This window comes from Canis lupus, chromosome 18, assembly GCF_011100685.1.
Source record: "Canis lupus familiaris isolate Mischka breed German Shepherd chromosome 18, alternate assembly UU_Cfam_GSD_1.0, whole genome shotgun sequence".
In the NCBI taxonomy this organism is placed as follows: domain Eukaryota; kingdom Metazoa; phylum Chordata; class Mammalia; order Carnivora; family Canidae; genus Canis; species Canis lupus.
The window spans coordinates 38255905-38327993 of NC_049239.1; the positions used below are offsets into that span (position 1 = coordinate 38255905).

General features: G+C 40.2%; 2 protein-coding genes across 2 annotated transcripts; both read left to right on the forward strand.

Moving 5' to 3' along the window:
• The first annotated feature begins 1739 nt into the window (after positions 1-1739).
• Positions 1740-37120, forward strand: LPXN (leupaxin). The gene is made up of 9 exons (XM_038563189.1): positions 1740-1940; positions 7603-7760; positions 13121-13167; positions 21708-21807; positions 24727-24894; positions 25804-25977; positions 26066-26147; positions 35392-35540; positions 35844-37120. The coding sequence occupies exons 1-9, from the start codon at positions 1928-1930 to the stop codon at positions 36111-36113; spliced, it is 1161 nt and encodes a 386-aa protein (XP_038419117.1). The 5' UTR covers positions 1740-1927; the 3' UTR covers positions 36114-37120.
• Positions 37121-56381: 19261 nt separating this feature from the next.
• OR5B21 (olfactory receptor family 5 subfamily B member 21) lies at positions 56382-57332 on the forward strand. The gene has a single exon (NM_001388582.1). It carries the CDS (start codon positions 56382-56384, stop codon positions 57330-57332), a length of 951 nt encoding a protein of 316 aa, NP_001375511.1.
• Positions 57333-72089: the final 14757 nt, after the last annotated feature.

Genomic DNA, 72089 nt, shown 5'->3' on the forward strand with positions numbered 1-72089 from the left:
CTAGATGTCGGTGCCCAGTAGCTGGCGTAGGGTGCTTTGACCTGGCTGCGGTCCCAGGGCTGCGGCGGGGGGGGGGGGGGGGGGGGGTCCTGTTAGCGTGATTCTGCGACCTACTCAGAAACCAAAGGCCTCCTTCGTGCCTCTTGCCTCGAAACCACTCGGCTTCTGTGGTTTTAAATGTTTCTGCTGCACAGGAAGCACAGTCAGAGCAGCAGCTTTGTCAGAAATTACTTTTATGTCCACCAGCGCGTGCAGCTAAATTATCCTAATGCGTCAAATGGGAGTTTTCCATTTGTTTTCCAGGTTGCATTCCACGACAGCAGTGGGCCTCCAGCATGCCTTCATTTCTTCCTTTCATGCACTAAAATCAAAGAGTGGTTCTTACCCCTGGAAAAATGAAGCATCTGGGGCTTACACACACACACAGCCCTCGCCCCCCAAGCGGATGAAAACAAGACCTGGGGATCCAATTCTAAATTTCACATTAATCATTCATTTTAAGCTGCAGATGGAGTCTAATATTTGCAAGCCAAGTGCTGAAGTGCAGTTTTCCTTTCAGTGTTTTGGCTCAGTTACCACTTAAGATTCGGCAAATGTCTTATATTCGCCATCGAGTATTTTGCACTTTCAACGGGACTAGTGGCATTTCAGTTGTAAAAGCTGTATGGATTGGTGTGGATGGGAATTTGTTTCAAATCCATTTGGACTTTTGGAACAGCACTGACATCCAATGGCTGCTCAAAGTAATGCAGAGTGGGAATCTCCTTTTGATTAAAAAAAAAAAATCTTAACATCACAGGGGAATGGAAGAATGAATGATTCCTTTACATCAACGTAAAAAAAGACCTCAGTGTTGGAGAGGAAAGATCACAGGCACTGAAACTAAATCTGGATTATAATAAATAGCAAAGCTATCTGTAATTCTGTTATCTTTAGCAACTTACTATCCCTTGAATATATTTCACCACTGGTAAAAATGGAAGTAATATTATGTTTCAGAGGGCCATAATTATAGTTCTTTACATACTGCTTTCTCATAATAAGCCTATTGTAAATGCTTTATTTCATTTGACGTGGATAAAAAATCACAGCGATAAAAAAAGGTGAAAGTCAATCTCAGGATCCCTTTTCAGAGAAACTGCTATTAGGCAACATTACTAGGCAGAAATTGTGCTTCCTGAGACATCTGCAGCTTGACACCTTGTGTCTGGTCTTCCGGTTTTATTCTTCATGATCACTATAGTTGTGTTTTAGACCCCAGAAATAACCAAGTCCTGAAAAAATCCCAATGTGACTGCTACTCTGCCCTACTTTTAATGGATTTGCACTCTATTCAAGGAAGCTGGTAAGCATAATTTCTGAATCAGTAAATAAACAAAGATAGCAAAATGAATTGGGTGCTGGTTAACTCTGATAGAAATTTTATGAAGGAAACTTGCTTCCACAGTCATGGCTTCACACACACATTCACACCCAGATAGCAGGTTTTCTGATGCACAGTCACAGTGCCATAGACCCACATTGGGGAACAACGCAAGTGCAAATCTGTGGTCCCATGAATTCAAGATGAATCCTGACGCATAGTAGGTGCTCAATTTTTTTCGAAGTTAATTTCGAATCTTTATCACCCTGGCCAATGCACTAACAGAACTCAAATCCTTCTATGCACTTTATATGTCCCATTTTCAAAACCCTAACTTACCAAAAAAAAAAAAAAAAAAAAAAAAAAAAGCAAGAAAGAAAAAAAAAAGGAAAAGAAACTCACCGAATCAAAAGAGAGGAAGTGCTAGGCAAATACAGGAACCAAAAAGGGTTATAGAGGCAGCTTCACGCTGTCTCATTCAGTTCCTTTGTGGTCCTCTTGTTCAGCACATGCCAAAGCAGTTCCTCACAACCTGTGGGACCAGAGCATCTTGGGTGTGTGACGATGGAAGAGTTGGGTGAGTGAGGGCCATCTTGGAGGAGAAACTCCCGAGGGAATGAAGACTTGGCTGCCATCTCTGTGTGGTGGGGTGTACTTCAAGCCAGAGGGAGGGTGGTGCTGGAAGATTTTGTTTCCACTTCTCTCCTGACCTCAGCCCAACCAAGAGTGAAGCAGGAGGAACTATGATTGTTTTGGGGAACTCTGGGTTCACTCTGCAGCGGCACAAATAGGCGGAGAGATTGGTGCTCACCAGGGGAAACTTTGCACACATATTTTTGGATTGACTTATGATTGAGATCGTCATTTTATTATGAGTATTTGCCCCTCGGGGGCTGTTGCTGGTCATAGGGTGGTCGCATAGTTGGCACCTGCAGATTTGTGATTTAGGAAGAAAAAAAAGAAAAAAAGGAGAGGGATAAAGGGGGTATTACGAGGAGAAGAAATGGACCAGAAGAACGAGAATGAGGCATCTGTAAATGTTGGAGAAAGGCCAGGGTGGTTTCATTTGTTCCATGGTTTAGTGTTAAATCAAGGAGAATTAGTGCTTAAAACTCCAGTGATTCTGTTGCTAAGCTTTTTAGTCAGAGGAATTCTGAAGGAACAGATTACTATGGCCTACAAATATGATACTCTTTCCATTTCAAACAATTAAAACCAGCAGTGAAACAATTGGCCACATTGCTCGGAGAGATCTCTGATTCCCAGTCTTTGGAGTAATGGAAGGTTTGTCATTCTTGGGATTCATTCCTTTTCCTTTGCTGACGTTTGTTGCTGGCATCCTTACTAATACTGAGTCACTAACATTTTACTCAATTTCCAAGCTGTATTAATTCCAGAGTGTCCTGGGTTTTTGTATGTTTGGGGTATGTCGAAAGTGGGAACAACTATAAGCACATCTTGTGTATTGTCTTTTTTTGTTGTTAGTTGTTTAGAGGGTAATTTGAGAGCTAGAGGAGCAGAGAAAGGAAGATAGGCAAATTACAGGAGGGAAGAGATGTTAATGAAGATTTATTAAATATAAATAAATAAATACTGAATTGTTTTAAAGGTAAAGTCTATTTTGATGCATGGGGTCGAACATGTTTTGGATTTGGAGTAGAATCCAGATTCTTAGCCTGCGTGAGAGTCGAGGACGTTCACCTTTCTGCCTGAGTTCTAATCCAGCTCACTAGAATCTAGCCCTTCTTTCTTATTTTAGCGATACCTAATGGTTTTCATGCAGCTAATTCAGAAGGAAAGTAATACTTATTTAGTGACTTAAACTAAAACTTGACATTTTTACATATATTAATCATGTTAGTGTCTGAAACAACTCTTTGAAATGGGTATTATCCATTTTTTTTTCAATGAAAAAACTGAGAAAAACAATAACTGTGTTCAGTATCACTCGCAGGAGCCCCTGACACCAGAACTGATTAAGCTACAAGGCATTCTCCCATTTTAGTGCGTTGGCTCAGGTGTTCCAACCCATAGAACAACCCAGATAATTAGAAAATTAAAAATTAGATTTGCAGAGTTTTGCACTGCTTGCATAGGATGAACAGTAGATAAATCTGGTCCAGAGATGTGGAAAGTACCAAGTTGCCTGGAAGGTAACATTCATATAATATATCTGGGCAGCTGAACCTCAACTGTTTCTTTAGATTGTCAACAGCTCAGTAATTACCCAAAAGACTTAGAGTGGGTCTTTCTTCTCTGCTGCAGAGGAATATGGTGGAAGACAGGTCAGCAAAGGCAAGCGGATATTTCCTTTTTGCAGTACTTCCTCTAACATTGGTGGTTTGTTTCTACCCAGAAGTTTTACCTAAACCTTCATTACTCGGAGATGCTAGATAAAGGGGAACCTGAGGCAGACTCTGGCTCTGATTGAAATCACCCCAATCCTTTGAGCTATCCCAAGGCCACACTTTCTTCCTTTCGTGTCGACGTGATTTGATTTCTGCAGATGAAGGGCTATAGGGAAGGACTACAGAGTTTTCCATCTAATATTGCCCCCGCCCCCACCCCTCATAATCCCACATTTGTCATACTGAAATTAGTCATCTGCAAATTACGGAATCTGGCAGAAAGCAAGATAATCTGGGGTGTTGGTGTTATGTGCGCCTCTAGGAAACAGGAAGAGAAAGGCCTGTTAACTCATGACCCAGGGGGGAGAGTTTCACTAAATTTGGTTCACTGATTAGTAACCTTCTACTCTTAGAGATATGGTCTGCTTCTCTTAGAGAGGGTCTCCCCTCTCCCCTAATCTTTACTGTCAGTGTCTTTTTATTTTGAGTCCAAGAAGATCCATGACTTCTTGTTAGAGCAAAGCTTAGACAACTGAAAAGGGCTGTATCTTAATAGAGGGATACAGAATAAAAATTTGGAACCCAGAAATTGGCATTCAATCTGGCTAGTAACGCTAAGGGAAAACAAGTTTTTCTTTCTCTTTCTACATTAGTTTCCTCTTTTTTTTTCTTCTTTTTAAGGACCTTTAATTATGAGGAATTTAAAAATATGTAAAAGTAAATAGTTTAATGAAATCTATAGTCATCAATCAGCTTCAGCAGTCAACTCTTTTTTTTTTTTTTTTTTTTTTTTTTTTTTGGTGGCAAAACCGGTATTTTCATTCTATGTGGAAGGCATGTAAATTGCTGGATTTTTGAGAAGATCATGTGGCATTTTCTGCTACAATAAAATGTATTCATATCATTTGGTTCAGAAAATACACTTTAAAAAAAAATAAATAAATAAAAGAAAAAAAAGAAAATCCACTTTTAGGAATTTATCCTACAAAAATCCTCTTCTAAATATATAAACATGTATGCTTAAAAATTAATTGTGGCAATACTTGTAACACTGAAAAATTACAAAAGTGAAACACCAAAAATATTGGAAACCTGAAAATGACCACATCTCTACCAACGGAAGAAAAGATAGCTATATATAAAAATATATATATTTTTTAAAGATTTTATTTATTCATGAGAGACACACAGAGAGACTGGGAAGCAGAGACATAGGCAGAGGGAGAAATAGGCCCCATGCAGAGAGCCCGATGCGGGACTCTATCCCGGGGCTCCGGGATCACACCCTGAGCTGAAGGCAGACTCAACCACTGAGCCACCCAGGCATCCTCAAGGTATCTATATTTGAGTAGAGGGTACTTTGAAACAATGAAATATCTCACAGATCTAAAGAGAAGTAAAGAAGCTTTCTTTGTAGTGATAATAATATGTCCAAGATACATGAAGTGAGAAAATATCTTGCAACAAAGTTGTAATTGTTTTGTGAAAAAATATGTAAGTATATATATGCACCCTCAAATCAATGAAAATATAAATATAAAATATTCATAATATTTTTTGTATATTTTTAATGGAGTTCAATTTGCCAACATGTAACACCCAGTGCTCATTACCCAGTCACCCCATCCCCCTGCCCACCTCCCCTTGTTCATTTCCCAGAGTTTCCAGAGTCTCTCACATTTTGTCACCGTCTCTGATTTTTCCCACTCATTTTCTCTCCTTTCCCCTATGATCCCTTTCACTACAGGTCTAGATATATTTTCCACTTCTAGATTCCCTTCAACATACTCAATTTAATTTTGGAGATATACAAGATATGTTTTTTTGTTTTGTGTTTTTTGTTTTCTCTGCCTCATTTTGTTTTACAAGGGCGGAAATTAATACCTTCTAAAACATGACCAGCATGCGCCTAGAACCAAGTGGTATACCGTGCTGGTTCATTCTGTGAGATTATATTCTCTCTTCATTCCCACATTCCTTCATGCCCCCCTCTTTTATCTCATTTATGTTTTTGTGGTCATTTATGTTTTTGTGGCCCTCTACAAGTATTTTTGTTTTATATAAATTTGGGACTGAGCATCTTCTAACATACAGAACAATACACTCAGAACCAAGAGGATCACCCTCTAAGACCCCTCAGGTAGACTACATTCTCCCTCCACTATAACTTCATCACCACCACCATCTCCCAATCCCGCCCTTTTTTTTCTTCTCTTTTCTTTTTCTTTTTTCTTTCTTTTCCTCTTTATTTTTGCTTTTTTCTCTTTTTTCCTTTTTCTTCTTCTTCTTTGGGATTCTTGGCCTTTTATTTTTTATTACTTTGTTTTAAAATTTGTTTTTCACTTTAGTGGTCCTTTTGTTTTATTTTGTTCTGATCTTTGTTTTCATTTTTGGTCTCTGACCTTATTGGAATCATCTAGGGTGAAATTTACTTAGGTTGTCATTGATAATTCTCGACTGAGCCCGCTCATACAGCCACTCTCTTGACCAATCTTACCTCATTATACACCCACTTATATCTTTCACTCCTGTATTATCTTAATGCAGTATCAGATATTATATCATGTTCATTGGTAAGCATTTCCCCATAGCCCTTCATCTGCAGAAATCAAATAATGTCAAATAATATAATCCACTGTTTTGCAAACTCTTAAAAACCATCACCTGTGGCAAAAATTCCAGTAGAGATCCACTAGTGGGCATCAACCCACAATTAGAAAAAAAATGTAATAGAATCTCCTCGTTATGTAGATGAAAAAACAACTTCAGAGAAGAGCAGATCGTGCCAAGATGGTCCTGAAAATCCACATGAAGATGGAGACTGGCATTTTTGACGTGAAGCTAGTGTAGGGGCTGGGATCAGATAGCCAAGGGTCAGACAAAGTCTGCATCAGTAGCAGTGTGCCTTAAACTATGTATTTGTCTTTTCTTTTCTTTTCTTTTCTTTTCTTTTCTTTTCTTTTCTTTTCTTTTCTTTTCTTTTCTTTCTTTTTCTTTTCTTTCAGAGAGAGAGGGTAGGTAGAGGGAGAAAGAGACTCTTAGGCAGGCTTCACAGGGCTCAATCTCACAACCCTGAAATCATGACCTGAGCTAAAATCAAGAATGAGACGCTTAACTGACTGGGCCACCCAAGAACCCCTGTCTCTTTCTTGATCTACAAAATAAGGATAATAATACCACCTGCCTTAAAGTATTAGGATGACTAAATGAAATATATAACCTCCTGAGCATAGTGCCTGTAATGTGTACATTTTTATTATTAATTTCATCACAACAGAAAAGTGATAGTGTGATACTTGTCGAGTGCATAGGTTTTTCCTAAGAAAACCACAGGAGAAACAAGTCTCAAGTATTTGGATTGCAACATCCTCTTGTTTGATTTTGCAATATCTGTTTTTTCCCTGATCCCTTTTTCTCCCCTATATATCCTAAAAAACAGAATACATATACTTTGTTTTAAAATTTTTGATACATGCTTGGGACACAAGAAAACATAATCAGGGTTAAGAATAAACATTACTGTCCTGGTGCATTTAGAAAAGTTGTAATTACTTATTTCGTATTGGAGATCTTTGTGGGCAACCCACCCTAAACAAATGATAAAAATTAATACCCTGCAATATAAGAAGTCAAATGCTTGAGTGATGCTGTGAAATTGGATGCAACCATAGGAAATAGGTCACAGTATGTGGAGGCACTATACATCTTTTGGGAGAATAGACCACATTCTTGAAGAAAAGTAAGGAGTAAGGGAAGATATTTGAAGGTAGCCTTCACCCAAAAAAGAAGGAGGTAAATGGAGGCACAGGGGGGACATTTAGGGGGAAATCATCCTAGAGGAAGAATATTTCCATGTTCCATATTATGATTCTCTTGTGTCTTATAATACAGATGCCTTATTGGAGGAATTGGAGCGATCCACCCTCCAGGACAGTGATGAATCCTCCAACCCAGATCCTCTTCCCCTGGATCAGCACTCCAGAAAGGAGAGTAACCTTGCTGAGACTTCAGAGACTGTTTCAGTTCAGAATGATCCAAGTCCCTTGCCGGTAACTTTTCATTTATTGGAGTACCTTGAACATACATGTTTGAGTGCCTTTCTGAGAATTAATTGTATCTTACGTAAAATGATGTGAAAGGAGAATCATGTATCCTGGAAAGAGAAAGAAAAATCCCTTTGTGATAACTTGAAGGTGGGGTTTTTGGAAAGGAGAATTGAGAAAATCATCATAGAAGAATAAGCCTTTGAGAACTGAACTTTTTCTAATGAAGGCATGGTAATATAGTATTCCCTAATTTACTTGGAATATTTTGATATGACTCTCTGGGTATCAGAGTTGCATGTTGCAGTTTAACTGGAATGGCACTCACCAAGACCGAGGGGCACCTGGACAAGGCCAAGTGACAGCTCAGACAAGTCTTTTCAGGGTGACTTCTTAAGGTCACAACTTTCTAGATCTCTGTTGAATGTGTTAGAAAACTCAATTATTAGTGTACCTACAGATGATGAAGCTCTAGAAAACCAACACAAACAAACTAAACTCATAAGAGATTGTATATAAAAAAAAAACAGAAATCCAGTTTATTATTTTCTGGTTAGAGCCAAAACCATTCAAGTAGAACAGAGAATAGTATTTGCTGATACGTATATTCCCTTCCTGTTGGTAGGTCTACATGAATCTACTTTATAATTGGGCAGTTGCTTGATGAGAATGGAATTAATGTAAGAGGAATTAAGTACATACTCTTTGTATACAGTGTTTTGATCTCTGATATTGTGATTCCTGCTTGTATACTTGGTGTGAAATCACAGGTTGCATGGACCTGAAAGTTTGAGCCTATGGTTCATTTCATATTTGACTGTTCTTTCCTCCAACTATATATAAATGGTTTTTAAGGATGCACGTTTATTTCTCTCATAGGACGCTATTGTCTTTTCTCTTCAATGCAAGATCATAGCCAAAGGCTCCAAGTTGGTTTGCTACCCTTCTCCCCTGCCTTTTATTTTCAGAGTAGCAGCCAGAGTGATCCTGTAAAACTTGGATCATGTTATTCCTCTGCTGAGAACCCTCTCTGTGAATTTCCATCTTCAATTGAAGTAAAAGCCGCGTTCTTTACACTGACCTTAGTGGGGTGACTCTACATCTTGGTTCACTTGGAAGAGTCCTGGGTTTTTGCTTGTTTTCTCAATATCCTATTATTGGATTTGCCATTTACCCTAAATTTTCCATATTTTGTGAAGTTTTCTTGTTAGTACTTACACCCTCATGAATTGATAGACCTCCATTTGGTTCTTTTGCTTTTTTCCAACATCTCATCTAGTAGCATGTGAAATATATTCACTGAACAGATTCTAACTTTATTATGGCTAAATCCAAAAGGTGGCTAATGATAACTCATTTCTTTTATCCCTGATCCTGTTCAGACAGATTCTAACTGGCAAGCACCCTTTCAGGGATAATATGCAGGTTGCTGGTTGTTAAAACTAAGAGCTTAAGCACAGTCAAGGACAGTCAACTCCTCTGATCTTGGGTGGTAGCAGGAAAAAAATTGTTTTTTTAAAATATTTTATTTATTCATCACACATACACACACACACAGGCAGAGACACAGGCAGAGGGAAAAGCAGGCTCCATGAAGGGAGCCCGATGAGGGACTCAATCCTGGGACTCCAGGATCATGCCCTGGGCCAAAGGCAGGCGCCAAACCACTGAGCCACCCAGGGATCCCAGCAGGAAAATTTTTGAGGCTTTTCGCATAGCTGGCCACTAGGTATACCACCACTCGTGCTCAAGAGGTGCATGGAGCCTCCTCAGAGTCAGAAAAAAATATGGGAAACTCTGGCTTGATGTCCCACAAATTATGTTTAGGAAAAAGAGGCTAAGCATTGTGGCCATTGAGTGTAGTATAATCTAAATGCTCTTGGTAAAGCAGTTTTGTCCTTAACTATATATGTAAAGCCATTGCTATTTATTTTATTATTTGGCAATGCTTTTGTTTTTGTAGTAGATGCTTTTAGCAACATTGGCTCAAAACAAAACCACATCCAAAATCCAAAATTACATGTTTAATTTTCTCAAGAAATTGATGACGAATGTATTATTTGCACAAAATACCTGCCAACATTTCCTGGCAACCATGGAGGCAAGTGGAGATGTTACTGCCCCTCAGAAGACAGGAAGACACAACTATGGTTAAGAAGCATCAGCCTCCCCTTCATAAGTTAATAGTTTAAGAAGTGTGTGCCCAATGATTTAGCATGTACAGGAGGTGTGTTCACATGTCATGGTGAAGCACACCTTTCCATCTGGAACAAGTGACACCCCTACATTGGTTTTTGTTCATTTTCAGCTTCAAGGTATCTTGTACTTTTAACTAAAGTAAACTTGACGATTGAATTGACTCCTTTGGCAAACCAGCAGATAATGTCAGTTTTACACCTGTGCCACCTGAGTTAGAAAACTTGTTAATTCCAAAAGCTTTCATTTTTTTCATCCAACTGAAAGGATCGAAATAAAGCATTTGGAAATTCATTCTGTCAAAAATGAAACATTGGGTATTATTAATGTCATTGTAAATTTAGTTGAAAAAGTTCAACATTGAAGACGAAGTGAGGGTTTTTGGGGAGGTTTTGGGGGTTTGGGGGTGATAATAGGAATACAGATTTTGTTTGGGCACAGAATTATGTATGGCCAAAAAAATGTTCTTTACAGACTTAAAAATCTAGGAAGCAGAAACGTGCTTCGAATTGGTTGTGATGTCCACAAAATTCATGACTGCATCTAAACAAGCTCCAGGATTTCACCAATCAAAATAGAAACTGCAAATGTCAAAATTTACAAATATATTCTTACATAATCAGAGTACATATATATAACTCATCTACAAAGCTCTTGTGACCGAAGCTGGTGTTGAATACAGAAACATTTCAGCATGGTTGCATCTGCTTTTTCTCTGTTTTGCCTGTCAGCCATCAGATTTTAGAAATGCCCAAGCCTTTGAAAAAATCACTTTGTAAAGCAACTTAAATATAGGTTGCATTATGTGCAAAATCAGTCAGAAATATTTAATCAAATTATTCAATGAATGTAGCATGAAAATTGGGCTTTTGAAGCTTTTAGCAAGTTTCAATTATGTAAAACAAAGCTTGCAAAAAGGAAGGAGCTCAAATGTCTCTTGACAAAAGCTGGGGAGGAATTGAACAAGTTAAAAGATGAGAGCTCAAATGGCTTAATTACCTAATTTGAAAATTGTGCTTTGGAAAAATCTTGCCTTTGATGGAGTTTCTAATTTTAATTGGATAAATTTATATTCTCCACCAGAATAGGATGAAATTGTGAAGGCCTATGATTTTGCAGTATCTACATTTGGCAAAATGTTAAAAAAGAATCACGAATAGAGACAATTTAAGAGCGAATCTTGTAAAAATATTGTTGAAGAAAGGTGCTCTAGATGGAGCAGAAATACAGCACCTGTGAAAATATTGGGGCAGAAATATTTATAGGTTTTAATATGAGAAACAATTGAGAATATCCTCCACTTAGTAGAATTTGCCCTAAATTTAGAGGATCAGCAGTAGCAGGAGTAGGAGTATTTTCTCAATTAAAAAAATTATGGGTTACAGAGAAGCATCAGTTAAAAGTGTCAACAACTTCAAAATATATTAACCATAAAATGCAGCGCTGTGGAAGTTTGCAATTTTATTTAAAAATATGGAAATAATAAAATCATATTAAAAAAGACATTTTTCTGAAAAATTTCCATATTACAGCATGAGACAATGGCTAAGTAACCAATTAAAGTATATGAATCTATATCAAGAGCAGTTATTTACTGTGCTGTTTAAAAATGTTCAAATAATTAATATAAAAAGGTTTTTTTTTTTTTTTAAATTAATGTTTAGGGGCACCTGGTGGCTTAGTAGATTAAGCATCCGATTCTTGATTTTGGCTCAGGTCATGATCTCAGGGTCATGAGGTCAGGCCCCACATTAGAAACTCTATGCTCAGTGGGGAGTCAGCTTGAGATTTTCTCTCCTCCTTCCTCTGCACCTCCCCTGCGTGCACTGTTTCTAAAATAAGTAAATAAATCTTTAAAAATTAATGTTTATAGCTGCATGTCATTTAAATATATTCTAGAAAATTTTATTTTGAAAATAAGTTTTCAACAGAATTATCTTATAGGTCCATTAGTATAAGAAAGTCAAATTTTTGGTCAATAAATACATATTTAGGGCAGCCCCGGTGGCGCAGCGGTTTAGCACCGCCTGCAGCCCAGGGCGTGATCCTGGAGACCCGGGATCGAGTCCCACGTCAGGCTTTCTGTGTGGTGCCTGCTTCTCCCTCTGCCTGTGTCTCTGCCTCACTCTCTCTCTCTCTCTCTCTCTCTCTCTCTCTGTCTCTATGAATAAATAAAAATAAAATAAAATCTTTAAAAAAATAAATAAATACATATTTAAAAAAATTATATAGTATTCATTATTTTTGGTACCCTTCCTCGTTCACTTTCAAGAACATCCCATTTTGAACAATGAATTTTATGTTCACTCTACCCACTTGCTCTGGTCCCTGTTACTCCCATCCCAGTCTTACCAATCCACTGTGCAGGCTACCCTGGTCTCCTTTCTGTTCCACAGGGTGCTGGCTACCTGGACCATGGTCCCCCTGATAATCTGGCTACTTCCCTCACCTTCTAGGAGTCCTCACTCAAGTGCCCCCTTCTCAGTGAGTCCTTCCCGGACCCATATATTTTTAATTGCCATCTCTACCCCATTTCCTATCTCCCACCCCCACCCCCATCCCCGATGAGTTCTTCTTAATTTGTTTACACCTATTTCTTACCACCACAATATAAAGACCAGGGTAGACGATTTTTGTATGTTCATTTAGTTTTGTTTTTTGACTGCTGCATTTCCCTGGCCCTGGCACAGACAGGCAGTCAATAAATATTGGTTCAATAACTGAATCAGTTGCTGGTCAACAACTACCCTTTGGAGACACTCATTATTATTATTATTATTATTATTATTATTATTATTATTAATTTTGTATGTTAAATTTAGTCATGTTATAGTCTTTCCCTAGACACCATCCTATCTAGCTAACGGGCTTTGTTCTGATTCATTTTGTTTGTTTTATGGTTCCTATGTGAGTACGTTCAACTTCTTTGTGTCAGTGCTCTTAGGGCAGGGAGAGGGACACTATTATTTGTTCACATTGCCGACTGCTCTACTTAGAATGTGGCCTTTTGCTGTGGCATGGCTGGTATTCCTCTATCTTGTGCAAGAAGATCTCAGAGATATGCTAGTTATCAGTCCCATTTAGAAACTAAAAACATCCTCTAATTCTGGGTGTAGATTAGTGCCGACATTCTACTAACAGGATTCATTCTTTTCTCTCACATATTTTAGGTGCAGCTTGTATATACTACACATATCCAGGAGTGCAATATCTACAGGTATGTCTTTCATTAAATACTTTTTAAAAATTGAAGTTATTAAATGATTGTTATCAGTCCATGTTTGGACAACAAGTTGCTTTTGCATATATTCATTATTAGAACTCTTCCTCCTCCTGTTTCCTTTTTTTTTTTTTTCCTCCTCCTGTTTCCATAAGTGTCTGAACAGAGGTGGAATTCTGCTGAACTCACTTGGCAGTTTCTTGGGGTATGTGTAGCTTCTAGATGGGTTATCCAGGCTGGTGGGCTCTGTTCTTTCCTTCAGCACCCGAAAAAAAAGTGTAAATAGTTTGAGTCACCACACGTGTTTTGTCCAGGCTACTCTAAATAGCATGCTCCAGTTCGTGGAAGAGGAAACACCTAGTGAAATTTCAGCAAGATGCCAACAAAACCAGAGCTAGGATCAGGGTCAAACCAAGACAAGAGAGAATCTGCAGAAGACTAACAAATATATACTTCTAATGAATCTGTACTTCTTCTTTCTATATCTGCTCAAGATTAATTTAGCTGGTGGGGAATTTCCTTTTAAAAACATTGCATATTGAAACAGATCCACTTACAAAAGCATTTCTGCTGGCCAAGGCTGCTTTTCTTGTTCTCTCTTCAGGTAATTTTTAAAAAACCAGACAGCTTTCTGGGGAACAAATTGAAGGGCTTAACATATTAAAAGGGAAACAGGATAGTGAAGGCTCATGCTTGGTAAAGAGTACCACACCATACCTTATTTGGTTCTAGAATTGCAGCCAATAGTGCTCACACATGACACCAAATAAGTGAAGGACGTGTGTTATCACGAAGTCTTTTTATAACTTCCCACCTGATGACACTTTCTGCTTTGATGGGAGCAAGGCCAATTTATTAATATCATTGCCAGTTTATTCCAGTTCCAGCAGAGTGCCTGGGGGGATGTCCCCTAGACCATGCTGTCTATCCTTCTTGTGCAAAAAAACAAAAAACAAACAAAAACCACAAGCAAACCCACAAAACAGTGCCTGGTGCACATAGGCTTTCAGTAAATATTGGTTTTTAAAAGCTAGGAAACCAAGACTTCAAGAGAAATATTAGTGAATACAGGAACCTAGAACATAAAAAACCGGCATGACCAACAGCGATTTTCCTGTATATCTGGCATTGTGATCAACTGATGGCATGCCAGTGTGGCATGCCAGTCTTTGATCTTTTTCCCATCAGACCCATTTCTTTCTCTTTTCTTGCTCTGCTCTGTGTTCCAGGGGAGCTGACCCCTGTCAGTTGGGTTTTCCAGGCTCAGGATGAGTTGGCTTTTGCTGGCTTTGACCAATGGGAGGTACTATGCAGGCAGAGCCTGGAGGGCGAAAGCAGGGCAAGTCAGGACATTTCCTGCCCTAGTCTCTCTCCATAGAGTCTCATCCGGTCAGCAGTCACACACCTCCTTTATGGCTTCAGCTGGAGCAGGGCCGGTCTGCTGTGGTTCCAGCTTGTGCCTATCCACTTTGGCCCCTGCCTTTTCAGAACTTTGCCTTTTCTTTCTTTTCCTTTCTTGTCTTTTTTCTTTTTTCTCTTTTCTTTTCTTCTCCTCCCCTTCCTTTTCTTTCTTTTCTTTTTTCTTTTCCTCTCCTCCCTTCCCCTCCCCTCCCCTTTTCTTTTCTTTTTGTCCCTTTGGCCTAATGCCTACCTACTGTGGCTAATCTCTGAATTACCTCAATACCTTCTGTTTGTTTCTTTAGTTCTGCCATCACCTGTGTAATCAAATTTCTGGATTAAATTCCTTCTGCTTACTCCCAGCATATTTGCATTTTCCTGAGTGGGCCTTGACTGATACACCTCCCCAAGTACTGAATGCTACTTGCCATGCCAATCTGTGTGGGACATTGATAGGAAATCCAGGTGGCCTGGTAAATATGTAATAGACTGATACAAATCCCTGTGGCTGGTGTAACTCAGAGCTGATAAGGCTCGTAGATATAGATAGAGCCTGAGACTCAGAAACGAGATTCCTATATTCTGCTCCCCCATTTCCTCTGGCTTGCTTCAATGAACTGAACATTGCTCTCAACCTTGAAACTGTGTTCAGTACTAGTGAGTATAGTGATAACATTTCTAATGTAGTTATATATCGATAGCAATATGAACAATAATTTAGAAATGTATGTATGAACAAAAATAATTTTGGTAAGAACAAGGAGAAAAAATTCATAAAAACATTGCCGAAGAATGAACAGGGGAAAACTGCAGCACCATGAAGTCCCTCCTGTGAGAGTCTGTATTCTCTTAAACACATCTCTTGTATTTGTATGTTATTAAGGTCTCTGACACATGAATTAAACTGTTGCTTGTGACATAGCAAAGCACTTTGACCATCTTCAAGAGGTGAGGGGACAAATCAAAGAGGCTCTGGTTTTGAGGTTCCTCTCTTTATAGGAACACTTCCTGTAGTGATGTAATCACCAACTCTTCAAGGCCTTTCCATTCTTATTTAGAATATTATATTATTGGCTCAGTTACTATTAGGGTATCACAAAAATAATGTTTCTCTTTCCATACTGCTCTAGGAGTCGTGCTAAAAATCAGTAAGAATCTTTTTGAATAAGCACAAGGATGCCCCAACAGTGAGATGGACAGGTTTCTAGAATTATACAGAACCATATAAGAAGCTACATTTATTTTACACTGGGAAACAGAGCAGAGAATGTGCTGACAGTCCTGTTGCCTTTTGTACTTTTAAAGACACACACCTGTGGCAGCAATGACTAAGGGATTGTGATCCAAATGTGTTATGAGTGGGCAGTCCCGGTGGCCCAGTGTGTTTAGCGCTGCCTGCAGCCCAGGGTGTGATCCTGGGATCAAGTCCCATGTCAGGCTCTCCTCCCTCTGTCTGTGTCTCTGTCTCTATGGATAAACAAATAAAATCTTAGGAAAAAAAAAAACAAAACCCAAAAGTGTTGTGAAGAGCTTCCCTGCACTTTCTTGGAAGCCTCTAAGGACCAAATCAAACACTTGCATACCTGACCATTTTTGTTCCTAGATTAAACAATGATAAAAAAAAAAATATATATATATATAGTATATATATATATATGCCTGGCAGGAGGCCATGTTGTACCTAAAAGACAAAAATTTTTTTTTTCTTCAGAGGGGAAGGTGTCCACTTCCTCCTATATTGTTCTTATAGTTAAATACTCAAACATAAGTAAGTTGGTAGTGGGACATATTATACCCAAATGACAGTCTTTTTATCCTTAAGAGAGGAAGGGATCTTCCTTTTACTTTTTTGCTGGTTGGTAAATACACAAAAGTAAGTAAAGTAGTACATCTGTGTTTTCCTTTTTGAATATATATTTAGTGGAAGACTTAAAATATTTGATTTTATTTATGGCTTTGTGTGTGTGTGCATAAGAGAGGGTGTGTCAGAGTCAGTTTGATGGGTTGTTAGCTAAGCTTAGTGTTGATTACAAATATTACTTCAGAGTCAGCTACCATATTATTCAGTGATCCTTCTTAAAATTTACTCTATGGAGTTAATCAATCAAATATGGGTGAAAATATTTGTTTACTGTATTATAACAATGAAATTCAGAACAATCTATGTGACTAATGATGAATGGTTTAATTATGGTACATTCTACATTTGAAAGCTGTATAGTCTTTAAACGTCATTTTGGAGTATAGTTTAGTGTGGTACTGGAGAACATAGGCTTTGCAGTCTGTAGGCCCAAACTCTCTTATTTACTGGTTATATTACATAGAGCAAAGCTTTTTACTTTATAAGTCTCAGTTTTTTCTTTTGAGGGATGACAATACCTAGCCCTTAAGGTTGTTATAAGGACTTAAAGAGAACATGTGTAAAACTCTTTATGGAGAGTCTGGCATAGGGTGGGCAACAAGCGCTAGCTATGAAGACAAAGCTGAATAAGAAAATAGATAAATATATGGGAAAATGTTCACTTTAAAACATGAAAAAAAAGTCATTCTAATTTTCCAGAATTAGGAATTAGGCACAATCAGAAGGGCCTAATGTTATAAGCAAGCCAACAGGTCCAGAGTGATTAATTGCTTCTTAAAAGGAAGCATGTGTGTGATTTTAATTTTTTCTTTGTATTTCTATGCAGTTAAAATTTTTCTTTACTTATATTAATTTTATATTTACCCTTTTAATAGTAAAAATAGCTTTAATAATTCAGAAATATACAGAGTAAAAAGTTAGACCACCTCCCTTAGTTAGACCACCTCCTATCTCCTAATCGCTAGCCCCGTAGGTTAACTGCTGTCAGATGTGTCTCCTTATAGACTTTTGTGTGTGCAAATTCACACTTATGTATCTGTGCTTGCAAATTTAGGTGAATGGAAGGATAGTTTTCATATTGTTGTGGGCTTTGCTTTTTTAAGTTAACAATGTATCTTAGAAATCTTTGTACATCATAAATCTATGTCTGCATTCTTTTTAGCAACTGCATGGCATGCTGTAGCATATATCTGCAACTTATTTAATTATATGTCCATTTATTTTATTTTTAATTTGTTCATAAAGGCTGTACTTTTTTATGTTTTAGGGAATATACTTGTATATATACCTTTGTATATGTATCTCCAGTTTTTTTGTAGGATAGAAACTGGAAATGAAATTGCTGAATCCAAAGATATATGCATTTGAAATATTGATAGATACTGCCTTGCAAAGGATTTAATAAATTTACATAGCTATCTATGATGTATGTAAATGTGTAAATGTATGTGTGTATGATAATCCTGACTTTTGTTGCCAACATTGCCTGTTATCAGTCTTTCAGATTTTTGAATAATGGGTAAAAATTGGTATCTCACTATTTAATTTGCATATTAAAGATTGAGCTTAAACCTATTTTATATAGTGATAAACACTCAAATTTCTTTTTTTGAAACTTACTTTTTTTTACTTTTTTTCTTTTAATCCTTAGAGCATGTTTCTATTAGCTTGCTTTATTGATTTGTAGACTTTAATATTTGAATGTTATTTATGTTTTAAATATTTATGTATGTTTAAATTTTTTTGAGATTATTGATACATTTTCTTTTTTGCCTTCACGTTAGTTTTATGCCTTTCCTAGGAAAGTCTTCATCACCCCAAATTATAAAAAAATGTCCTCCATTTTCTTCTAGTACTTCTATGCTTAAACATATTTCTTTGATTCATTTAAAACTTATTCATGTGTAGAGTTTGTTAAAGATCTAAATTTATTGTGTTTCAAATGGGTTGTGATGCATTTTGTGTCTAATAGTCTGTTTCTGATGATTTGAAATGCTACATTTAGCATATGCAAAATTCTCATGGTTCAGGAGTCTGTTTCTAGGCTTTCTCTCTGTTCCATTCCTTTGATCTATTTGTCTGTTTCTTTACCAACATCACACAAATTTTATTGTCACTTTATACGAGAGCACATCCATTGAGACAGGTCTTCCCTCTTCATCTCTTTTTTTCCCCACCCAAATTACCTTGAGTGTTCTAGCCCATGAATTTTAGCATCAGCTTATTAATAAACTTGAATAATTCTATTAGTATTTCTATATGAATTATATTGAATTTATGGTTTAATGAGAGAAACTGATACCATATTATGCATCATCATTTATGTGTGTCTTGTATGTCTGCCGGTGGGTTTTTCTTCATAGAAGTCTTAACATTTCTTGTTAGAATTATTCTTTAATATTTTATCATTTTTTGGTTGGTAGTTTGAATATGTTCCTTTTTCCCAGTGGATTTTTGAATTGGCTATTACTGGTATATAGGAAAGATATTATTTCATTTTATTCTTTTTAAATTTTTAAAAATTAATGAATTAATTCTAAAATTTTAAGTAGGCTCTGTGCTCAGTGTGGGGCTTGAACTCACAATCCCAAGATCAAGAGTCACATGCTCAGGGGCCCCTGGGTGGCTCAGTTGGTTAAGTGTCTGGCTCTGGATTTGGCTCAGGTCATGATCTCAGACCTCATATGGCTCCAGGCTGAGTGTGGAGCCTGCTTAAGATTCTCTCTCCCTCTGTGCCTCCTGCTCTCTTCCCACCCCTGCTCCCCCCATACGCCTGCCCGAGCTCATGCTCCTGCACATGCTCTTTCTTAAAAATAAATAAATAGATAGATAAATAAATAAATAAATAAATAAATAATAAATAAAAATGAGAAGAGTGTCTTGCTCTACCCACTGAAACAGCCAGGCAACCCTGTGTTTTATTCTTGTATCTAATAGCCATCCTGATATTTTCTATACCTTCTAATAATTATCCAATCATTTATCTTACATTTTCCAGGTAAGTGATCATACCATCTATTTAAAAGAGAAAATAGAAATGAGAATGCTTTGTCTTTTTCTAATATATAAATCTCTTATTTTTATTTTTAAATGCATTCGATAATGCAGTCTGCAGTAATATTGCAGACCAGCAATGATAGTAGGTAGGATCCTTGTCCTCCTCTGCTCTCTTTTTTTTAAGATTGTATTTATTTTATTTTAGATGGAGGGGAGGGGCAAAGGGATAAGGAGAGAAGCTTAAGCAGACTTCCTGCTGAGCACAGAGCTTTTCTTTTAATTAGAAATGTGTTTAGTACTTGACCATTAAATATGAGGTTCATTATAGGTTTCTTATATTTTATCAGGTTATGAAACTTCTTTTCCTCGATCTTCAATAACAGGAATGGTGGTGAAGTTTGTTTCCTACTGCTTTTTAGGACCTATCAATATGTTTTTAAAGCTTTTCTCTATTCTTCAGTATAATGATTTATAGTAATCCTTTTCCTAATGCTGAACCGTGCTTTAAAGACTGGCATAACACTATGTAGCCAGGATGTTTTTAAAACATATTTTTGCTGTTTTTATTATACTTCCTTCTTCCCCCTTCACACCCACACACGTACACACATGCACTGTTCTCTCTTTGTCTGATTATAGTATTGTGTTTCTGTGATATTTATAGAACTTATTTGGTGATTTTCCATATTTTCTATATCCTTGAAATTTACACAATGCATCCCAAAAAATCAGTTTCTATTTGTTTTCTGTTCAATAATTTATGCTTTTAGTCCTTCTGTTTAATTACTTTAGTGTATTTTTTTTTGAGATTTTTAAGTTGGCTGTTTTGTTTATTTGTGTCTAGTATCTTATTTTTCAATACGCACTTGAGTCCATTTATTATTTTCTCCCTTTAATAACCTACTGCTTTTCACTCTGAAGGGTATGTGTGTGTATATGTGCTTTCATTGCTATTTCTAAATGGTTGAAAATTCAGTTTATATTTTTTCTCCATCACAAGAATTATTTGGAAGTGCTTTATTTTTTCTTCAGCAGGTAAATTTCTTATGATCAATTTGCACTTTCATTAAAGCAATAGAAGAATATGATCTGTAGGATTTACTTCTTAGAATTTATTGAGCTTTATCCTGTGCTCTCTTGCAGTTTATTTACTAATAATTGGGCAAGTGTTTGAATAGACTCTGTATTCTGTTTCTTGGGCCCAACTTTTATTCATCAGTGTATTCACAATTATGTGAATGTAAAACCGACACCATGTACATTGTCTAAACTCTGTCAGTGGTCTTTTCCTATAAAGAACAGACAGTAAATATTTTAGGCTTTGCAGACCACAGGGTCTCTGCTGAAACCATCCAACTCTGTAAGAAAGCAGCAGTATGTCAGTGAATGGCCATGGCCACATTTGGCCTGTGGACCTTAGTTTGCTGATGCTTGCTCTTTATTCTTACTTGGTTTTTATCTTTCTTTCGCCTGATAGTGAAAGAAGGTGTAATACTTTATAATTTAAACAGAACGCTTTGAAAATAAAAAAAATGTATATTTGGCCATTGTCTTAAAGGTCTTTTTTTTATTAAGATTTTGTTTATTTGACAGAGAGAGAGAGAGAGAGCTAGCACAAGCAGGGGGAGGGGCAAGCAGAGAGAGGGAGGAGCAGGGACCCTGATGTGGGGCTTGATCCCATGGATCATGGGATCATGACCTAAGCTGAAGGCAGACACTCAACCAACTGAACCACCCAGGTGCCCCTCAAAGGCTTTTTTAGAACCTGCTTTGCACCTGGCTGTTGGGGGAGACGGTCTTGCCAGCTACCCATCCAGCACCTTTCTTTCTTTTTTTTTTTTTTTAATTTTTTATTTATTTATTTATGATAGTCACAGAGAGAGAGAGAGAGAGAGAGAGAGGCAGAGACATAGGCAGAGGGAGAAGCAGGCTCCATGCACCGGCAGCCCGACGTGGGATTCGATCCCGGGTCTCCAGGATCGCGCCCTGGGCCAAAGGCAGGCGCCAAACCGCTGCGCCACCCAGGGGTCCCCAGCACCTTTCTTCATGCACTTGAGAACAATGGTCAGTTTTTGAGATGACCAGAACCAAGTCATAGAGACAAAAGACCGAAAGACCTTGTTCAGATTTTTAGTCCACTACCGATTTTTAAATACTCTCTTTCTCTAGTTTTTACTCACATCTAAGGGGTTAATAGTCAAAACTGCTTTTTCTGGTATTTTATGTGTGACTGAATATTTATCTGAGTTTTGATGTGTTAGGATTCTTTTTCTCCCTGTAGTGAAGTCCAAGAGCCAAAGAAAACACCACATCCTCCTAAAACATCAGCAGCTGCTCAGCTGGATGAGCTCATGGCCCACCTGTGTGAGATGCAGACCCAGGTGAGCACAGTTCCTGGGTGTGTCTCCTTGGAGCTCAGCTATGCCATCTGCTTTTAGAACTCTTGGTTGTCATTCGTTTTTCCCAGACTAAATTTAATTCAGTGGGTGAGCTCAACTTTGTGTTATGTGTTATCTGGACACAAGAGATAATACGATGCAGGCTCTGATCTCAAGGAGTATAGAATGTGCTTGGTAAAATGAAGCAGAAGCCTGTGTAACATCCAGAGACTAAAACACAGATGGTTTATCAAAATATGTGCAGCAAACATTAGGAATGTGGAGATGGGATGTGGGATGGACTCTGAAGAATGGAAAGGGTTTGGACATAAAGAGATAAGAGCAGAGGCCATTCCAGTTGGCATGAGCTGTGAGGGCACAGGCATCTAACGTGCGATGAAATGTGGCAGGACCGTTAGAGACCTGCCTGAGTCAGGCAGAAGAAGGCAAAGTGAGGCAGAGCCAGGACGATCAGAGCATGGCGTTGAAAGTAGGGAGGATGGGGAGTCCTGAGCCCCATACTGAGATAAGACCCGCCTCCTTGTTCTAGCCTCGAGAGCATGGGTGGTGAGCTCACGTGGCCTGGCAGGGGATGGAAATCAGAGAAGTGGGCTTAATAATTTATTAAGGGGACTAGTCTAGAATTCTTAAGGTGGAGACTTCAACCACTGTAAATTGATTGGAGGATTTGATATGCACACATGAGTGGCTCTGAAATCATTACAAGGCAGTCTATAAAAAGGTGTGTGACTGGGGAGGTCAGGGACCTTATCTTTGTGGCTCACCTTTGGACTCCTAATGCCTGCACAGTTCCTGACTCATCAGGGGAACAAATGAATGAACCTCAGAAACAAATTTTTCTTTATTTTTTTTTATTATTATTATTTTTTATTTTTTTCAAATTTTTCTTTAATGCGTGCAATAAAACTGGGTGCATTTCTCCTTGTAATGTCTATCTGAAAATACTGGGGAAAAAATCTATATTAGGAGTTTTAATTGTGTTTCCTGACTTAGCATATGTCATGGTTTATTTACATTTTCAAAAATATCTGTTTATTTTTTGAATGGGCCATACGTTCACATTGTGCAAAAATCAAAAGTACAAAAGTTTGCAGTGAGCTATTTCCCTGTCAACCCTGTGCCCAGCCATCCAGTTCTACCCATTTCTTACATATTCATTCAGAAATATGCTGGAGTATATAAGTAAATAGATGTAGATATAGATAGATATAGTGGTGTATAGGTAGATGTGTGTATACACATAAAACTGTTTTTACCTCCTTAATATTGACAACCCTTTTGGGCTTTCCAGACATTAACCTTTTGAACACTAATCTCTTCAACATTAAGTAATGTTATATAATAGAGGAGGAAGGAAATCTGTCAGTTGATAAGTTTCTTGAAGGGAAATGAGCATTTTTGGATGAGTGAGATAATGTGAGGTTGTTCCCGGCAGTAAAAATAGGATACGTAGAGGCCTGAAGGCAGACAGTAACAAATCACATTCTGGAGACTGCAGGGAGCCTGGCTGGCCTCAAACAATGGAGGCTTTTAGAGAGGAATGAAAGATGAGATTGGAAAGGTAAAGTGAGGGCAGCGGAGGGGAGACTTTGAATGTCTGTCTAGTGCGTGCAAATATGATGCCGTGGAGGACATCGTGAGCACCTGTTTCCTGATCAGGAAGTATTAGGTCGATAGTAGTAGCCCAGTCAGAAAGGAGTTGAGAGAGACAGAATCAGGACATGACGTGATGAAGGACAAGCAGGGCATCTTTTTTTGTAATTTGAGGCTTTTCCTTTTAATGGATTATGATAACTGTTTTGGGGGTTTACTTAAATAAATCCAATCCATCAGCAAGTATTATCTGACAGCTTCTCACCGCCTTCTCCCCTAACACTGGACCAAGTTATTATTTCTGGTTTGAACTGTTAACAATGACCTCCCTCCTAACTAGTGCCTTTGATGCCACTCTTGCTTGCCTACATTCAATTCCTCACTCAGCTACCACAGGCGTCTAATGGATCAGATTCTTTCGCTCCCATCCTTAAACTCCTCCAGAATCTCCATAACCCTTGGAATAAAATCTGACTTTACCATGAGGGCCCCCTGGGATCATTGCCTCTCTCTCCATAGTGTTCTCCTACCACGTTTACTCTCACTCCCTCTGCTCCTGCAATACCCCCCCCCACTCCCAACCTTTCTGACTTTTCTCCTACCATAACAAACTGTTCCCTTCCTCTGGGCCTTCATTCCCACTGGGAATGCTTTTCCCAGTATTCCTGGACCCATCATGAAATATCTGTGCAAATGCCCCTTCCTTAGAGGGCCTTCTCTGATCACCCTCATCCAAATCAGTTCTCTCTCACTGCCCCACCCTCTGTCACTTCTATCTTGATATGTAACTTATGTCTTATCTCTACCTGACATTACATCATATATTTATTTAATCCTTCATTGTCTGTCATCCAGAGAAAGTAAACTCCAAGACAGCAGACTCTTGGTCATCACGTACATTGCTCTGTACCAAGACCCTGGAGCTGTGACTGGCACAAATTAGGTGCTCAATAAACATTGCAAAATAAATGGGTAAAAAGAAGATAGGGTTCATTGTTGACTTGTGGTCATTGTGGAAGTGAGAAAGGTATTATCCTCATACACTCAATTTCTCATGGTCAGAAAAGATTTACAAATGGAGGAAGATTACTCATATCTTATCTGGCCTGAGGAATTTAGGATAAAAGGGAGATGAAAGCATTTTTATTGGTGTTCCAACGTTGGACTCTTCCAGTGCCTTGGAGAGAGGTCAGGTACAGAAGAAAGCATTGGTCAGTCAAGGTGAGCTTGTGAGGTTGTGTAGAAGATGACAGTGAGGGGAAATATACACAAGACTGATTTTTTTCATGGTTCTTTCCCTGGTGCCAGGTTGCAATGAAAGAAGATGCCAGCAAGAAACACATAGCAAACAAGCAGGATCCCAAGGCCTCCCTGGACTCAATGCTGGGGGGTTTGGAGCAGGATCTGCAGGACCTTGGAGTTGCTGCAGTGCCCAAGGGCCACTGTGCTTCCTGTCAGAAACCAATTGCTGGAAAGGTGGGACGGGCCGAGATGTTGGTCCTGTAGCCAACTGTCTGTGTGTATGTCTGTCTCTGTCCCGCCAAGGATTACTCTATGGCCTTCTCTCCTAAGATGTTTTAGTAATAGTTAATGATCACTCATCCCTTACCATGCTCTAGGCCCTAGTACCAAGCTGAGGGCTTGCAAGTATTCCCTCATTTAATGGTCTCATGATCTTTTCAAGGGAGACTCTGTTATTGTTCCTTGGTAAAGACCAGGGAACCAAGGGCTCTGGGTTGTTAACTGCCACGTCCCAGGTCTAGAAAGAGGTAGAGGGAAGATTTGAGCCTGGGAGAGCCTGACACCCGAATGTGACTCTTAACCACTTTTCTGGACTGCCGGACCTGGGAGTGGGTGCTTTGCCATTGCCCCCTCTATCCCAATATTCCCGGTCCGCTGACTTGGCTCCAAATCATGGCCACAACTCCTGCTCTGCATCATCCTTCACCAAAACCACAAGAAAAGGCCCCTAGCTCTGGCCCTGCATGGGGCATGAGATGAGGTGTTGAGACCAGAGGAATACAAACTGTCATTTATGCCTTTTCATCTTTCAGGGATCCCTTCCAGGCCAGACTCTAGTTATCCCTGTCTGTCACGACTGGGTTCCATTTTGGTTCTCCACTCTCCAGAGCAGTATCTTGCTGATGAACATTTACAGACTTCATCAGTACGATTCGTCAGGAAACGGGGCACCCTTTCACTATCCGCAGAGCGCATACGACAGACCACCTAGGTGGGACCTGGGGCCAGGCCTCTGAGTTGTGTAACTCCAGGGGGAACCGCTCACATGGAATGTAGTGTGCAAAATGCTGCCCGGAACTGTGCAACCTATAGGCCCTCCAGCAGCCAACCGCAGTGGCAGGCCATACTTTGTTTCCTCCGCAGGTGATCCATGCTCTAGGGCAAGCCTGGCATCCAGAGCACTTTGTGTGCACTCACTGCAAAGAGGAGATTGGCTCCAGTCCCTTCTTTGAGCGGAGTGGCTTGGCCTACTGCTCCAAGGACTACCACCATCTCTTTTCCCCACGCTGTGCTTACTGCGCTGCCCCCATCCTGGATGTAAGTACCCCCCTCCCTGCTTTAGCATGGTGGTCCTGGTGGATAGTTCGGCGGTTTCCTAATATCTTCATGTGTGTTCCTTTTCCAGAGAGTGCTGACAGCAATGAACCAAACCTGGCACCCAGAGCACTTCTTCTGCTCTCACTGCGGAGAGGTGTTTGGTGCAGAAGGTATGTCCCGGGTCATTAGAAGAGGACCAGCAGCACTTTTCCTCAGTCTGCTGTGGTGTTCCTGGCTCCTTTTTTTTTTTTTTTTCCTTCTTTCTTTTCTTTTAATGTATTTATTCATGAGAGACACAGAGGGAGAGAGAGGCAGAGAGAGAAGCAGGCTCCATGCAGGGACCCTGATGTGGGACTGGATCCCAAGACTCTAGGACCATGCCCTGGGCCGAAGGCAGGCACTAAACCATTGAGCCACCTAGGGATCCCCCTGGCTCCTGCCACTAGCAGCCAAGTGCCCATTTCAGTACTAGATGCCATCTCTCCTTACCTTTCCCTAATATTTATAAATTTTGTTTAAATTGGTTTCTTAAGGAAATATAATTGCATAGTTTAAAAGGTCAAATATTATGTTAAGGGTAATATTGAAAAGGGTCAGTCCTTTGCTTTTCCTTTCTCTACCCCCAAATCCAGTTATCCTCTCCAAATGTTTTCAGCTTTTCCTTCTGCTATTGTGTATTTTAAGGAATATACTTATATTACTATAGATTGACCTTTTTTTCCTTCTAATTTTAACCATTATGTATTAACTTTCTTTTTTTTTCATTCATGTATTAACTTTCTATCAGAAAAGATGAGGATTTACTACCCCACCTTACCCCAACATACTTCCTCCCCCCTATTCTCTCAATATATATATATAATCAGCTCATAATTATAGGTCAGACTAGTGTTCAATGTGTAAAGATTGACAACCATGAAAATATTGTTCATTGTTGAGCCTTGTGGCAAACTATGGTTACAATAGAGCACAGATTTTAGAGTTTAGGCTACATGGTTCAAGTCTGGGCTGAGGTATTTATTAGCTATCTGATATCATTCAAATCATTTAACCCCTCCGTACATTGCTTTCCTCATGGGTGAAATGGGTGCAGTAATAATTCCTACCCTGTAATGTTACCTTACAGGGTAATTATGAGGATTTTAGGGTACAGCAGCAGTACAGTATCTAGAACAGTGCCTGGCACATGGAGACCAGTAAAAATTAGTATTCCTCTCATGGTATTCTTTTCATATAAATTTTGTCCTGAAGTTAGTATTTAGATTTCTTTTTTCACTAGCTTAATTTTCATCGTACCTAGCTGTAATTTATTTGACAGAACTGTGAAATCATTCTCAAAAGGTCAACCACATCTGGTAGTAGGTCAGTCCCGCTTGTTTTGTCTTGGAGACATCCGTCCAGGAGACTTCCATCCTCCTGCCCCGGCCCGAAATGGTTTCTCCTCAGGACTGCTGTGAAGCATTTATTCTGGGCCATTCTCATGGGAATTCCTTTTACTGCTTGATTGCCTTTTTCCTTTGGACCCTTGTTTCCTGGATGCCCGAGTTTTTTAATACATGGTACTACCTTTATTTGGATGGAACAGCTCCTAGGAAAGAATGAATAGGAGGTAATACTTTTGAGACCTTGAATATCTGAAAATATTGTTATTCTGTTGTCTACCTTAAGTTGCCTGGCCATAGAATGCTAGGCAAAAGAAACTATTTTCTCCTGTAATTCTGAAGACATTGCTTCACTGTCTTTCAGCTTCTATGCTTGAGAAGGTTTTAGGATTTTGTTCTTATTCCTGATCCTTTCTGTGCAATCTGTTTTTCTCTCTTTGGAAGTTTTTTTTCCCCCCTTCTTTCTTCTTAATTACCTTGATTTTTTTTTTTTTCTGACTTCTTTTTATGTTTGTTCAGAACAAGTATGACTCACGCCTGGAATCAGAAAGCTTCTTCATTTTGTTTGTTTTTTTCCTGTCCTTTTTGAATTAACCCAGTTGGGAAACTATTTACCTCTCTCCTAAATAAAAACTTGGGCAGTCCCATGTCTTTTCCGATGACTCTCAATAAACAATCCTAAATCAGTTTCAGACACAAAACACAAAACTAAGTCCTTGGGTAATTCCGTCTGTGTAATAGCTAAAGTATCCAACTTATTTAAAGTGACCACCACTTAACAAATAGATAAATAAATAAAAGATGAAGTGACTACCATGCTCCGCTGGTTGGGCCTTTTATGTAGCTGGAGACCATCTATATGTCCTTTCCTGCCTTTAGCATCCACCACCCTCACCTTGTTGCTCATCTTGATATTTGACCCCTTGAGACAGGGGGGGAGGAAGGTGAGCCTGGAGGGCACGAAGGTCCTGACCTGCCTAGTACCGTCATAAATTTGTGTCTTGCTCTCTGGACCTGGCAGATGTTTAACTTTTTTTTTTTCTTCTTGGATGCTTTTGTGGATTCAGTACAGGTCCAACTTCAAAGTCTCAATTACCCTTCACTTGTCTTAGCTATAGCTATTTTCTGCTGGGCACGTTTAAGGATACATTCCACACAGATCAGTTTTGCGGAGTTTTTGTTGTTCCCTCCGGTGATCTCTCAGAAGTGATTACAGTGTTTTGGGGTATCTCTCTCGCTCACGGCTTCATTTACAGACCATGGGAAAGTGGCACTTTTTTCTTGTACTCAGTGGGATTGTAGTCACTTAACAGCTGTGTCTCTCTGTTCAGCCAGACTCACACAGGGACTTTCTCCAGGGGTGAGTCAAATACCATCAACTATATCCCACTGATGGCTAGGGACACATATCCAGCACTCTGAGTGGCCCCAGTGAATCCCTCTCTTGACTTGAGATTAGCTGGAACCATACCATACCTCATCCCTCTTGGGAGTGAAGCACCCAGAGCTTTCTCCAAAGAAATATCTCTCTCAATATTCCTTTCTCTCTTCCTGTTTTATTTCCTTAGACTGAGTGAGGAGTTCATTAATCATGTAAACAGTTCGTGGCTATCTACTTTGAGGGGTGTCCTAAAGCTCAGTTTGAAATTTGACATGTTACATCCTGTTCCTTACACCTTGTTACGTTAGTCTTTGCCAGCTGCTGCCAATCTTTGTTTGCCTGTTTTCCTATTTAAGAATGAAACGCTAAAAGTGTTGCAGGTATAAGCAGAACTTGTCGACTGGTGGACTCAACTGTATGGTACTCAAGTAGCATGCTCTAGCCATTTTGCTGGGAGACCCCCGACTATTAATATTTTAGGTCTTTTAGTGCCTGAGACTCTCTGGTTTGATATTTCTAGAATTAATCACTGCATCTTATGGCAGGAGGGGGTCTGATCATCTTAACGGCTCTCCAGACTTTCAGCCAATCTTGTTTCCAACCTTAAAGACCATCTTGTACATTCACTTTCTGAGCCCCTCTGATGCTATGGTTCTCCCCTGCTTGAGTTGTCTTGCACCTCCCTTCTGGAGAAATGCAGGCTTTGGTTTTCTTGTTTGCCAAGCTAGTCACCACTCTTAGACCTACTTACAATTTTGGAAGATTTTATTGATATCTCATCTATGGCATCTCCTCTCCTTTTCTTTTATTCCTTATGGGTGCTTCTATTTTAAATAATTCTTTAACTGTCGTGTTGGCGGTATTTCAAGAGGGAGTGGAAATAATCCCATGTATCCTGCCCTTCACCAGCACAGAGACTCATCTAAATGTCAGGCATGTTATTATGCATATTCCTAGCTATTATTCCCTTAATCCCCACCACAGTCTTGTGAGGGTATTTTTATCCCACATTTTCTTGGTTATAGATGGAAACACTGAGCCTCAGGGAGGTAACATAATTTTCTTAAAGTTACATGGCTAGAAAGTCAGAGTTGGAACTGAAATTCAGGTCCCATTTCTGCAAGTTCTGTAGGTTGTTTCTACATCATCACCACTGCCCCCTGACAGAGACTCAGTTCTTCTGCTTTACTTTCTTGGCACCCACAGGGTACACTTTATTGACAATAGACCCAGATATAGTAGCACTGACATAATCCACCAGCAAAGTACTTTGTAGTGATTTGCTTGTTCAGTGAAGCTTGGTCAGTGCTTTTCACAAATCATTAGGTATTTCATTTCTAGATTGTACTTTAGTTAAGCAGGATTTTTTATTGAGATTTAATCTAAATCATATTAAAGTGTGTCACAGTAAATGTATATAGTACTGGTAGCCAAAGAAGCATGAGAGTTAGTTGAGTAGAACAGTCAGCTAGTGAATACTGCCCACAGATGATTATGATGTGGAAGTTGCCTGAGACCAGAGCAATAGAATACAGACATATTTCCAGAAGGCATGTAAGTTAGATACAAAAGAAGTTATCCTATCCATAGGATGACCAGAAAGCCCCATGAAGGTAGCTAATACTCATTATTGATGACTTCAGCCCCCCTTGAAATAGGGCAGATTAGGTCATTTATGACTTCATGTCCTCATCAGGCCATGCTTAAAACATTTATTGAGACACCTGACAAAAGAATGCCGTTTATTAAGCAAAAGCTCTTCCTAGATTATATTTTTGTTTTTTATCCTTTGCTTTCTGTAAATGGGTCTCCTGCCATATGGTTGGTCCTTTAATTAGGTGGCACCTGGCCTCACCCCAAATCACATAGTCATACACAGAGTTTCTATAATGAGAGCTTAACCACTGAGCCTTCTGGGAAATTAAATTCATCTGCATTTTTGTTTCAGATAAGAAAATTCCTCTTTAAGGCTCAAGTTTCTAAGCATTTCAGGCTTTCGCATCCTCCCCTAGGGACCAGGTCCTCAGTGCTTGCGTCTTTCTTTTTAAATTGTTCATTATCCAGGACATGCAGGTGCTCCCTAATTTCCCCTGTGGCTAAGAGCCTCACCAGAGTATAAATACCTCTCTCTCTCCCTGTGGCACTTTTAATTGTTAGTGTTTCTCATCCGTCCTCCAGAGGTAATTGGCCCCAAAGAGAGCCTCCAGGAAAGTAACTGCTGAAACTTTCTCAGTTTATTGGATCACTAAATGCAAGGGCATCACAGCAAGTTTGGCTGATTGCTTTTGATTCCTCTCCTGAGACTCACCCTAGTGGCGGCAGAGGCTGTTCCTTCCCTGCTGTGTCATTCTGGAGACCAGCTACCCTGCAAATGCCTAGATGAGGGTCATTCCTAGGTCAGTTGCCATGTCTTACAATTTTCTCAAGTAACACCTACTTAAAGGCAAGTTCAGTTTGATGTCACTTGCTTTATAGAGCATAAATGCAAATTCTTGAGCCCCACCCCAGATCTACTGAATCAGAAACGCTGGGGCTGGGGCCAAACAATCTGCATATTGACAAGCTCTCCAGATGCTGGATGCATGCTAAAGTTTGAGAAATACCGTGCTACACAAAAGCAAGGAGTATGGTTGTGGGTGCTGGCTTGTTTTTCTGAAGTGGCAGGCCTTCCTGCATTCAGTTGTACTTGATTGGACTCTAGACATTCTTTGATAAGGTAGAAAAAGTAAAGTGAGTTCTTCTGTGTCTCAGGGCTTTAGAAGAACATAGGAAAGCTTATAGAATTATTAGTTTAGATTCTTAGATCTATAGGCCTCAGAAGCTGATTCAATTGTCTGCTCTTCAAAGACAGCATAGTTGAACAAAGCAAGGGATATCAAAAAGTGATCAGATAACAGAAAAACTGTAGTTACATGACTTGGGTCCCAATCTCTGGCTGCTCCTATTGCCTTTTTGGATCTGGCTGCTACTATCAAGATGGGTTCCTAGAAATAATGTTTCTGGGGTGGGTCGCTTTTCAATCCACTGTGCATGCTTTGTTTACATTCTCTTTAAGTGGGGGGTGCAGGTGGAGCTCTCATATTGACAAAGCTTCTGGGTTATGATACTTGGGCTCAACTGATGCTCAGTCCCCACAGAGAGGTCAACACCAGGATGCACTTAAATTAGGGGCATGACATTGAAGTTAGGCTTTGCAGTTAGGCCCAGGTATGAACATCAGATCCCTTGCTGACTAGTTTGTTATATGTAATTTCTCTAAGCCTCCCTTTTCTCATTTGTAAGATGGGAGCATTGCGGTAGAGGATTTAATTTCAATTTATACTGCAGGTAGAGCTGTCAGTTGGAACCAGTACAAAGCAAATGCTGCATAAATGAGATTTCTAATAGCCATCTTCATGTTAGGCAGGCTCTCCTGATAAGTGCTAAGGAGAGTCCCTTACAGAAAAGTTCACCTATTTACACATATTGTTGTTAGGCCTAGAGAGACTCTAAATTACATTACTTGTGGAGCTGATGGTCTCGATTGTGCTGTTGTATCATTGTTCATATGTCTCCTCATTCAGTAAATATTTATTGAGCAACTACCACCTATGTGTCAGGTACTGCTCTAGGTACTAGGGATGTAGTGAAAAAACCCAAACTTCCCACCCTCATGGTGCATATATTCTAGTGAGAGGACAGATAATGATCAAAACTAGTCAATTAATTAACCAACTTACTCTATACTTATAAGCCACTCATAATTTACTCTATATGCAGGAGAGGGGGTGGTAGACAGGGTGCTGTTTGAGATAGGGTGATTGGGTCAGTTGTTCTTGCGGGACTTTCAGGTACATGTAGGACCAAACCATCTGGGAATCTGGGAGAAGTGATTTTCAAAGCTAAGGGCATACATTACTTAAATGTTTGAAGATGAATTGGTTTATTATATTTTTCTTTTTTAAATGTAAAGACAATTTAAAAAATCTTGCAGAAATCTTCACTTTTAACTTATTAACTTGTTAACCTAATGCAACATAAAAAAATTTCCCTGGGCAGCCCGGGTGGCTCAGCAGTTTAGTGCCGCCTTCAGCCCAGGGTGTGATCTTGGAGACCCGGGATCGAGTCCCACATCAGGCTCCCTGCATAGAGCCTGCTTCTCCCTCTGCCTGTGTGTGTCTCTCACTACTCTCTGTGTCTCTCATGAAGAAATAAATAAAATCTTTAAAAAAAATAAAAATAAAAAAATTCCCTGTTCATATTTTTCTCCATTTGTTAATATTTATGCATACATAACTTAGGTGTACCTAAAATTCCTTTTTATCACTTAAGCATTTCCTCATGTGGCTTCATAATTTTATAATAATAATTTTAATAATATCAATTATTCCATTATTATTCCATTAATATCAATCATTCCATTATTCCTTTATCTAGACAAATTATTAAAAATTATGTGTTTAAGTATATTCATTGAGGCTTTATTTACAGTTCCAAATATTGTAAACTGTGTTCATAACAGTATATTTAGATTACTTCTTGTATGTTAATAGCACTGCAGTGAATATCCTTTTTGTTTTTCGTTTTTTAAAAGATTTTTATTTATTCATAAGAGACACAGAGATAGAGGCAGAGACATAGGAAGAAGGAGAAACAGGGTCCCTCTGGGGAGCCTGATGTGGGACTCGATCCCAGGACCCCGGGATCATGCCCTGAGCCAAAGACAGACACTCAACCACTGAGCCAACCAGGAATCCCCCCAGTGAATATCTGTAAATGCAATATTTTCTTTTGATTATTTTGATTCATTCCCAGGAGAAAGATATCTGTATCTTTTAAAAAAAATTTTGATACATATTACCAGATGATTTTCCAAAAGAATACTAACATTTAACTTTATCCCCTGGGAATATATAAATATGTGAATCATTCCATGGATTTTCCAGTATTGGGTAGACTTATTTAACACTGTTTTTACTAGTTAGCTAAAATTAGAAATTAAACTACAAGTTAACAAAAATTAGAACTTTACTTTTTAAAAGAAAAAAAATGAACTTTACTTTTTTCTTTTGAGTTTCATGATTTACTCATGTTGAACATATGACTACCAAAAGTATTTTGTCTTATGCTATTTGTCTCTGTTGTGAGGATGACTTATTTTAAAGAGTTTAAAAAATAGTCACCTTGGGTTTCTCATCCTCTTTTATCTGGACATAGGATGTGTAAGGCTCCAGTCAGGGGTTTTCTAACATGAGCCCAACTGTAAAGATGTCCAGTATTAAAGAGAAAGCCTTCACACATTAACAAATTGACTACTATTTTATTTATGGAAATTGCTTCCTGCCTGGCTTTGCCAATTATCCAAACTAATTTTGCCAAACTAATTTCCTCTAACCTCCACCTCCCTTTCTATCCCTTTTTCTTGCTGGAATATTTAAAAGCAAGTCATAGAAATCTTATGCCACCATTGAATACTTCAACATGCACCATCTTTAACTGATTAGTCAGGACTTTTTTTTTTTTTTAACATAACTCCCTTCACACCTAATGAAATTATTAATTCCTCATTATCATATAAAACCCATATAAAAAAACTTCTCAAATTTGTAAATCATGTCATTTGAATCAGTCTGTTTGAATCAGTTTCATCCAAGCAAAGCATATGCCTTGCATTTGACCATTTTACCTCTCAAAATTTAAAAGTCCTGTAATGATCCTCTCTTTCCTATTTTTTGATACCAATAATTTGCCAAGAAACCGGAACCTGTGTCCTGTAAGATGTTCCATATCCTTGATTTGGCTGGCTGTTTCGATTTCCTCATGATGTATTTTAACTTATTTACTTTATTAACCCACCCCCTTTTCTGAGATATAATTGGCAAATTTTTTCTTCAGTGTGTGCCTTGTCTTGGCTTTGCTTATGCTGCTTTTTGGTCATGTACAAAGTCATTCATATATATTTTTAATGGAGCTAAATTTATTGACTTTTAACTTGCTTTTAAATTTTGAGCCACAGTGTTCTCATTGCCAGGTTAAAGAGGAACCCATTCAGTTTTGACTCAAGTCTTTGCATGGTTTCAGTCGTTACATTTAGAATCTTACATCCATTTGTAAATTATTATTTTGTAGCCCTTTCTTTTTAAAGATTAAGCCCTTTTCTCCAGGTGCTGTTTTAGGTTCTAGAGTTATAATATGGCAAGACCAACAGTATCTAGCTTCAGAGCTAATGCTCCTCCAGTGTGGGAATACAGACCACAGAGATGGTTTTAGATCATGGTAAATGCTAGAAAGATGATTCTTTAAAAAGATGAACTGATAGATATGGGCTGGTAAGAGGCACCTCTGAGCTGATTTCTGAATCATAAGGTGAGACTGGCCACGCCAAGGCCTGGGCCAGAGCTGTGCAGGGCAAAGGCGTCAAGCAGGAATAGACACCAGGCCCAGCACTAATGCACCTGTCTCCCATTGCCTCCTGTCCATTCGTTCGTTCGTTCGTTCGTTCGTTCCTTCCTTCCTTCCTTCCTTCCTTGTGTTTCTTATGATGAGCTGTTGAGGTTGGTATTGAATATGAGGATGCTGAGTTTGGGAGAGTTGAAATCATTGGCCTCTTCTCAGCCTCCAACTTGGTGGAAGGTGTCACCCCACAATGAACTGTTGATTGTACCTCTCCAGGCTTTCATGAGAAGGACAAAAAGCCATACTGCCGGAAGGATTTCTTAGCCATGTTCTCACCCAAGTGTGGTGGCTGCAACCGCCCAGTGTTGGAAAACTACCTCTCGGCCATGGACACCGTCTGGCACCCAGAATGCTTTGTGTGTGGGGTCTGTATACTCGCTGATCTCTTGGATTTAGGAAGAGTCAAGGGTCTTCCTTTCTGAGGGGCAGAACAGCAACTGGGAAGAGGGTTCACAGCTTGGGGTGAGGGATTAACATGGGCTCGCTAGAGGAGGCACAAAACAGCACCTACTGTGGGCATTTGCTCTTCTCTTTGGCAAGCAGGTAATATTCTCACCTTAGTTTGTCACATAACTGGTGGGAATTTCAAGGCTGAAAGTTTTACTTTGCTGACGTTCTACTACTTGACATCTGCATTCCTTTTCTTTTTCTTTGCCTCATTCCCCCAGGACTGCTTCAGCAGTTTTTCTTCTGGCTCCTTCTTTGAACTGGATGGACGTCCGTACTGCGAGCTCCATTACCACCAGCGCCGAGGAACACTCTGCCACGGCTGTGGGCAGCCCATCACCGGCCGCTGCATCAGTGCCATGGGCCACAAGTTCCATCCTGAGCACTTCGTCTGTGCTTTCTGCCTGACACAGTTGTCAAAGGGCATCTTCAGGGAGCAGGATGACAAGACCTATTGTCAGCCCTGCTTCACTAAACTCTTCCCTCTGTAATCCCAGCTGAGCCTGCAGTCTCCGCAGATCCCCTGCAAAATTTAAACCAGGAGAGGAAGGAGTGCTGTGTTGTTACTGCTTTGCTGCTCAGTAGGCACATAGAGAAGGTAAAGAGAATGAACCTCTAGACGTTACATGGCTAGGCTTGGAGTCTTAGGTTGTAGATTTCTTAGTTTGTAGATTTATTTTTAAAAAATCAGGTACTTATTTTTTAAAAATCAGGTACTTAAATTTAGAGTTGTGTCCGGCCACTTGTGCCTCTGCAGATGCATCTTCTACATGCACACATTCAGTTCATTGCCAGTTTTCTCAAATTTCTCCCATTTTCACTCTTGTGATGGCCCTGCACATGTCTTCTCTCCCATCACCTCATAACTTGGCCTTTCCATGCCTTCCTCATTTCCCCGTGACTCACTTTCCCATACCAATGCATTATCCTCGCTGTCAGGAATCCCAATGCCCCTCCTAAACTCTCTGCATCTCTCTTCATGTGCTTCTTTTTCAAGAGGAAGTAGATGTTAAGTGCACTACTTTGAGTACTGACATCATTGATAAATAAAATGGCTTTCAGTTTTAATGTCTTACTGACATGTTTGGAGACAAACTTTTGTTTCCTGTGGTATGTACTAGGCACTGTTTGCAATTAAATCCATAACCAGTCTCCTGTTTACTTCCATACAGTAGGCACTTTTTTTTAATCAAAAGAAATTGAAAGGAGGGACTCCTGTTCACTAACTTTTCTCTTAATTTGCACCCATAACATTCATTTTATGTTATTTTTTTGCACTGAGATAATTGAATCATCTTAAAAGGTGGCAAAATGTCTTCAAATTGTTTTCATCACTCTGTTTACCCAAAGTGAAAAACCAGATCTCCTCTAGACGCTTGAAAATTCCTTTTGCATATGTATGCATTTCTACAAACTCATAAAATTGTGTATATTAAGTAAGTCCAGGTCTTTTGTATATCAATTATATCTCAATAAAGCTGTTTTTTTTTAAATGAAACACACACTTTTCTCAAATTCACAATTATCTCAAAAAGGCAAACAAGATGGCCATTTTATCTCTCAAGAAAGCTGCTTATAAGGGATAATTTGATCATTTCTAGCTTCTATTAGGAAAGCCAAGCCCCAAAGAAAATCTCCATTTAATTATCTGTTCCTCTTCAAAGCATCATAAGTATATTTGTAGAAAAGTTTTTCAGTTATTAATGAATCAGACTTTCCCATGTCCTACCTCAAGTAAGCTTCAGAAAGAGTCCTGCTTTCTCAAAAGAAATATTGGCAAGATCTACACTATGTCTTTCTTACCATAGTCTTAAAATAAGTGCATGATTATTTATTTTAAAAAATTAGAGTTTAAGTTACTGAGGAAAATTACTTTACTGGAGGTATTTTTAAAAATAGGATCAACTTAATATCTTTAGACTTCTTAAAGAATGATTCTTGTTAAACTTGATCACATATGTCTCCTTCACGGGAATGGATTATAAGGGGGTTTTGAGAATTACAAGGAAGTGGTAACAGTTGACAAGATCTTCAGCATATCCAAGCTACGTGGGAGTTCCACACAGGGAGCCATCAGGCTTCTTGCCCTGTTTGGTTGAGACCAGACTAAGCAAAGTATTCGTTCTTCTGTTAAAACATCCTCCTTAACATTAGCTGCACTCTATGATGTCATATGCAGGTGCCAATATAATACTGTTCCTGGCTGCCTTGGTGATTTGACAAAGTATACTTGAGGCATTAGCCCTTAAGAAAGAATGTTCAAGTGCTATAATATGCTCTCGTTTAGATTGGCTATTTTGAGATATCAGTAGAATCTATATATTTAAAAAGTCAGAGAAAAGCCAGTGTTCATCAGATGCAATTAAGAGATGAAGACTTTTTCTCCTTACAGTGAATGTAAGTGGTAATATTTATTCAAGAAGAGATGCTGCATTCAGGACCACTGTTTTAGAGGCAAGGAAGCCATTCACGAGTTTTCTTTAAAACAAAACAAAATGAAATGAAACACAGAGAAATACTATTACTCAAACCGATCATCTACCTATTTACTCTGAGTAACTTCTATTTTTATTTGAAAAAATAAAATCTACCTTGAAGGAATGAGGCTTTTCCACCAGTGAGCAATACACACACACACACACACACACACACACCTGTGAGCACTATACGCATACACACATATACATACACATACACATATACATATACATACATATATTTCTCAAAGAGAAATTTCTCAATTCATTTGGCCAGTTATTCTTTGGAATACATAGAGCGTCCTCCAATTATTTTTCCATACAAGTTCTAGCAAGTACTTCTATGGCAGTAGGATGGCTACCAGCCTCATGCTGTCTCTTTCACAACCAGTAGAGGGAGTAAGAGCTCTTTTCTCCAGCTTTGCAAGTGAAAGTCCTGAGATTCATCCTCACTTGGAGTAGCTTAGGTCATTTTACTGGGAGAATGGATTATCCAGCTTAAGACAAACCAGACCATTTCTAGAGTTAGGCTCAGGGCCAAGTTCCTGAAAACACAAGAGCTGTGTGGAGGAGATGTGAATACTTTAAAAATCTGGGTAATGGTAAGAAGGGGGTAACGAACCTCAAATTTGTTTGACTGTATATTCAAAAGCAAAAATATTAAAGCGTTTCTGAGTTTCAAGGTAATACAGAAGGTAAGCAAGCAGATATTTCTAGTGCCCCAAGAGAGCATGTAACAGCACTTAACAGAAATCCAAAGCAGAGGAGAGTCAGGAGCAATGGTGTCATGAGGAACAGGGGGCAGAGGTACTGGTCTTTGCTGGGCCCCTAGAGACACAGCATTAAGAAGCATAAAAAGCAGCTCCAGTCTGGGAATATGAAGAGGAAGCTCTTCCGGCTGAAATAAAGATGGAAAGGAGTGATGCCTTTATTTAGAGGCAATGTCTTGGGCATGAGCAGGTCCCCACTAAAGGCAGTGGTGGCTGAGAAAGTGACCACCTACCCTCTAAATACTGTGGAGTCTGTTACTAGGTAGAATTTGCCATCAGGGCAGCATATAAGTGCTGAGAACCCAGAACTCAAAGGAGAAATGGAAATGTACTGGGACCCGCTGGGTGAGAAAGACAGAAATCTCAGATAAAAACTGGGGCTTGAGTTGTGCTTGTTGCAAATTTATAGCTTTGCCAGGAGGCAGCAACATCTCAAATTTATTCTGTAGGAAATGAGACAGTTTATGTAAGAGCTTTCTCCTTCCTAGATGTGGTAAACGCATGGTACCCAAATTAATTTCCTGTGGGAAGATATGTCCTAACTGCATTTAGGTTCACAGATCATGGATTCTGGACAATTGCACAGATTTGCTGGCATCCCCTAAGTGATCCTTCTTCCCCCTCTTGTTTTGAATGTCACCGCATCTCAACAAATACTGCATTCCAGCAGTAACATTTTGGCCTGGGATGACAACTCCAATTGCACTGAGAAGATATCTCAAGTCACAGGTGTTGACGGAAGAACTCCTGGAGTTCAGTATGAGCAGACCAAGAAATCAAAGAGGACTATACTTCCTCTGAACTTGACTTAGAGTATGTCAACTTAGTTAACCCCAAGTTATGTGCTACGATTGGTCATAATCAGAGATGTGAAATAGAATGGAAGTACCACCCTGCTGCCATCTTTGGCTCAGGTGGATAGGTGGGGCTGTCCATCCCTTAGCTCCCGGAATGGACACACATCTCAGGCCTGACGAGTAAGTGTGCTTTGTTCTTCTGGACCAAAGCGATTGGATCAAGAATAGTCATGTGACCCCAAACAAAACCAACTAGATTTCTTCCCAGGACCTTTGCTAGGTTTATTGGGAAAAAGATATTCTCATTTTGTTGAGATTCTAGCTGTGACCATAATAAAAACCCATTGCTGCTGAGAAATATCTTTATGGTCACTTTGGGGAGCCTGCCTGAGAGAAAGAAGCCAACACAGAGGAAAGAATCTCATGAAGAGACCATGTCTTGGGGCGCCTGGGTAGCTCAGTCGGTTGAACATTGGACTCTTAACCTGGGCTCAGGTCATGATCTCAGGGTTGTAAGATCAAGCCCCGCATCATGCTCCATGCTCGATGTGGAGTGTGCGTGGGATTCTCTCCCTCTCCCTCTATCCTCCTGCCCCTCCCCCATTCTCTCTTTTTCTCTGCTAAATAAATAAATCTTGTGAGCAAATAAATCCTCTTTTTTGCTCAAACTCATTTGAGTTGGAGTACTGTCACCAAAGAATTGCATGAGCAGAAAAGACATATTCTCTCCTTTATAAGCTTAAAGTCTCATGAACGAACGGGTAGATGAATGAACAAACCCACCAGTGGTACTGTATGTACATTGGGTGTCACCATACAAAACTACTAGACAAACATCTGATCCTCCCAATGCTTTTTACATTAGAGCCCAAGGAAATACTGTATTTTAAGTCAGAGGCATCCGGTGGATAGCTGTATACTTAAAATACAAACTTCTTATTCCTGTCCAAGTTGTTAGTAGAGCTGAGTCATGTGCATCAATATCTCTATGGAGGAGGAGGGGGGAGAGGGTGCTGTCATTCTCTATGCAAAAACGTGTTGGAAATCATGTTAAATGTGCTGCTTTATCTAGTGCTCATCCATAGAAAACTCTTATAGCTTTAATGTTACCATAATGCTGTGTATTTGTAAGGAAAATAGTTTTAGAAAAATCTTGAAATTTTACTTGCAAACAAACAAAAGAAGATGTAGAAAGTTTTAAGAGAATTGGATTTACCTTTATCCCAAAAGTTGGCACTTGACAAAAATTGGGTTTACAAGAGGGTGAGGAAGAGAAAGAAGTCATGTATAGTGATTCTGAGAGGAGAGCTTAGGGACACCTTGCAGTGCTTTGGAGATTGAGGGTGATGATTTTCATTATGTCCAATGACACTTGGAAAATATGACTTTCCCTCTCCAGGTGCTCTTGCATCTTCAGACATGACTTAAGAAATATTAGAGGCTCAAAAATAAAGTTAGGGGCTTGGAAGGAGAGACATTTTCCTAAAATAATCTGAAAAATTTGAAAGGCAGGGGAAGTGGGAGGGAAGAACATGATAGGATATGTAAGAGAACTTGTGAGTTGCAAGATGAAATTTCCAGAGCTTCCAGAGAAGGTAGGAATTTGGATAAGGAGAAGGTGACCTACAACACACTCTCCATGAGGAGAAGAAAGGCCATAGGGATGGGAGGTGAGTGTTGTCTCTCACTCACTTAATCCTCTTATACAACTGCCAGGGGAAGCTATTGCTTATTCTGGAGTGTCTCTAGGTTTGGGTTTTCCTACGTGGACACTAAGACTAGGGATTTGTGGGTAATAGTCTATTTAGGAGGAGATCTCTGGGTATATAAGTAGGAGAGAGGGAAAAGTGAGACAGCAAAGGGAAGCAGGCCAATTAGGTGAGCCCTGATGAACAGATTACTGGTGCATGCAGGAAGATGGAGCTCAGTGTTCTTGATTTCTAGAATCTATTGTAGGACACATGAGATGTCAACCAATGCCCCTACCCCATCTCTGCCTTTTCTAGCCTGTCCCACTTTGCAAGTTGGACATGTTTCTGTGACCAAAGAAAGCCTTTCATCTAAATCACAGGTGCTTGAAAGCATTCAAAGAGCATCAGTGTGCAACTAGCAGCCAATGCCAACAGATAAGTGTGGGGAACTCACGGCATCTGTTGGGGAAGTTATGAAGGGGTAAGCACATAAGCAAATATTCCTTAGAAAGTTCTTCCAATCACTGATAATTGTAATACTTGGAAAAATACATTTGTTTGCAAAGCTTTAAAATAGTCCCAGCTCTGGTAAACTTAATGAACCTTATCTACCATAGTAAATGGTAGAGAGGATTGAAGACAAGAGGGGACAAGGATGATTATTTCCAAATTACCTATGGAAAAAAATGATCAATTACATGAATAGGTCAAGATTACTCAATTTTAGTGATAACACTAGAACCAGACCAAAGCTTGCCTAGCCTTTGCCTGAGACACTGCCTCTTAGGCTTAGGCTCTACATCCACAATGTAAAGCCCATCTCAGAAATATGGCCTAAGCAGTAAATTTTCAAGAGCCAAGTGAGAGCACTGGAGCAGGAAAGTGATCCACTGCCATAGCTTGGGCTGTTTCTGGTTATGCTATCAAGAACAGTAGCTTTGGCACCAGACAAATCAAAATTCAAATGTTGATTCTTCCACTTACAAACTGTGTAAACCCTGGTTAAGCCACTTATCTTCTCCAAACCAGTTTCATAATAGGCTAAATGTTGGTGATAATACCTCCCACATGGGTTTGCCATGAGGATTAACCAAGATAATAAGTGAAAAAAGGGCTTTGTAAACCACCCAAAACCATACAGAAAAGGCATTGACAAAATAGTCCAAGAACTACATGAAGTCAATATTGCTTCCATCTCTGGCATTGCCATGGAGACTGTGAAACCATAGCAGGCTTTTAGTTGTTTTGTATGATTTTAGAAATCTTTTTTAAGGCTCAGGATGAAAGCTGATGGAATTGAAAATGCTAGGAGATTAGGAGAGCTTGAATTTGAGCCCATAATCTTCCTTTGCAGCAACATATTGACAAAGCAAGGCTCACGAGTGAGTAATTTCCCTGGCACAGGAAATCCATCCAGTTAGCTGCTTGCTACAGATAGAAAACAGCTAACCTGGGTTAAGGAAGCAGAGCCACAGGGAGGAAGTTTGGGAACCTTCCAATGTTATGATTTTCATTGCCTGTCAGTGGCCTAATCATCGTTCAAGGGAAATAACCAGGAAAATCCTTATCATCATCATTACTCGTATCAGTCTGCTGGGGCCACCATAACAAAATAGCAGACTAGGTGACTTAAACAATAGAAATGTATTTTATCACAGTTCTGGATGCTGGAAGTCCAAGATCAAGGGGTCAGTAGGTTTGGTTTCTCCCGGGCCCCTATCTCTTTGGCTTTCAGATGGCCACTTTCTCAGTGTCCTCGCATGGCCTTTTTTCTGCACGCCTCTGTATCTCTTCTTCTTGTAAGGACACCAGTCCTATTGGATTGGGCCCCTACCTCCTGGCCTCATTTAACCTTAATTACCTCTTTAAAGACTCCTCCAAACACAGACACATTGGGAATTAGGGCTTTAACATACACATTTATAGAGACATAACTCAGTCCAAAATATTACTTAAAAAAATACAGTGGCAAAGATACAACTCTACATGCTATCTGATGACAGATAGGTGGTGTCACTCTGTTACCTAATCCCAAACTCACCAATGGGCAAATTTTGGTCTTTTTTTTTAATAGACACCTTATTATATCCACAGGTGATAAAATCAATGCCAGGGTAAATACAGATCTGCTAAGCATTTAATATTATCAAGCTTGTGTGACTGGAGCATGATTCTGAGGCCAGCGACCACAGGGTCTATCTTCCTGACTGTCTGGACGAAGGTGGGATCTTGCTTGGCAGGAAAAGCCACCATTTCTGTTTTCACTTCCAGAAGCTTCCTTTCATTCAATGAACACAATTCTTTTACTCTGCTTCTTTCTAGATTGAAGTCAAACTTGCTATCTGTTCAGATTTTCATTGCTTCATGCACTACTTATTCTTTTAACAGAAGCAGTTCCAGTTTTATTTTCTCACTTTCTGCTCTGAGGGACAAAAATTCATTTCTTCTCCAAAACAACTATTCCTTTTTCCACATTAGCGACCTGAGATGTTATTTGCTGAAGAGTGATCTCGGCTGCATCTTGGTGACCAATCTTTGAAATCGTATTCCTGTATATATAGTATATAATGATTTCTGCTTCTTGTGTGGTAATTCCATTTTCTTTGAATTAACACATGAAGTCATGGTTCGCTTGGGACTGACAATTTTGACTTGTAGCCAAGAGGAGGGGAAGACTTTATGATACAGCTCTTGACTTCGGGTGTGTGTCTCCATCTATAGCTCTAGTGCTCGCTTGTTCTGTTACCTCGTGCAGCATCACTTGAGGTTTGATCTTTGTTCATTCATTCCATAAATATGGATGTCTCTTTTGAGATGTTTAATGGAAAGGAAAGCTGAATTAGAGAGGTTTCTCTAGGCATGCCTGGGTGGCTCGGCAGTTTAGAGCCTGCCTTCAGCCAGGGCATGATCCTGGAGACCTGGGATCAAGTCCCACATTGGTCTCCCTGCATGGAGCCTGCTTCTCCCTCTGCCTGTGTCTCTGCCTCTCTCTCTCTCTCTCTCTCTCTCTGTCTCTCATGAACAAATAAATTTTAAAAATCTTAAAAAAAAAAAAAAAGGTGGCTCTAAGGGTAACCTGAGTGAAGAAGTATTTTCTGGATGTGTGTGTGCTGGGAGGGTGAAGGTCACAGCGATGGCGATGCTGGAGCTTAAGGTGAAGATTAAGATGATTATGAAGATTTAAAATGAAAGTTTGATTAAACCAGGTTCTGAAGGAGACAGATGAGGTGGAGGTAAGAGCCCATATGAGAGTGTTATCCTTAGGAATGAGGAGGGTTCATCATCTCTGTGTTTATAAAATGTGCTGTGATGCAGAGAGGATGGATGTTGGCTTTCTTTTCAAAGTGGGAGATATATTTCAAGGCACTGATTTAAATTGTACCTTTTAATTTTTCATAACAAATAAGACCTCAACATTTACAAACTTACAAATAGATAATTTTCCATTTTTATTCCTTTTTTAAAGAAGGTTCCATGCCCAACATGGGGCTTGAACTCTTGACCCTGAGATCAGGAGTCGCACACTACTGACTGAGCCAGCCAGGTGCCCCTTTCCATTCTTATACCTAATGAGAAGCATGCAGTGCTTTTTTAATACTACTACGTCTGATAAATTAAGGACAAATACATTTTTCATAACTGAGCTCCTCGAGTGACATTTCTGTGCCTAGATCTCTGTGCTCATCCAATTTAGTAGAGAATCAGATGGAATTTACATAATTCAGTAGGTCCACACTGTCTACAGGCCATGTTCTGGGCTCCAGGAGGTAGCCTAAGGGGAGTAAGACACAGTGTCTCTCCTCAAGCAGTTTATAGTCTAGGAAGAGTCACACATTCAATTGTAATATGAGTTTGTCCACACAGGATGATTTCTTCCCTGACAATAAGGTAGTGAAAAACATGGGGACATGGGGTGGGGGAAGTGAAAGTAGAGATCTTCCTTAACCTACAATGGGGTTACTTCTGGATAAACCCTTCTTGACTTGAAAAATATTGTAAATTTAGTACACCTAACCTACCAAAGATCACCACTTAGCCTCACCTAACTTAGATGTGCTCAGACACTGACATTAGCTCCCAGTCGGGCACAATCATCTCACACAATGCCTACCTTATAATAAAGTGTTGTCTGTCTCATGTAATTTATGGAATTCTGTACTGAGAGAATGGTTGCGTAGGGAATGGTGGTGGGTGTATCGGTGATTGACCTGTGTGATGGTAGGGCTGACTGGGAGCTGGCTCACTGCCCCAGCCCTGCATCATGAGAGAGGATTGTCCTGCATATCACTGCCCCCAGGAAAAGATTAACATTTAAAATTTGAGTACATGGGACACCTGGGTAGCTCAGCAGTTGAGCATCTGCCTTCAGCTCAGGTCAAGATCCTGGGATCCAGTCCCACATCAGTCTCCCTGCAGGGAGCCTGTTTCTCCCTCTGCCTATGTCTCTGCCTCTCTCTATGTCTCTCATGAATAAATAAATAAAATGTTTAACAAAAATAAAAAAATAAAATAAAATTCAAAGTATGTTTTCTACTGAACGCATATCTCTTTTGCACCATCATAAAGTCAAAAAGTCATAAATGGAGCCATCATAAGCTGGGAACTGTCTGCTTTAACTTCTGAGAAAGGAAACAGAAGGAGAGCGAATATGTACAGAACTGAATATTATAAGGCACTTTGGGAAAGTGTTATAAATAGGAGGACACAAAGGTTTTACATAACCCCAGAGAAAAACTTCATGGTGGAGATGGCTTTAATTTGAACCTACAAGTGAAAGAGATAAAACTGAGTGTTCCAACCAGAGGGAGAAGCATGAAGTAAGGCAAAGAAGGAAATGTGCATGGTGTGTGGGAGGTGGAGAAAGGAACTGGTCTATTGAAGATCTCTGTTGGGCCACACACTGTGGTAGCTGTTTTGGGGTTTGTGAGATAAAAGGTAGTATACACAGTGGTTATGAAAAGAAATAAAGCCAGAAAGGTTGGTTGGGTCTCGTTTGCTTTGAATGTCAGGTAGCAGAGGCTGCACATTACCCTGCAGGCAGCAAGTGAGCTATCATGGTTTTGAACATGGTGGATTGAAGAGAGAATGGGAGGCAGTGGTGGGGCAGTGAGGGGTGGCCACGCTTGACCTGAGGTTCCAAGAAACCCATGCTCGCTCCATTGTCCCACTGGATTTTAGTTACGAAGCACAGATTTGAGGATGAAATTATAAATAATTTGAAGATGTGAACTGCAGAGCATTAAACCCCAAGAACAGGGCCCTGCGTGGCTACACTGGATGCATGTCTGTAAAGCCAGCTCTGGGGTGGCTTTTAAGAATATAGTTTCAAGGGTACCTGGATGGCTCAGCGGTTGAACGTCTGCCTTTGGCTCAGGTTGTGATCCGGGGACCTCGGATCGAGTCCCACATCCAGTTACCTGTGGGGAGCCTGCTTCTCCCTCTGCCTGTGTCTCTGCCTCTATCTCTGTGTGTCTCTCATGAATAAATGAATAAAATCTTAAAAAAAAAAAAAGAATATAGTTTCAGTGGAAGGGCGGTCGGGGGAATAGTTGAGGCTACAGTGGAAGGAGGATAGAACGGAAGGTCAGGTAGACGGCCTTTGATAATTTTGATGGTGGAGGCCCTGGGATAGCACTAGGCTGTGTTAGGGTAGGATAAAACCTTTTGAGAATTTTGGGAGGGAAGGGTGGATGACTTACACACGTGCAAGTTCAGGGACAGATGGGGCAGGAGCGAGTAAGGGAGGGTGTAGAGAATGGGCAGTAATTGCCATGGTAAGATCTCACAAAAGTAAGTTGAGGCAGGATCACCACTAGGTGAATGGAGGGGAACACCTGAGAAGAGAGGAGAGAAGCTCTAAGATAGGAAGGCAGAAGGAAACAGGATGGATTTAGGGTGTGGGGGAGGCGCAGCTCACATCAGCTGGCCTTGCTCTCAGCAAAGGGGAGGGAGATGTCACCCTGGGAGGAAGCAGGTGTCTGCTCGGGGCTCAGGAGTCAACAGAACACTGGGTGTTATACTGTTGGTTGGCAAATCGAACTCCAATAAAAAATATATACATATAAAAAATAAAAAATAAAACATTTAAAAAAAGAAGTCAACAGAAGCTCATGAAATTCTGGGGACATCCATGGAGAGACACAAGCTGGGAGTCTTAGAGCCTGGGTTTCCATAATGCGGCTAATGAGCTGCCCGGCTTGGGGCAGCTCACTTCACCTCTAGGAGTCTGCTTAATCCTTGAGAAAATGAGATATTTACATAATACCTCACATTTACACGGTGCTTCCTATTCTTTTTTTTTTTTTTTTTTTGCTTTTGTGTACTCCTTTTTCTAAATTTATTTATTTGTTTATTTATTATAAATTTATTTTTTATTTGTGTTCAATTTCTAAGGACTTTGCATCCATCACCTTCATGAAGTCTACCAACAGCCCTGTTGTGAGAAAGCGAGGCCTGATATTTCCCACACATTTCTTCAGAAAGGGAGACAGAACATAAAGACTCCTAACTCTGGGAAACGAACTAGGGGAGGTGGAAGGGGAGGAGGGCGGGGGGGTGGGGGTGAATGGGTGACGGGCACTGAGGGGGGCACTTGACGGGATGAGCACTGGGTGTTATTCTGTATGTTGGTAAATTGAACACCAATAAAAAATCAATTTATTAAATAAATAAATAAATAAATAAATAAATAAATAAATAAATAAATAAATATAAAAAAAGAAAGCGAGGCCTGGAGAGGCTGCCGGACTTCGCGAGTGCTTGGACGTTAGCCAGTAGTATGCCAATTTACAGGCCCAGAAACTGAGGCCTATAATTGGTGAAGTAATCTGCCCAAGTTATATGGAATTTAAGTTTAGTTTCACTTATACGGGGAATATAAAAAATAGTGAAAGGGAATAAGGGGAAAGGAGAGAAAATGAGTGGGAAAACCCAGAGAGGGAGACAGGACATGAGAGACTCCTAACTCTGGGAACCAACAAGGGGTGGTGGAAGGGGAGATGGGCGGGGGGGTGGGGGTGACTGGGTGATGGGCACGGAGGGGGGCACTTGATGGGATGAGCACTGGGTGATATGCTATATGTTGGCAAATCGAACTCCAATAAAAATATATATTAAGAAAAAAGAGAGAGAGAGAGAGCGCGAGCCGGGCTTTGAACCCACGCAGCGGCTCTGGGGCCCGCGCTGGGCTCCTCCGGGCGTCGTTGCTCCCCGCAGGTCGCTTAGGTCGTGAAGGTGCAGACCTTGCTCTCAGCAAAGAGGGGGCCGATGTCACCCGGGAGGACCCCGCTGCGCCGCCAAATGAAGCTTGTGGACAGGCTGGCAGCTCCCGACCGCGCCCCGCCCTGCCCGCCCGCCCGCCCGGGGACCACGGCCCGCTCCGCCCTCTCGCGGCCGCCAGGTGGCAGCCCGACCCCAGGGATGGATGCGGGACGCCGCCGGGCCTGACCGCCCCCCTTCCTGCCCCTGGTTTCCCCGGAGCCGCCGTGTGATCTCGGGGGGCGGTGGGGGGGGGGCGAAGCGGAGTGTCCCGGGGCCTCCGGGCCTCCCGGGGCGACAGCCAGGGCCCCACCTTGCGCGCCCCCCAAAGCTGCTGAGGCTCGCGGAGGGGAACCCTTGACCTGGGCTGCCCCTGGGCGGCCCCCGCTGGCTGTCACTCACCCCCCAGGGCCACGCCACTCCACCGGGATCAGAGTCTTCATTTCGGGCCGGCCGTGTGCTTTTCTGCAAAAAAGATAGTAAACACTGATAAAGGAGAGCCGGTGTCCGGGCTAGATTGTTAGGGTTGGTCGTAGAGAAGTTTTTCTCTGCTTTCCTGCCCCCCCCCCCCCACCCGCTCTGTCTTCTCTTCCCTTCTCTTCCTTTTCATCTTTTTCTCCTTCCTCTTCTCTTCCTTCTCTTCTTCCTCCTCCTCTTCCTCCTCTTTCTCTTCCTCCTCTTCTTCCTCTTCCTCCCTCATCTTCTTCCCCTCCTCCCTCTCCCCCTCCTTCCCTCCTCCTCCTCCTTCTTCCTCTCCTTCCCCTCCTTCCAGCTCTTCCCCCTCCTCCTCCTCTTCCTCCCTTTCTTCTCCTTCTCCCCCCTCTTGTCCTCCTTCTCCCCATCCTCCTTCTTGCTCTTCTCTCTTCTTTCATCTCTCTTCCTCTATTTTCCCCCTCGGTTGCCCTATTGATCCAATAAAATAATAAGGAAGACATCTCCTCTTCAGAGTTGGATGTGTGGGTCAGGAGGTTACTTGCTACAAAATGCCAAGCATGGTGGAAAAACTCCTTGGTCTTGTTTGACCTAACTTGACACCTACTTGGCCACTTGTTATTTCTTTTTTTTATCAAGAATTTTTTTCTTTAATTTGCTCTAACAGGACATTTTCCATGAAAATATTTTCACGAAAAAAAAATAAGTAAATAAGCTTCACTTGTGTAGCTGAATTTACTGGAACATGCATTTGAGAAACCCTATGAGAACTAGGCCCCTTCTCTACGATTCTGAGAGCATCTTGGCTCTTCCACATTGACTCCCAAAGGAGCAGTACAACATGGTGTAAAAGTACAAAGACTTTGAGTCACACTGGCTTGAGCATGTCCTACATGGAACTACAGTTTTCTAGTTTGTCTGGTATATTCCAGTTCTAACACCAGTCATTTCTTCAAGGAGCCCTGGTTCCTTCTATTGGAAAATATCATTAGAAAACAAGACCTGGGCACCAGGTATATATCAAAGTTTTCATATCTGTAAAATTGGAAAGGAAATACATTTCTTGTAGGATTGTGTGAACTTTATTTTATTAATAATAAATTTATTTTTTATTGGTGTTCAATTTGCCAACATACAGAATAACATCCAGTGCTCATCCCATCAAGTGCCCCCCTCAGTGCGCGTCACCCATTCACCCCCACCCCCGCCCTCCTCCCCTTCCACCACCCCTAATTTGTTTCCCAGAGTTAGGAGTCTTTATGTTCTGTCTCCCTTTCTGATATTTCCTACCCACTTCTTCTCCCTTCCCTTCTATTCCCTTTCGATTTGTGAACTTTAAATGAAATTACATACTTAACAAGGGCCTGAACCACAGGAAGCACCTGTTATCTGATAATTCCGTAGGGACTGAAGTAGAACCCCATGTTAAATCTCATTGAAAACCAGACTGATTGTGGGAAAAAAAAATTCTGAAAGTGTTTTGAACCACAAAGCTCCTTGGAACTTGGAGTTCTTCAGTTTGAGCTGAGTTTAGGTAAAGTGGAGATTTTTTTTTTTTAAAGATTTTATTTATGTATTCATGCACACACACACACACACACACACACACACACACAGAGGCAGACAGGCAGAGGGAGAAGCAGGCTCCATGCAGGAGCCTGACATGAGACTCCATCCCGGGTCTCCAGGATCAGGCCAAGGGCTGAAGGTGGTGCTAAACTGCTGAACCATCCAGGCTGCCCTAATGTGGAGATTCTGATATTTATCATCTGTATTTGGCATTTGAAAAGCTCTCCTCATTTAGTCTTGGAGAAAGAGCCAACTCCCAGTACCCAGAAGAAATCTGTAGGTGGAGGAGGGCAGGGAGTGGACAATTGGACCATCCAGGTCCTTTGAAGTCATTTTTGATGGAACTTGAGATCAATGTTTTTTGCCTGTGCTCAAAGAACTAGGGGTCCCCCTGGGCCTGAAGCCTCTTCTATATCACGTCAATGTTTTGTCCCCTTAGGAAAGTGGTGTTTTGATTGCTTGTTTGCTTGACACTGAGCCCTGGGATGGGGTTGGGGTTGAGACCTTGGGGAACATCCCTCCAGAGGATCCTAGTTGGCCCCAGCCCCCTCACAGTTTGATATGACTCACTAGGGCTCTGAAATAAATGGTAAAAGCAGCTGAATTGCCTTTACACTTTTACTACATAGCCTGAGGAAATTTTTTACTATTTGAAATCTGAGGTTCTCAGAGACCAACCAGCTTTGCTTTTCTTTTTCAGATTCAAAAAGTCTATACGTGAAGGCAGTTAGTTCTGAATTGAGATCTCATAATTCCCCAGGAACCAGGTATGTTTTCCCTGACCTTTTCTGAAGCAGCTTTCTTCACACTGTGGGTGAAAATAATGAGTTTGTCTAGGAGAAAGGGGCTCAGAAGTAGGTATGAAAAATGACTCTGGATTCTATTTTCTTTATTCTCCTCTGCCACAGCTCATAAAAAATGGAGACAGAGTGAGCCTCCCATAGGTAATTTTGGCTCACTTTCTCTTAAACAGAAACTGACATAGTCATTGCCAGATAGACTACTGACACCAATTGGTGTTAGTAAAACCCAGAAGCCATGTTTGTATGATTGACCAACGGTTTAATAGAAAAAAAAATAAATTAGTTTGTATTGAGCACTCACCGCAGACCACATAGTGGCTGGATTTTTCCATATTTTATCTTTCTTAATCTACTATTGAGAGAGGGAAATTGATTTGTCTACAGTTGCATAGCTAGTAAACATTAAAACTATTATTCTAACCCCATTGTTGAGATGCTAGTCCATTTATTCATTCAAGAAGTATGTAAGAGTGTACCATGTGCCTGGTGCCAGTCTAGACAGTGAATAATGAATGACGCACAAAACAGTGACAGACCTTGGCTCTTTCTTCATGGAACTCAGTCTAGTAATTTTCTGTTCAGAACCTTCTTTGGGGGCACCTGGGTGGCTCAGTTGGTTAAGTGTCTGCCTTCAGCTCATGATCCCAGGGTCCTAGGATCGAATCTTGCATCCAGCCTGTTTCTCCCTCTCCCTCTGCCAGCTCCTCCCCCTGTTTATGCTCTCTCTCTCTCTCTCTATCAAATAAATAAATAAAATATTAAAAAAAAGAACCTTCTTTGGAACTCTGCAAATGAGATGTGATGACTTGGGGTGAGTCTTCAAACCCCTTTAGAAACCACTGTGATGAAACTTTTATTTCCAGGCTATCTTAGTGGTTTAAGTTTCTAAAATTCCTTAAGTTTTAATGTTTTTCAGTTTTCAGCACACTTTCTTATTTCTTAAATAAAATAGTTTATCCCTGTCACCTTCAAATATTTAAAGCTGTCTTTATTCTTTCAAGACTCCTTCTGATATTTATTTTAGGCCTTTTCAGGACTTGGGTTAGAGAAATACAGTGGCAGGAGTAGCAGCAGGGTTTGGGTTCAGGCCTTGCAACCCTTCAGGGATGGCACTGGGCAAAAGAAGCCTCCAGATTTCTCCTTGCTGCTCTGGATCCAGACACATTTATCAGCAGTGACTGCAATGCATAATGGAAAGGGTTGTCCATCATGAGAACACAGAAAATGCCTTGAATATTAATTGCTAACATATGAAGATGGCAGTCTGGGGCAGTTCAGTATAGGGACTGTGTGATAACTGGTAGAAGTCAGACCTAGAGCCTAGGTGAATAAATTGAGTGATCAGTTCTAACCAAGAAAATTGATCAAGCAAATGTTTTGAGAAGGTGCTTTGGAATAGAATTCAGAATCCACGGTAAGTCAGCTGCTTTTCACTTTTGAGGTTTTTCCGGGTTGTTTATCCTGTCCTGGGTTGGAGAAGAGGTTGGTTTGTGAGATAGGAGGGTGAATATCTTATTAGTCAAAGGATCACAGTACTTATTTTTTTTAATAATAAATTTATTTTTTATTGGTGTTCAATTTGCCAACGTAGAGAATAACACCCAGTGCTCATCCCGTCAAGTGCCCCCCTCACAGTACTTAATGAGTGGTTTTCCCCCCACCAATGAGCAGCAATATTTGGCGGGAACTCCAAAACCCGAACTAGCCACTTTATCTCACTACATCTTAGTTTCTTCATGTATATATCTGTACATGAATATAGGTATTATATATATATACATAGTGACCACTAAACTACAGAGAACAAGCAGATGCCAAAAGTCAAAAGGAAAAAAGTCAAAGGACTGGATCAATGTAATGGAAAATTATACAGTTTGGAAAGTTAGTTGGTACATGACTGGATGGGAATCCATCAATAAGCAAAAGCGAGGGAGAAATATACAATTATAGGATTTATCCTAAGGAAGGAGGAGCCACATGCACGGGTATTCACTGGAACATTGTAAAGCGGAAACACTGGAAAGCAAGGAGTGGAGCAATTATGCTGGTTCCTATCCAGTAGCATTTCACTGGCTGACTGAGCCAATTCTTATGACGCCAGCACAGCACTGGTGTGTGTAACCCTCATCCAGAGAAGATGGTCTCGGCTGTCTCCTTGTTTGGTAGTATAAGCAAGGCTCCTGGAGGTGAGCATAGCATAGTGTTGAATCACTATGGTGTACACCTGAAACTAACATAACATGGTGTATTAACTAGACTCAAGATAAAAAAAAAAAAAAAAAAAAGAAGCCTCCTCAATCTGATGACCTCAGGTATTTTCCAAGGTAAGCCAAGGTCAAGCAGAGTTGAGGCATTTCCTGCTTCTCTTCCCTGTCCTTCCTCCACACTTTTTCTCTCCCTTCTCTTGCTCTGAGCCCTTCCCCTGCTCTGCTTCCAAGGACAGGAAAAGCCTCTAAACCAACAGGGAGGGAGACCATGGGCTCCAATCAGGACACAAGCCTTTCACCAGGTCTGCTGGCTCCATTCACCCTGTTGTTTCTGAATAATTCTCATAGCACAAGTCTAAGCTAATATTTTGGCAGGAAGCATGGGTCCAGCTAGACGAGAGAACAATGAACTGTTTGTTGTGGAGTTAGGTAGCATGAAAAATGTTTAAACACTTTGCTGTTGATGTTCTGATCTATTCATCAAGTATTTATTTATATGTGCTAAGGGGCCACAGGAGCCTGGGTGGGCCAGAGCCGGTGAAAACAGAGGTCCCGAGGGGCTTAGAGCTAGTTGTGGAGCTGGGAGGTTCCCCAACTAATTGTGCTATAATCAAGCCAGACTCCATTGCTTTGAGAGAGCAGAGAAGAGAGGACTTAACAGTAACCAACATCTATCACAAAGATTTCTTTTTTTATTTATTTAAATTCAATTTAGTTCAAATATAGTGTAGTATTAGTTTCAGGAGTAGAATTTAGTGATTCATTGCTTACATAAAACACCCAGGGCTCATCAAAAGTGCCCTCCTTAGTGCCCATCACCACCTCCTCCCCTCCCCTCCAGCGACCCTCAGTTTTTTCCCTAGAGTTGAGTCTCTTATGGTTTGTCTTTCTCTCTCTGATTTTATTTTTTTATTTTATTTTATTTTATTTTATTTTATTTTATTTTATTTTATTTTATTTTTTTATTTTTCCTTCCCTTTCCCTATGTTCATCTGTTTTGTTTCTTAAATTCCACATATGAGTGAAATCATATGTTATTTGTCTTTCTCTGACTGGCTTATTTCACTGAGCATAATACCCTCTAGTTCCATCAATGTGATTGTAAATGGCAATTTACATTTTCATTCTTTTTGATGGCTAAGCAATATTCCATCATATATATATCTCACATCTTCTTTATCCATTCATCTGTCAATGGACATTTGGGCTCCTTCCACAGTTTGGCTGTTGTGGACATTGCTGCTGTAAACAGTGGGGTGCATGTCCCCTTTTGAATCACGATTTTTGTATCCTTTGGATAAATAGCTACTAGTGTAATTGCTGGGTCATAGGGCAGATCTATTTTTAACTTTTTGAGGAAGCTCCACACTGTTTTCCAGAGTGGCTGTACCAGTTTACATTCCCACCAACAGTGTAAGAAGATTCCCCTTTCTCTGCATCCTTGCCAGCATCTGTTGTTTCCTAAGTTAATAACAAAGATTTCTGATTTCTGATAGGAGGTGAGGACATCTATATCTCCACATAAATACATACTGTCAACGGAATTACTGTTAAAGAATAAACTCATACAGACATTAAGGGTTGTGATTAACACCTCTGGACTCAACATCAGGCAGACCAAGTTTTTTTCCACTTCCAACACTTACTAGTTATGTGACTTTGGATAATAGTCATTGTTGTCTTCTTCATTTCCAGTCCCAGCCACTAGATATCAAGAGCAAATGGTAGCCAGAAAAGGGAGACCACGCATAAAATATACTGCCAACTGGAAATAATCTAAGAAGAGAGCAAAATGCTCTATCATGGAACACTGTTTATAAAGCTGAAAAACTGGAATCAAAGAGAGTGGGGTGTTATCACTATGCAGTTTCTCCGTGTGTAAAAGAAGGAAAATAACAGGATCCAACCCAAAAAGTTAAATGAGTTAACTGTGAATAAAGCCTAGTATGTTGTGAGCCATTGTTATGATTTCGTGATTACTACCATTTAGTTTAGGTGCACAGAAAATATCAGGAGATCTCCTTGGAGGCTATATTCTTAGGAATGGAGTAGGAAGACAAGAAGTGAGGGGTTTGTACTTTTAACTTCATACTATTCTTTTTTGATTTTTTAAAAGATATTTATTTATTTATTTATTTATTTATTTATTTATTTATTTACTTACTTGCTTATTTATTTAGAGAAAACGTGAGTGGGGCTAGGGGCAGAGGGAGAGGGAGAAGCAGACTCCTTTCTGAGCCAGGAGCCCAATGACTCAGGGCTCTGCTCAGTCTCAGGACCCTGAGATCATGACCTGAGCCAAAACTGAGTCAGACACTTAACCGACTGAGTCACCCAGGCACCCTTCTCTTTTTACCTTTTAAAAATGAAATAAATAAAATATTTAAAACTATGCTACTGGACTTTTCATAATTATATAATATAAACATGTAGGATAATTCAAGCTCTGAGTGCATGGGACTTTGGATTTGGGAATATAAAGATGTGGCCTTTGATTCTGACCCTGCTGATTAGGTTATTTTGGTCAATATTAAGCTCCCTGAGCCTTAACTTTCTCAGCTTTAAAGTGGGTACAGTATCACCTACCTCATAAGATTAAATGCTATACTATAATGGAAGAGTCTTGCTTATACCTTACATATTGTCAACATGTACTGGTTTACTATTTTTATACCATCCCATCATCCCTTCTGTACTTTCTTTTCATTTTCATTGCCTCTTTTTTCATCACCCAGTGAAAATTCAAGTTGACATCAATGGAGAATAGCACAGAAGCCACAGAGTTCATCCTCTTGGGATTAACAGATGACCCCAATCTTCAGGTCCCCCTCCTCCTGGTATTTTTGTTCATCTACCTCATCACTCTGGTTGGGAATGGGGGCATGATGGTGATCATCCACTTAGACCCCCACTTCCACACTCCCATGTATTTCTTTCTCAGTAACCTCTCCTTCGTAGACCTGGGTTACTCCTCAGCTGTAGCCCCAAAGGCAGTGGCTGCCCTGCAGTCAGGGAACAAAGTCATCTCCTACAGTGGATGTGCTGCCCAGTTCTTTTTCTTTGTGGGTTTTGCCACTGCTGAGTGCTACCTCCTGGCCTGCATGGCCTATGACCGCCATGCAGCCATATGCAGGCCTCTTCATTACACCACCACCATGAGAGCAGGTGTATGTGCCCTCCTGACTGTTGGCTCCTATGTCTGTGGCTTCCTCAATGCTTCTATTCACACAGGAAACACCTTTAGACTCTCGTTCTGTGCTTCTCATGAGATTAATCATTTTTTCTGCGATCTTCCTCCACTCTTGGCTCTCTCATGTTCCAACACACGCATCAACAACTTGGTTGTCTTCTGTGTCGTGGGCTTCAACGTCTTTTTCACCCTCCTGGTCATCCTCATCTCTTACCTCTTCATATACATCGCCATTCAAAGGATACGTTCTGTGGAAGGACGAAAGAAAGCCTTCTCCACCTGTGCCTCCCACCTCACTGCCGTAACCATCTTCTACGGAACTATCATCTTCATGTACTTCCAGCCCAGCTCCAGCCAGTCCATGGACACAGACAAAATTGATTCTGTGTTTTACTCAGTGGTGATTCCCATGTTGAACCCCTTGATCTACAGCCTTAGGAACAAAGACGTAAAAAATGCTCTCCGGAAAGTACTCAACAAACTTCACCCCCAGTCTGTAAGTGTAGGTGGGAAGTAGACAGGTAGCTGAGTGATAAACCTTCCCCCAGACCTAGATGCCATCGTGACTTCTGAGCTTCGGCAGATTGCAGACTTTTCTCCTCGAAGAACAGTGCTTACTTCTGCTACTTGGAGAAATCATGAAAGCAGCACTTGGAAATGTCTCACTCAGGAAGATAATCTTGTATTTAGTGAATAACAACTTGGGACATTTAAACTCTTCTTGCACTAGTTTCTTGATGTGATTCAAAGCAGAAGATCAGAGCGTGAATTGAATGCACTTAATTGGAAGAAATTTTCACTCACTATTAAGATTTGGTGTAAGGATCACATCTTCATTGTATAATACTTATCAGTTGAAATGTACAACATTATGCTTTCATATTTGGTCCATGAGTTTGAAAGTTAAAGTTTCTAATGCAGACAAAAGATATTTAAATATTTTTAATAACACCTCTAGAAGGTTTTAACTCAAAGAACAGGACACACTATACCCAGAGTTGGATGACCCAGCCTTTAATCCTTCCAAACTCTCGCCCACATTCCTGCTTATTCATTGGTTGAGCACTTTTGTATTTTCGTAACTCCTTCTGTTAATGTGTTGGGATAACTTTGGTAGAAAACAATAAGCCACCTTTGTATGTAACAGTGTCAGTAGATAAATTGTTTAAACTTTAACCTGAATAAACATATCTTTCTTTAGAAAGCTTGCACTCTGTTCCATGCTTTTGGCCTTTGTCTAACATAATTACCAAAGCTTGCAGAAGGTTTGGAGGAAAAAGCATTTTTTTCCAAGGGCTATGAAAGAGGAGATTTGTCTTCTGAATTAAATGCTGCATTTCTCAGCACCCTTAAGTTTGGTGAATCTATTATGAGTACACATAATAGCTTTCTGTGCCCTCTTGGCTTCTGTTTTTTCAATAATTCAGTTCACCTCTGGATCCCTGTTGAATTGCGATGTTCTGTAATTAGATGCTACAAGAATAAAAAAGCCCATAGAAATTTACTTCATAAATAGGAACAGTACAATGACACATAGGTCAAGTCTACCTTCAGGTCTTATTTTGGGTCCTGGATGGTATCTGCGAACGTGTGTGTGTGTGTGTGTGTGCGTAGGGGAGTGGTGATTAATTTTATTTCTCACATATCAATGGCTTGATGGTGTTTGCAGCCACAATTGGTCCAAGTCACAGGATATTTCATGATATCCAGATCTCAAAGACAACAACAACAAAAAGAATTATTTTAAATGTGAAAACCAGAAATATGGGTGGGCAAACTCAGGGAGCTTAGAAAGTCAAATTAGTTTTGAGATTATCAAACTCATTATGCACAGAGCAGCCTCTGTGTGAGGAGAATGGATGGTGGGTCTTGTGGAGAGAAGAGCAAAGAGAGAGTTTTGGAACTGAGGCTGATCTATAGGAGAAACTTCCTCTGGCACATGGCCATTGCCACCTAACAAGACCGGGAGCTTCTCCTGGATCCAGCACCTCAGTTTAAGCAGAAAAGTGTGTGGCTCTCTTAAGAGTTAAAGACCCGATGCCTATATATCTCTCTTTCCTGCTGAAGTCCTCCCCAACTAGTCTAACAATTGACTGCAAATGGGTAAAAGAACTAGTTCTAGCGTCAAGAGCTGGATGAAAATCCTTACTCTTCTTAATCAAGTGTGTGACCTCAAGAGTCACTTAATCTCTTTGGCCCCAACATATGGTAAACTGTGAAGATGACAAAATAAAGTACTTGAATGTGCCCAGCATAATGAATGCATATTCAATACAGCGGAGACTCACTTGGCTGTCCTTGTGCGCTCCACTTTGAGCTTCTGAGCTCCCGCCCTCTCTCCACCCCATCCAAGTCCAAGTTTTTTATTTCTAGCCATTGCTTAACTTCCTTTCTTCCGAGCTGCCGGTTCTACATCAGACACATTTCAAGCTGGTTTTACGCGAGCATTCATTTACAGAAGCTACTCAGAAGGAGACGGCTTGTCGCCAGCAAGACATTAATTTTCGGAATCCACGTTCCTGTGGGGAGCTTTGCACTTCCACATGGGAAATCTGTCAAATGGAGACTAAATGCCCATTTGGTTATTAACAACACCCACCCTCCCCCTGTGGGGCTGGTCTGATGAATGGGAGGCAGTGAGTAAGGCTTGTAGCTCAAGGGAGTAAAGGAGTAAAGGCACAGGGAGACTTCCTTCCTGAAATGGCCAAAAAAGAGAGTGAAAACACATCAATCAGGCCAATTATTTATATCGGGATAAATTGCCCCTTTGAAAAAGGATTCATGATTGAATTACTCTAAATACGGGGCTCCCTTTTGTGCATTAGATGATTTGTTCAGCTTTATGTATGGGGAAAGGAAAATTAAAATATTAGGAGTCTTTGACAATTGAAGCTAACATGACAGAGCCATGACTTCTTTAGCCTTCAAAGAGCCTTTAAAAATAATCTCGACCGACCCTCTCATTTTACAGCTGACAATCCTGATTCCCACAGTTTAGCTTGCTTCAGCTCACAGAGAACCAAGTCTTATTAGACTCTTATTCATCCTTTACATTCTATAAAGTTCCTGATGTGTCAAGAGACATTTTTACTTCCATTGTTTGCCACCAGGTAGATTTTTTGTGCTTCGGTTTTGCAATCGAGGAAACCAGAGCTTTGAAAAGTTAGCTTACCTGCCTACTACTAACAAAAGGAACCAAGATTTGAACATTAGTTTTTCCTTCCCTGCCCAATTCTCTAAGAAAGAACAAATAGCCTTATACTTTAGTATGTTTCAACAGAGGACTTATTTCATGTATAAATCATTTACAGTCTTTCATGATAAGTCCCTGTGGTGTGGAAAGGCGCTGTGGAGAATACAAACAAATATAAGACTATAAGATATAATTCCTGCTCCAACAAAGCAAATCCTCCTGCACATATGGTGACCGATGCAATGCACTTTTGAGATTAATGACTCAGTATTGGATAACTTTGTTGGCAAGAATTCTTCCTATACTCTATGCAACATGAATGGATCAGAGCACATGTGTTTTCAGCCTTGAGAATTGGAGTTGGCTCTTTGAATGCTGCAGCCCACAGAGAGAGCAAGCCTCAGCCAATGTTTACTGGGCATTGAGCATAAGCTGCAAGAAAGGCATGGCGTGAGGTCTGCTCAGGCCATGTTCAATGCCATTCTTGCTTCGGGAGTAGCTTGCAAATGTGCAGTAAAACAAGGCACGTGCTTCTAGATAGATGGCAATTCGAGTCATTGGTGGTCATTGTCAATTGGGCAGAATAGGAAATAATAATTAGAACTCTTCAGAAATTAGACAGAATTCTGTGGGTAGGGAAAGCTTTTTGGAGGAAGTACAATGTGAGCCAAGCTCTGAAGGGATAATGTAGAAAGAGCCCAGACATCCAACGTAGGAGACAGCTTCTCGTTGAAACCTTACCACTTACTAACTGTGAGACTGGCAGGAGTCAATCATGGAGCCAACTTCCTCCTCATCAAAGAGGAGATTGTAGCAGGCCACACCATCCTCAAGGACGTGGTAAAGTCAAAGGAGATCATGGACAGGAAAGTGTTTTTAAAGTTGCTATCCTCTCGCTAATGTCAGTATTGCCACTGACAAATCATTAGCAGAGCTGAATGGAGAGTTTCTGACCAACAGGGACCCACCTGAACCCAGGGAAGGCAGATGGGATTGCACATGGCAGGAGCTTCTTTCTGTTGTCAGAGGCTGTAGGAAAAGCAGACCACTCAGACAGCAAGTAGATGGACCACCAAACCCTCAATCTATTACTTCTGGAGGCAGCTAGGACTTGTTCCCATCCAGCTGGATGAAGGGTCTGGGCCTATGAGAATGATTGTGTCCCTGTAGAAAAATCACTTTCATTGCAAAACTTCCATAGGATCTCCCCACTTAGCTACTCAGATCCAAGCCCAAGAACCTCATCTCCTATTCATGACAAAAGATTTCTCTGTTGTTGGTCTGTGATTATTTCATAAGGTATGTGTATATGTGGTGAGGTGAGGGGGGGTTAGTTTTTGCAGTATATTTAACCAGCAAAAAGTTAGTGTCTATATATGTATGTATATGTATGTGTATATATATTAAAACTTCTTACAATTCAGTGAGAAAAAGCCTAATAGAAAAACATAAAATCGAGTTATTCACTCTATTGTTCATGTTAATTTTACTTATCTCTAGTTTGGGATAGTGATGAGCAATGCTGATGTGAACTTTTCACCACGTGTCCCAAAGCACATAGGCAGTCAGTTCTCTAGGGTATGTGCATTTGGATGAAGAATTGCTGATCCATAGGTAAATAATTTGGTGCTGGTCTTGGAAGTAGTTGTACCAATTTATATTTGTATCAACAAGTGTGTGAGTTCCCACTGCCAACACTTGATGTTACTGGGCTTTTAAATTACACCAATTTGAAGAGAGGTTGGTGTTTTTAATTGTTGGTTTAATTGTATTTTTTGATTACTGATGAAGTCACACACACTTTTGTGGGTTCTTTTTTCTCCAATCCTTTCGGCCATTTTCCCATTGCTATGTAAAAATAAAGCAAATCACAAACAGATCCAAATGCAATTATGGAATGAATATTTCTGCTTTATTCCTGACTTGGATGCGGTCTATATTGATGTTTGCTTTTATTAAACTCAACCTAAATGTTTTATGCACTTTTTGGAGTATATATATACGTGTGTGTGTATGTATAGACACACACATATATATGTATGTAATCACAGTGAAAATGTTAAAAAAGGAAAATGAAACATAGTTACTATATTCATTCCTATATTTCATCACAGAACTTTATGTACTTTTTGGTTATGTATCATGTTGTGTACTTTTCTGTATAAGATGTATTTCATAATACAAATGTTAAAAAAGATACATCCAACCAAGTTCCTATATATAAGAACTTCATAGCATACACTAAAGTGGAGACAGCACTTACCTATAAATAACTTTAATTCTATGTAGCAAATGATAAAAAACTATTAGAGATACATATAAACTGTTGTGGTAGAAGGCAGAAAGAATAGATTCCTGGTGGAGGGGCAGGTGGGCACCAAAATGAAATGTTTGTTCTGGACAAGACGCATGCAGTGAAATGAGAATGAAGCTATGCAGATGTATTCAGCAAAGTGTTCTGTTTGTCTGGAATGTAATATTCATGAAGAGAAGTAATGGAAAATAAGTTTGGAATGCTGTAGGCTGGTGCCCAAAACTTGAAGGAATATTCTCTTTCAAAAGTTAAGATTTTCCAATTTAAACTTTTTTCAAACTCAACTATGGAAAGTCTAGATATCTTGCAAAGGTCAGAAGTAGAGGTGGAATCCCAACCACTGTAGACCATTTAGAACAGTCTTGCTCACGCACCTATGTTAAGGCAAAGCATTTGTTTACTTCAGGCAAAAATTGTTCAGCACTTTGTATGTGAGCACGTATCCACCTAAAAAATTATTTTAGCTCTTCTGGTAGCAGACATTGGTCATTTTTGAAATGCCCAGAATCCATTTTCCTTCTTGTTCTGAGATTTATTTATTCATTTCAGGAGAGAGAGACAAGAGAGAGAGAGAGAGAGAGAGAGAGAGAGAATGAATAGGGAGAGGAGCAGAGGGAGAGGGAGAGAGAATCCTTAGCGGACTCCCTGCCCTGAGATCACCACCTGAGCCAAAGTCTGATGCTTAACTGACTGAGCCACCCAGGTGTCCCCATGTTCCTTCTTAAAAACATTTTGACTTTCTTTTTTGGAGAATGATCTCATAATCACTGGGTTGATGGGAGAATACCGTGTCCTCCCAAGGCTATGGGAGCTAAAGCAAGGGGAACCTTTCCTTCTCTGCCCCTGTAAAGAGATTCCTACAGGGAAATGCATAGAGGTGCACCGAGGGCAGGTGTGAGTCCTAAGCTCAGTCAGTACAAAGTTCTCACTCTCCCAACTTTGAACCTGAAGCAAGTGGTACATATACCACATGAAGGCTTGCTTTCATGAAGTTCATTTGCCCCAGTGATGGGATTTGGGTCAGGTCATTGTCCAGACAGGACAGTTTCTTTACTCTGACTTCTGTTCCACAGTCCCCTGCAAATGCCCCTGGTTCCTGTTTTTTAGCCAGTAGCCCATGAATTCTGTGAACCTCGTGATATCCTTTTTTTTTTTTTTTAAAGATCTTATTTATTTAGGAGAGAGAGAGAGAGAGAGAGAGAGAGAAGCAGGCTCCATGAAGGGAGCCCGATGTGGGACTAGATCCCAGGGCTTCAGGATCACACTCTGGGCTGAAGGCAGGCACTAAACCACCGAGCCACCTGGGAATCCCCTTGTGATAGCCTTTTAATTACCTCCTTTTCCCCTTTATGTTAGCCTGAGTTGGTCCATACTAAGACATATCTAATATATCTAGCATGTGGGAAACACTCCACCAGGGATTGGATAGTGAACGAGACAAGATCCCAACCTCAAAACATTGAGAAATTGAGTAGAAATGTAAAATGTTAAAAGAACAAGAAATAAAACCCTCAATAGTACAAGAGAAGTCTGTAAGCATTTTAACTAGCAAGTCAGTAGGAAAATGAATAATGCAGAGAAGGCATCGCCATAAAATTTATCTTACTAGCAGAAAGAAAGTAATTACCAAGTCATCCATTCTGTAATCATGTTTTCTGGCTAACAATGCTGATTAAGATCTAGAATTATTGGTATAGAGATGAAAGAGCCCTCAGGGCTATTTTTGTACCACCATCACATGCTTCAGGGGAGGAAGTTGAGGCCCCAGGAGGGGAAGTGGTCTTATGTCCAAGAAGTGGCTGAGCCAGATCTCATGCCATGATCCACCACTGCAGACCCTCACACACCGCAGCTGCCCTGGCCGGTGGCCAGTAGCCATATTATGCATGTGAACATCCACTTTTGCTTCTTCCTGGATGTTGACATAATCACTCTTTGTCCTTATGAATACCTTACTGGTTCTCTCCTCTGATAATGGTCCCTTTATACCTGAGTGACACGTGGACTTGGCTACAGCTGGAGGGAATGTCCTATCTAAGAGCAAACATGTTTCCTTTCTCATTAATTATAGAAGACCTTCTCTTTGGGTCCTTAATTAGTTACCCTTCACATTTCCCCTCTTCAATTCCAAGTATGTCTTAGGTTGGTCATAGTGTCTCCCATAATGGATGCCACCTGGACCTCATAGCTGAACTCCCCAGAATTATCTTCAGGGATCCCCCTCTCCCAAGGTAACCTACAACCAAGACTGGTCAGTGAAGGACATAAAGGCCTGGTCCCATTGTCTTGTCTTTTCAAGATGGTTCCTGAGAGCTATCCCAGCTCCAGTTTCCCAAAGAATAGGCTAATGCCCTCGTGTCTGGTCCAGTCACCATCTCTCCCTCACAGATGCCGTTTCCAAGAGCAATCCCTGGTGAGCCACCTGCACCCAAATCTCAGTCTCAGAACCTGCTTCCCAGAGAATATGATCTATGTCAGCTCTTAATTCTGCAAACTTCTGATGGCCAAATAATATAGTTTTACCTTCTTTGGAATGGTGCTTTGTGCTGCTCACAATCTAAGAGCTGTCTAAATCCTAATCTCCAGATTTTTTTTTCCTGAATAAGCAGAGGATAATAGCCCTGAATTGGGTGCACATAACATCCACATTTCCTAGAGATTTAAAGAGCCCTAGGAGCTAAAAATACTTCACCAAGTATTTTTGAGGGTCTCCTGTGTGCTAGGAGCTCTGCTGGGCATTGTCACCTTTGTTTCTCATGCTGACTCTGTTAGCATTGAATTCATTATCCTAATTTTATGGTCGATAAAACCAAGCCTCGGGGATATGAGGTGACTTACTAAAGGTCATCCAGCTAGAGGAGTGTATTCCGCTTAATGCTAAGTGTTTTGAGGACAGGCACTCTGTCATCTTCACCTTTGTGTCCCTAGCACTGAGCTTAGTACCTGATATATAGCGGTTGTTCAATGATTCCTACTGAATGGACGGATGATTTGACCCTCAAGGAAAGGGAATTATAATTTTATCAAGCACTGTTACCATGCCAGTTTTGTTTTCTATAACCCAGTGTACAATTATCTCCTTAAAATGCACAACTAATGCGTGAGCGGTAAGTTAAATTTCCCATTTTACGGATGGCAAAACTGAGGCTCAGATACACAGGTGCTGAGTGGTAGAACCAGGATTTAATTCACTCTATTTTGGAAGCCTCTACATGCCTTCTACTCTACCTGGACTTCTGCACTGTCTCCTGTTTCTCAGATAAGGAATCAGGTACAAAAGCCTTAAGTAGCTCTACCGAAGTCATGTTGGAAGAGTGGCCGTGTCAAGGCTCAACTCAGATTTTCTGTTTCCCCTTCCACCACACCAACTAGTTCTCCTGCTCAGCATGCTCGGAATCTGTAGGACTGTGGCTACCTTTTCCAAACATGGTCGGTCGGATGCCATTGTCGCTTAGATCGCAAAGCTCCTCACCAAATATAAAACTGAAAATGTAGGCCACCTGCCCATGTGATTGTATCTCATAACTCAGAGCTAAAAATAGCTCTCGGCTTGCTTGGCCTGTTTATACTAAAAGCTCATATTCAAATTCACTCGCCTCCTGGATTAATGTCAAGATTATGGCTTTCCAGGTTTCTTTCTCTCCCTGCCCCTATCTCATCCAGCAGGGAGTGGATTATGCTTGTCCATGTTATTTTCCACATGAATTACTAAGCGCTTATTTTCAAAGATGAATTTCATGACCTTATTCTCTTTGCTGTACCTGCAGAATTCTCTTCTGAAGACGGAGGGGAGAAGTGGTTTAGGGCACAGGCTCTAGAGCTTGATGGGGGTTAAGGCTGTCTAATCTTGGGCATGGCATGCAACCTTTGTTTTGGTTTCCTCATCAGTGAAATGAAGACAAAACAATGCCTATTTCCTAGAATTGTTTTGAGGATTAAACAAATTAATTCTCAGCCAGTGTTTAACTCAATTTCCAACACATGGAGAGAGTGCATGAATAAGATAACTAAAAACAAAAATCAACAACACAAAAAATCACCACTGCCTAGCATGACCAGTTTGTTCCAATGTGCCTGAGATTTTCTAGATTTAGCACTGAAAGTCCCAAGTGCCAGGGAACCCATCAATCCTGGGCAGATTGGGAGGGTCGGTTACTCTGTTCCCCATCAAGGAAACAAACAAAAGTCTCTGAACTATTCCTTTACTTATCAAGTATGTATTGATAGCTAATACATTCCAGATGTTTTGATGGTATCTGAAAGGGAAACATGACAAAATAAGTCCTCGCAGGATGGATGCTCACACAAATGAGACAGAATCCTGGAAGTAGGCATCTTATATATGGTTGAAAGCTGACATGAAATGTTCAGAGTATGACTCTGAAATGCCTTGCTCCTGGGGGACAGTTTGTAAGAATTTCATGGGTTACACATATCTATCTAATAGGGATTTTGCCCCCAAACTCTAACACCATGGATATTTGCGAATTAATAGATTTACATAGGAAAATACATTTCTATGAGGAGTAAGTTAAACAGCTTTCTCTATTGCAATGCTTCTCAGCGTCTTTAATAGGCTAATGAGCATTGGACTGTCTAGGATGGGAGTATTTTTAGTATTGTTTCCAACTTTAAAAATTGTGACAGCACAGAATATTTTTTAGGACTTATGGAATGCTACCACTGTTGCACAGAGCTTTGACAGAAAATCTAGATGGCATTTGGCATCGAATATAGGAATGTCAGAGTAGAGAGAAACGCTCTAAACCCCAGCTCCTCATAAATGGTGCAGCCATATTTAGTCCTGATAGCCTGAGCTGTGGTTCTTTTTTTTTTTTTTTTTAGGATTTTATTATTTATTCATGAGAGAGAGGGAGAGAGGCAGAGACATAGGCAGGGAGAAGCAGGCTCCTTGCGGGGAGCCCCAGGTGGGACTGGATCCCAAGACCCCTGCATCATGCCCTGAGCTAAAGGTAGACGCTCAACCACTGAGCTACCCAGGGTGTCCCCTGAGCTGTGGTTCTTAACCTTGTTTTTTAGTACATGAGCCACCAATTTGATGAACACATAAATGCACAAAGGATAAAAGGCCTCAATCTGGAGGCTCAAATTTTGCAAGAACCAGAGAGATGTTATGTCTCCTTAGGAATTGAAAAATATTGTTTTCTAAGAGAATTTTGAGCTGTCATATCTGCAGGGGTGGGGAACATAATCCACCAAGACTGAAATGAATTCTGACACAAGAAAGAAATACTCAGGTGTAGAGTAGCATAAAGTATCATGGGGATGCACAAAAGCAGTGGTTGCACAAAATAATCATGATCCCTTTGATATATATTTTTTTAATTATTTATTTATTTATTTATGATAGGCACACAGTGAGAGAGAGAGAGACAGAGACACAGGCAGAGGGAGAAGCAGGCTCCATGCACCGGGAGCCCGATGTGGGATTCGATCCCGGGTCTCCAGGATCGCGCCCTGGGCCAAAGGCAGGCGCCAAACCGCTGCGCCACCCAGGGATCCCATCCCTTTGATATATTGAGTGCTTGCAATTATGTGCATTACTTTAATCAGGAGGTAATTTCTCACAGTAGTTTAGGCTGTGGCTTCTGAGATCAGACTCCCAATTTCGAATGTTGTTTTTGTCATTTGCTAGTGATGCAACCCTGGGGAAATTCTTAGAATCTTTCTTAGCCCTGGAATTTCCACCTATAAAGTGGCAATCATGACAGTATCTTTTACATGATGCTTGTGGATGTCACATGACATAATTCTTGCAGCCTTTTCCTACTCATAGTGAAACATTAGGTATTATTATCAATATTATTAGGCGGATACTATTATTAATTATCTTTATTTCACAGAAGAAGCAACTGAGGACAAGAGCGATTAATCCCATCAGCCACACTCACCTCTGAGATAACCGTGGTTTATTAGCGAGGAGGAACTGAAAAGCAGGGTCCTATTTTTAAAAACATATTTTAAGCAGGGCCTCATGTTTTTTTTCCCCTCAGAAGAAATATTTAAATAAAACAAAATAAGGTACCTGGGCTTCTTCTAAATTATTTTTTTCCTAATCACCACTTACCTATGTGAATCATATTTATATCTTTGCAAATCACATATTTATCTATATGAATTCTATCTGGACTTACGTGCATTCTCTCCTTGAATCAGATGCGCCTTGAGCATGTCTCTACATTTTAGAGATGCCCAGAGTTGCCTATGCTTTTGTTGGTAAATCCAAGAGATTGTTTCTAAGACTACTATCAAGAAGTTTTCCCTTTATGTTTTCTCTGAGGAATTTAGAATCAGAGAATAGAATAGTGATTGCCAGTGATTGGGGGAAGGGGAAATGACAAGTTGCTTTTTTTAAAAAAAGATTTTATGTATTTATTTGAGAGAGAGAGAGAACGAGCACAAGCGCCGGGGAGGGGGATGCAGAGGCAGAGGAGAGAAGCAGACTCCTTGCTGAGTAGGGAGACCCATGTGGGGCTCAATTCCAAGATGCTGGGATCATGACCTAAGCCTAAACCAGACTCTTTAACAATTGGCACCTGGACAAGTTGCTTTTCAATAGGTGCAAAGTTTCTTTTATGCAAGATGAGTAAGTTCTAGAGATCTGCTATGCAACATGGTACCTATAGTTAGCTGTGTAGTATTGTACGCTTTAAAATGTAAGAGGAGGAGGCACCTGTGTGGCTCAGTCAGTGAAGCATCTGATTCTTAGTTTGGGCTCAGGTCTTAGTTTGGGCTCAGGGTCGTGAGCTCGAGCTGAAGTCAGGGTCAGTGTGGAGTCTGCTTGAGATTCTCTCCCTTTCCCTCTGCCCTTCCCCCCAACTAAAAAATAAAATCTAAGAGGAAAAAAAAATCTCATGTATTCTTAAAATGAAACAAAGCAAAAAACCCCACAAAAGACCACAAGGACATTTTTGGATGTGATGAATATATTTAGTCCTTTAGTTGTGGTGGTGTTATCATGGGTGTATGCAATGTCCAAACTCATCGGGATGTATACATTAAACATGTACAACGTTTGTATCTGAACTATACCTCAATAAAGCTTTCAAAAAAGATCAGAGAAGGAATCTCACATTTGTCAAGTATTGCCTTCCACTAGACACCCCTATTAGTGCTTTACGTTTATTCAATTTTCATAAAATCTTTGTAAAATCCATGCTATAATTCCTATTATTTGAATGTGTAAAATAAAATTTAAAGGTGACCAATGGCTTGCTGGTAGAGAGAGAGCCAATATTCAAACTCACTGTCTGACTTCAAAACTTGTGTTCTTTAAAAAGCATATTCTTCATCTCTTCTGAATGATCATGGCTAGATGAAGGTGTATGTTTCTTGACATCAGGGAGCAGTTAAATCCATGTATCCAATTCTAGCATCTTGCCTGGATGAAGGAGATGGTCAGGAAGTGCTAGAATGAACACGTGCAGACACATGCCAGTCTGGACAGCTGCACAATATTGGTTCTCAGATGAAATGCTGTGGAGCATCTCCTCTACCCACCGCCTTGATCTATAAATGTCTTCCAAGACATGTATTTGTGGCTGCTTCTGCTGACATATTTTTATAGTAGAAATAAACCCTCAATTTAGGAAATTCTTGAGAGATAAAGAAACTCCACCAGAATTTGCTGTTGGCTTTTTCTTCTTCTGGACATCGTGGATAAACTTCATGGGAATATCATGGCTGTCAGCCTGACTACATCTTGTGTTAAGATATTCTTTAGGGTCTACTCTCTGATTTTTGTTGGGCTGACTTAGTTCTATATTAGGGGGAAAATGTTGCTTCCTTTCCCTTTTCTGTCATCTGATCTACACGCTGCAGTTCATTCCATCTTTTTTTTTTTTCCTAAGAGAGCAATACTTTTTACTTGAAGAATTATATTCTGTGGGTGCTCATGTATTGAGTGTCAAACATGGTTGTGTAAAAGTATGCATTGTATGACTCATGATGGTAAATATCACCATCAATTGCTTATCTCATGTGCAGGGCAATGTAATGACAATTCAGAGATGAAACTAATTTAGGAAATTGTGGATTTGAAGCACTGTTCAACAAAGGAATCCTCTTTTGTGGGGATGGGGAATGTAGGTTCATAAATTTGAATTAATCATCCTCCTTAGTTCATCGCAATTGGTTTTAATTGGTCTTTGCAAGCCCCTCTCTCCTACTATTTCATCACTTTCCTCCTTAATTCCAACCACTCCCTCCCTTATTATCTTTACTGCAAAGGCACTAATTTTAATATATTTAGATATATGCCTTTTCTTGAAAATAACTTGGTGTTATTGCATCTGTATGCTTTAAATATACAATATGCTATAGATCCCATTTTTTCATAGTTTTAAAAATTGAGATCATTTGACATACAGCATTGTGTATGCTCAAGGTATACAAAGTGCTGATTTGATATATTTATTTATTGCAATATGATCACAGCTGTCATGTTAGCTATTACATGACATAATCTATCACATCACATAATTATCACTTCCTTTTTGTGATGAAAACAAGTTAGATTTAGTCTCTTGGCAACTTTGATGTTTATAATACAGTATCAGAAGAAGATGGAGAAGGAGAAGGAGGAGAAAGAAGGAGAAGATGACTTTGCAATTGACTGGGATTGGATTATTGTACTTCTCACCACCTGTTTGGTCACCTTTGTGATATTTCAGCCTCCCTTACAACCAGACTGATAAGGTTCTAATTGATGCTTACTTTTGGATTGTGACAGAGACATGCTGGAGACAAGTGCATGCTTGCTATATAATTTTTCTTTCTAGGCATAGAGAAATTCCCTTGCAAGTATGCTAGGATGTATGGATTGGTCCCAGCTAATGGCATATGTAGCCCATGCATTTTTATCCACACTCTGTCTTCTCACCCACAGAAACCTTTGGAGTCACCAGGTGTAAGAAGGCCAGGTCTCTTTTTACTATTTAGAAATGAGCCACTTGAAAAACCACATGCCTACATGTAATTGTGAGAAGACCAAGAAATAAAATTTCATTTAAAGTGTGCCATATGCATTAAAGGAAAAACAAGATTAGTGTTTGAAGAGAATAAAGTTGGAGTACTAGCCCCTTGCCAGATCTCAGGCCCAGTCAGGTGAGGGGCTTCAGAAGTCAAGGAGCACAATAGACACAAGGACATTTACTGCCAAAGGGAAAGACAGAAAAAAAAAATCTCTGCATGACTTAATGAGAGTAGTATTTCAGAAGTCTCTGTGACTAGTTGAATGCCCCCTGCCTGTGTTTCTGTTCCTGCTCTGATGTCCATATCAGCTGCTGCCAAGAATGTTGGTAGCCTCGTTTTCTTTATTTTTGAGAACAGACAGTATACTAGAGAAGAAGTAACAGCTCACATACCCATGACTTTCCTTAGCAGGTTCCCTCAGATCTTGGTCCCTACAGGCAAGATTTTAATTAAAATATTCAGTCCACGAGGCATGGAGCTGTGGATGTACTCACAGGGAAACTTGTTACCTAAGAGCTCCACGACAGTGTAATTCCCTTCAAGACATCAGTCAGTAGACCCTTAAGTCCCAATCTGGCTTTATTCAAGTTTACTATAGCAGGGACAACCTGGTACTCTGAGCAACTTCTTTTATTTTACTTTATTTTTAATTATTTTTAATTATTTTATTTTATTTTATTTATTTTAAAGAAGGTCTTCTGAGTCTCACTCCTGGAACCTGTCCCGGTGATACTGTCGTGAGGTAATAGAACAACCTGGGATAGGACTCTTTG

What these genes read in the sequence shown, in the direction of transcription:
- LPXN (XM_038563189.1), top strand. An exon ending in ATGATCCAAGTCCCTTGCCG is followed by an intron (nt 7,761 to 13,120) that starts GTAACTTTTCAT and finishes CACATATTTTAG; the next exon opens with GTGCAGCTTGTATATACTAC. An exon ending in AGAGGTGTTTGGTGCAGAAG is followed by an intron (nt 26,148 to 35,391) that starts GTATGTCCCGGG and finishes GTACCTCTCCAG; the next exon opens with GCTTTCATGAGAAGGACAAA.
- OR5B21 (NM_001388582.1), top strand. Translation starts at nt 56,382, where the DNA reads ATGGAGAATAGCACAGAAGCCACAGAGTTCATCCTCTTGGGATTAACA.